Source organism: Arvicola amphibius, chromosome 11, assembly GCF_903992535.2.
Source record: "Arvicola amphibius chromosome 11, mArvAmp1.2, whole genome shotgun sequence".
In the NCBI taxonomy this organism is placed as follows: Eukaryota; Metazoa; Chordata; class Mammalia; order Rodentia; family Cricetidae; genus Arvicola; species Arvicola amphibius.
Window position 1 is genome coordinate 44,425,899 of NC_052057.2, and position 54,232 is coordinate 44,480,130.

Below are 54,232 nucleotides of genomic sequence, written 5' to 3' on the forward strand. Positions count from 1 at the left end.
AAGTGTCTGACGGCTGTGGCCATTAAGGGCCAGGTTCGCTGGTGCACAACCCAGGCCATGGTAGACTTAGGAAACTGTATGCCTTTAGTGCTTCATGTAAACTCTCCTACAAAACGAGATCACTCCACTAACACAGTTAAAAGAATTTGATAGAGGTGGACTAATAAAATGGGGTTCTTGTCGTTTTATTATACTCATTTGGTAATATCCTAAGTCCTATATTAAGTGAGATGAGAACAAAGAAAGGTTGTGTTTCTAAGTCTATTTGCCTAAATCAATTCTTCTACTTAAGGGACGTGATGAGAATGAGCACACAGGCTCCCATATTTTGGGAGCCCAGATGGTACTTTAGCAACTTGACTTCTGAGTATTTTCGTTTTCTTCTTGGGAAAATAACAAGAAAAAAAAATGCCTAGCCTGTTTGGATGATTAAAAGAAATTGCAATTTTTAAATTACACACCTAGAAATTACAGTCGCAGAAGACAGCTCGTAAACACATTCCGGACCAAACCGTCCAACAGCCTTGGTAAAGGTTTCCTCCTCAGAGCCTCGGGGTCATCTTCAGACGGTGCAGTCCGTGCGTCCTCAAACGGCGCGGGCTAGCTTCCGGTTGCGGAGGGCTTTTCGGCTGGGGGTAATTGCGTCATCAGGAGGCGCGGCGAGACTTCCGGTGATCTGAAGCTTGGTGTGAAGAGAAGCATGTCTGGCTGCCGGCTCTTGTCGCGTGGGGCAGTGGCTGTGGCCGCGGCGGCGATTGCAGCGCGAGCTTCCCGGGTGTCCAGGGTCTTCACGGCGACGCACCGCCCGCTGCACACCAGTCTGCGGAGCTGCTCCTTCGCCAAGGAGCTTTTCCTGGGCAACATCGAGCAGGTACGGCAAGTCCTGGCTGCCCTCGTCCTCTGGTTCCACCTTTCGTTGGTGCCCGTCCGGAGTGCTTAAAAGACACACCTCAGAGGCAGAGCTCGGGGAAATGGGGCTTTGATCGGGTCGCTGAGGTTTTTGTTTTGAGTCAGGATCTCAGTAAGTAGCCCAGGCTGACTCCGTACACCAGGCATGCCTTGAATTTCGTGATTCTCCTGCCTAAGTCTCCAGAATATTGGTGTGCAGTCGTGTGCCATCACACCCGCTTTTCTAGCTATTCCTTGTCAAGGAAATGTATGGGCTCCTGGAAGGGGTGATTACGAAGACATCTTTTTCAGTCTGGAAATGTGATTTCTAAACAACTGAATCAGTGCCGCTTCTCTGGCTTCCCTTCAGCTCCGAAACTTTCTCCAAGGTTCCTTTTCCTTTTCAGAGCTCCACAGCCCAGCTTGTAGCAACCTCCAGGCCATCACCTTGAGAGTGGGAAGGATTGTCAGTGAATTTGAGTTTGCTTCTTTTAGCTATGTGCTCTTTAGAACAGCCTTCTCACATTGACTGACTGACTGCATTACAGCAGGATCTAAGACACGGGCTGGGAGTGGCCACCCTGCTACAAAGTTCAAAGCTAACATTGAAGTGTGGGAACCATTTTTCCCACAACTTGTGACGGAAGGTGATGTATCTTGGATTCTCGTACCTTTCAAAGGCATGGGAAAGAAAGGGTCATCACCTACCCTCTTTTAACCTTTAAATCCCCTCCCCCATCGCATCAGCTTTGCTTCCAATTTTACATTTATGTAGTTGATGAGAATCCCAACGGGTAGCTGTCCTCCCTGGTGTCAGCGACACCCTACTACTATAATGAATTGTCTACCCCTAGCAAAGGCTGACCTGGCCATTAGAGTTCAGCTTTCTCACTTATTCAAGGATAATGCTGCTTCTTGAACCTGTGCCCTCAAGCTTTGTCCCAACAGCCAATAGTGATCTCAACATCGCCAGATCTAAGTAATTGCTTGTCATTCCTATTCCCATCCGACCCACCATTGGTATCATGATGCAGAGAAGTGCTCAATGTTTGTTCTGAACGCACTACAGGCTCCCGAGAAACCATTTTCTCCTTTTTCTCCTGTTGTTGGTTCTTTGGCTTCTCACTCTGTAGACGTTGGCTGGTGTCTCTGGGAGCCCAGATAAAGCTGTTGTTTCTTTTTTTCTCTTTTTTTTATGTGGAGGTAGTGGTTGTGTTGATTGCTTGTTTTGACAAGGTTTTGCTGGAACTCAAGATCCTTCTACCACTGCCTTCCTTCCTGAGTGCTAGATTGCAGTCGTATGCCACCCCTAGCAAATAGGAAGTTTTCTAAAGTTCAAGTCCATGTTCTTGTCATCTGCAGCCAGTCCCTTGATGAACTAATTCATTGTCCTAGCTTTAAATGTCACCTCTATTATTATGGTTCAAATTTAGTTTTCAACTTAAGAGTTCTTCCCTTAACCCACACTCTCCTCTTACATATGTAATAAACATCTTTGATAAGCATGTATAAAAATTCTTCCCTAGATCCCTCCACCTACTCTTGCTTTTTCCAGAAGCCTGTTTACTGTAATAATGGGAGCTCTGATTTGACACATTCTTTAGTGACACCCTGATTCTTCTTATTGTCATAGTCCTCACTGACTCCTATAGTAAGTAAATCTTTCATTGTCTAACTTAAAGTTTTATTCTGAACCCGACTTCACTACTACTTCCTGGATCGGTCTAACACAGTTCTCAAAGCATGTCTGGGCCTTAATTTGACAGTGGCTGTGATACTTTAGAGCCTCGGGTGTGTGGGGGAAGGGAAAGTGTCCCAGTTATCCATGCCAATGACTGCCACAGGGTTAAGAGGCTGAATGGGTGAGGTTTATGTGACATTAGCATTAGTTCTAGCCACTTGGCTTTTGTAATTGACTTCTACAGTAGAAACACTTGAATAACAGGTTCTGTTGCTTTATGGACTTGAAAGATGACTTGAAAGATATGAATTGAAGTTAAGCTCCACTCCCATGGTATCCTCCATTCAGTTTTGTCTCTGGTTTCTAGTGGATGCTTTCCTCCTGATCCCTATCATCTCCCCCTGAAGTTTTATTTTTATGTTGTTTGTTTTGGTTTTGTTGGGTTTTTTTGTTGTTGTTTTGTTTTGAGGAGGTTGTTTTTGTTTAGTTGTTTTGTTGTTGAGACAGGGTCTTGTTGTGTAGCCCTGGCTGGCCTGAGATGCACTATGTAGACCAGACTGGTTTTGAACTCATAGGACTTCACCTGTTTCTACCTTCTGAGTGTTGGGATTAAAGGTGTGCATCACCGTGCCTTGACCCCTGAAGTTTTTAACACTTTTATTATGTCTGGAGACCAGCTACCTACCAGATTTTTTGTTCTTGCCTAGTCTACTGGAATGAGAATCACCTTCCTCTTACACAGCCATTTGACCAAGACTAAGTGACCAGTTGGGTTGTGAAGGTGATGGTTTGAGCTTCTGTACTCCTAGGAGTTGGCAGCCATGTTCCAAGAGCTGCAGACAGATGAGAGGAGCCATGTTTCCCTTTGAGTCGACCTTGACAGTGGAGTGCTGGTGGGTAGCAGCATATTCCTTTAATAGAATAGAGACCAACTAGCCTTTTGTCCTTGGGCCAGAGAGGCACAAATAGATTCTGGAGCATTGCTCATGTGGAGAATCAAGCACTTGAGTAATAGGGTAGCAGGCAGGGAAGAGTGAGGGCTCCCCTGTTATGAGGGGAGCCAAAGAGATGGGAAAGTCCTGAACCTGGAAACTTGTGATCTGTCCCTGTTCAGCAGCTCTGGGTCCAAATCTACATCTCATATCAAGCAACTGTAGTGATGACTGGACCTCAAATGGTCACAGACCCTCAAGCCATGTAGGGTGACTTCAGAGGCCAGCAGGGGACCCTGACTAGTAAAAGTCAAGTCATTCTTCAGGAGAAAAGTGTGATTCTTTGAAAGAAGATGGCCCCCAGAGGTTGTGGCACTATTAGGAGGTGTGGCCTTGTTAGAGGAAGTGTGTCACCGTGAAGGTGGGCTTGAGGTCTCATGTATGCTCAAGATACCACCCAGTGTGACAGTCCACTTCCTGTTGCCTTCTGATCATGATGTAGCCAGCACCATGACTGCCCAAACACTGCCATGCTCCCCTCCATGATGATAGTGGACTGAACCTCTGAACTGTAAGTTGCCACCTCAATTAAATGTATTCCTTGTCAGAGTTGCCGTGGTCATGGTGTCGCTTCACAGCAGTAGAAACCATAACTAAGACAAAGAGAGGGGTCATGAGAAGAGCTGGTGTCTCACACAGACATGGTTACTTCATGGCCCAAGTGTGTCCTTTCTGACCCTTACAGCTACTTTCTCTGATGGACAGGATTATGTGTAATGTAGGAGACACTGCACTAATAGAGGACATGAAAGTTGCTCAGATCTAGCACACATGTAAAGAGTGGCTAAGCTCAGGTTGAGTTCTTGTCCTGTGACCCTGCTACCTCATGTGTTCAACACAGGGAACCAATATCCAGAACATAGGAAAGAGCTGCTCAAGGGGGGGGGGCATATATGGTGATTGGAATATGCTCTTACTATAGGGAGCTGTTGAGCTCACATGAAGACTGATGTCCGTTTTATTGAAGAATCTGCACATCTATTGTCTTGCACAAGATTCTCAAAGGAATATTGAGGAAATGTGACCTGCACATTGTTGGTGAGAAAATGGAAGTGCTACTGGAAACTGACCTCAAGATTAGTAAACAGCAGGGGATCTAAATGTCAGTCCCAGGCTCCTTGTTTATGAGGCACTCTCCACCCTTGTTATTGATGAGGAAAGTTGAAAATGAGGATTCAACCCACCTGCATGTGGAGGAAAATCGATGCAAATAGTCTTAGACATAAACCCGTGCCTGAAGTGTCATATGAGTTCTTTCCGCTTCTCTCCTGGGACTCAGTGTGGAAAACAGGGGCACTTCAGTGAGAGGGGCAGGAAATCCAGTGTGACTGCAGCGAGAGGGCTGGACATCCAGTGCGACTGCAGTGAGAGGGCTGGAAATCCAGTGTGACTGTAGTGAGAGGGCTGGACATCCAGTGTGACTGCAGTGAGAGGGCTGGACATCCAGTGTGACTGCAGTGAGAGGGGCTGGACGTCCAGTGTGATTGCAGTAAGAGGACTGGACATCCAGTGTGACTGTAGTGAGAGGGCTGGACATCCAGTGTGACTGCAGTGAGAGGGGCTGGACATCTGAGTGACTGCAGTGAGAGGGCTGGACATCCGGTGTGACTGCAGTGAGAGGGGCTGGACATCTGAGTGACTGCAGTGAGAGGGCTGGACATCCGGTGCGACTGCAGTGAGAGGGGCTGGACATCCGGTGCGACTGCAGTGAGAGGGCTGGACATCCAGTGCGACTGCAGTGAGAGGGGCTGGACATCCGGTGCAACTGCAGTGAGAGGGCTAGACATCCAGTGTGACTGCAGTGAGAGGGGCTGGACATCCAGTGTGACTGTAGTGAGAGGGCTGGACATCCAGTGTGACTGCAGTGAGAGGGCTGGGAATCCAGTGTGACTGCAGTGAGAGGGCTGGACATCCAGTGTGACTGCAGTGAGAGGGGCTGGACATCCAGTGCGACTGCAGTGAGAAGGGCTGGACATCCAGTGCGACTTCAGTGAGAGGGGCTGGACATCCAGTGTGACTGCAGTGAGAGGGCTGGGCATCCAGTGCGACTGCAGTGAGAGGGCTGGGCATCCAGTGCGACTGCAGTGAGAGGGCTGGGCATCCAGTGCGACTGCAGTGAGAGGGCTGGGCATCCAGTGCGACTGCAGTGAGAGGGCTGGGCATCCAGTGCGACTGCAGTGAGAGGGCTGGGCATCCAGTGTGTCATACTTGTTTTTCCTTTTCAGAAAGGAGTCTTCCCGTTTCCCGAAGTTGGTCAGGATGAGCTTGATGAAATCAATCAGTTTGTGGGACCACTGGAAAAATTCTTTACTGAAGAAGGTTTGTATGGTTTTCTTTATCATTGCCATTTTCAGTATGTGACTAATTGGATTGCTTACATTAGAAGCAACTTGGTGTTGTTGTTATTAAGTTAAAAATAGTTTCTATTCATAATAAAACATTCAGAAATCACCCAGTTTCTGTGGTAAGGAACCGCATTGAAATGTTTCTACCCTGCTGCAGGCTAACACTTGTGAAAGACATTCTAAAAGTGAGAACTAGAAAAGATGAATGTAGCTGAGGCCAGGTCAGACTTGCTATCACATACTGTGGTAAAGGCTGTCTAAGATGGCATATGTGTTTCTAAGGTTAAGTCTAGATCTTTGTACTGGGCGTTTTATGAATCGTCATGATCTGTGTGGTCCAGCACTTTCTTGGAGACTGTATGTTCCTCTGATTTCTTCCAGGGTAACGTCCTGGATAACTCATCTAACATCACAGACAGGATACTGATATCGGTACAAGCCAGCTGACCAACATGTACTGGTGCATGTGTATGTGTTATCATATGTGCTGTTGTGTGTGTGCAGTCGTGAGGGTACAGAGACAGTTAGATTGTGAGGATTCTCATGCCTCCTCTTATGACCACACGTTACCTAGTTTCCACAGCCTCTTGAAACATTTCATTACTTATTTCTCTCGTCGCTGTAATGAAACTGGCTGGAAGAAGCAACTTAGTGAGGAAGGGGCTGTTCTGGCTCATGTTCTGAGACTAGTTCATGGAGCTGGAAGTCTGGTGACAGCAGCAGATCTTTGCTGTGACTGCTCCATCTCACACCAGTCAAAACCAGGAGAACAGATGGTTCTGATCTGGTACTCAGCTTGCCTTCTCGTCTCCTCTTTTAATGTAACCCAGAACTGTAGCCTATGGAATGGCGCTGCCCACAGGGGAGGGTCTTCCCTCCTCAGTTAAACATTCTGGAAACTTGCTCAGAGACACACCCAGAGGTTTGATTTCTACATAATTCCAAACTCGGCTAAGTTGACATATGAGCCATCATAATACCCAGGAGTCTGTCATAGAAGTCTGTGATACACTGCTGTTTGACATGACTCGGTCACTCGCACCCAGCTCAGGAGAAGGACTCACTCGGCACCAGTGACTTAAAAATACAGTTCTTATGCGCTTGATGGCACGACGCCAGCCACTTCAGATTGCAGGTGTTTTCTGCCCCTGGTACTGGCATACGATACAGAACCACTCTGTATACTTCTGTTTGTATGAACATAGCTTATTTTTTTTCATGCTTAATTAAGATATTTGTTTTTCTCAGTGGACTCTCGAAAAATTGACCAGGAGGGAAAAATTCCAGTTGACACCTTAGAAAAATTGAAGAGCCTGGGACTTTTTGGGATACAGGTCCCAGAAGAATATGGTAAGTTAGAACAAAGGCCTTTCAGCAAGAGCTTCTCATGGTGGCCTTTCTTTAAATGCAGTCTTCCATAGACTTAGGTGCCCATCAGTATGTAAAGCTGTGGTTTATAGCTTCCCGCCTGTGCTGTGGACGTTTGCCAGGGCAGCCTCCAGGTATGGCACTGAGAGGTCCTTGAGGTGTGGAAATAGTTCGCTGGTGACCCTTCTCTGTGTTGGACAGCTTTCCCTGCTCTGGTAACCCTTCTCTGTTGGACAGCTTTCCCGGCTCTGGTAGCCCTTCTCTGTATTGGACAGCTTTCCCGGCTCTGGTAGCCCTTCTCTGTGTTGGACAGCTTTCCCAGCTCTGGGCTGCTTATTTGGAGATGTGCTATTTGGCATATTTCCTGGATCACAACTAATGAGGCCATTACCAAGTTTTACACTGCAAACTGTAGCAAATGGGAGCATTCTTTTTCTTCTAGTTCCTTACTATTGTGTCTCTAGATACTAACGTGTAAAGTTCCTTCTACAGCAGAGGGTGAGCCCTCAAGTATACGGAATAAGTCCATAGTAGTGCCAGATCTGGAGCTGTTCCAAGCTGAGACACAAGTGAAAATCCAAGGAAACTAAGGGTGGTGCCTAATTGCCACCCTTGGCATCTTAACCTGGTTAACCTGGTTGAGTGATAGGTTTAAAACTGTTAACTAATGTGCCTTCCTTGAAACCTTAACATTTCTCAACCATATTACCAAGTATATGGAAACTTGACCGTCTGCAGACTGCCTAAAGAATGCCCGGTGCAGCCAGCCCTACGTTTGTGGCATCAGCACTGTTTCTTCACACAAATAGCTCGCTTGGCCTCTACATGAAACCATTAGAGAGGCAACTCATCCAGCTGTACTGGGCATCAGGGCTGTGTTCCCAAGGGACAGATGTCACCATTGTGTGCAGCCACACCAATTAGTAGAGTAGAAAGAAGGTGAGAGTACCGCAGCCCCTCACTTCGTTGAAGAAGGAAAAGCAAGTGTTTGATCAAAACAAAGATGGGGAAGGGCAGGTGGTTGTGGCTGGAGGATCAGGAAGTGGGAATGCATGGAGGCCTGACATCAAGGTATTTACACATATGTGGAGGTAGCCTGCCTGGGTGTGGAGGCATGCTGCCCCCTCAAGGGGGCTGTGCACTCTTACCCTCACTGGGTGGCTTGGCTAGTTACTGTCCTGAGAACTGTAGGCTTCACTTCTGTAAAGTGAATGTGGACACTTCTGGAATGTGAAGAGCAAATGTAAAGTCTATAAGTTCTTTGCTGTTTTTAGTCCCTTTGTCTTTTAGTGCTAGAGTGGCAGTTCCCAGAGAGGACCAGTTTTGTACTTCAGGAAGCATTGGCAATGTCAAGGCACATTTTCGGTTTTGGACACTGTGGGATTAGGAAGATTTGATATGACATCTTATGGGTGGAGAACAGAAAGTTGCTCAACATAGGGCAATGCAGGGAATGGTTTGCACATCAGAAGATGAATACTATCTCAGGTGTAATGCAGGATGGTTTGCACATCAGAAGATGAACACTATCTCAGGTGTAATGCAGGATGGTTTGCACATCAGAAGATGAACACTATCTCAGGTGTAATGCAGGATGGTTTGCACAGCAGAAGATGAACACTATCTCAGGTGTAATGCAGGGATGGTTTGCACATCAGAAGATGAACACTATCTCAAGGGTTGCAGTGCCACAGCAGAAGAGCCTTGATCTGGTGCCACCTGGATTGTACATGTCTTTCTGGTAGAAGGGGTTTGCAACATACTCAGTGGCTTACTGTTTGTGGAGATGTCTATATTAACTCAGCTTCGTATGAGTTTTCTTGCCTCCGAAATCTGAAGATGTATACAGAAATACTCTGGATATATTTTAGAGGATAGTTTCCTTGTGCTACTTTTTGTTTTTTAATTTTCTTTTAAGGTTTCTGCTGTTACTTTAAAATTAGGAAAATAAAGTAAATCCCTTTCCCCAGTTGGAGAGTCAGCTAGACTGGTCTCTTTCTTAGGTGGCCTGGGCCTCTCCAACACCATGTATGCCCGGCTTGGGGAGATCATCAGCATGGACGGCTCCATCACCGTGACCCTGGCAGCACACCAGGCTATTGGCCTCAAGGTCAGTTGTCTGAGGTCCTGTGTTGGGCTTTCTGGAGAAAGTAGGAGTGGTGCTTCTGTGACATAAATGGGTTTGATTGCTCAGGGTCTAGTGGAGAAGCCCAGCTGCACTTGCACATGAGACAAGCTAGTGCTCTCTTTGGAGATGCACCCTTTTCTGTCCTGTCTGCCACATACCCTACTGCTACCCGAACTTAAAACATGGTGGTGGGAGGGACAGCTTCAAGGCACACCGTCCTCAAGGGTTTCCCATTATCCAGGTCCTATTATCCATTATACCTGCTGTATACAGGTGAAAGACAGTTAAATGGACTCAGCATTCAGCTTTGCAGCCTAAGATTAGGTGTCCAGACTGCAGTGATTTAGCAACAGGGTTGGAGTTGGGGAGCACAACTTTGAAACTATACATTCCCATTCTGGGTGAAGTTCTAGCACCCCCATATATTCACACTCCATCATCCAAACCTTCCTGTCCATAAAGGAGAAGTCCTCAGCTTGTAAATCATACCTGACCCATGGTCTCCCAGGATTGCCCTGGCATAAGCAGGGATGAAAGTCTAGGTGTTGGCTCCAGAGCTACCACTGTGGCTGAACCTGGTTCATAAGTAGCGGGCCTTTCCTCAGCGGTGGGCCTTCTAAGCGGCGTCTGAGGCTGCTGCCTCTGAACTCATACTGTTTTCTCTTGAGTGAAGTAAATATTGTCAACAGAGGGGCCGCCCTTAAAGACACCTCTCAACTTCAGTTGGTCTGTGTGTTTCATTTAGGGGATCATCTTGGTTGGCACTGAGGAACAGAAGGCCAAGTATTTGCCCAAACTGGCATCTGGGGAACACATCGCAGCCTTTTGCCTAACAGAGCCAGCCAGGTCTGTCTCTTCAAAATGTTACCTGTGTACTTGGCACCATCAAAGGTCCCTGGGACATGGAGCTTGTGTGGAGTAGCTGGTTTGTATTTCCTTCTCTCTGCAGCCTTCAGAGTCAACAACTATTGATACGATAGCTGTCTTCTCTCTGGCCTATTGAGACTTACAGATGGCGTTCCTACAGCATCTGCTAAGTCAGTGTTGGTAGCTCACGAGCCTCATTCAAACTTGAATGAGTCTTTGAGAGCACATGGGGTGGATGGCAAGTCCACATTTTCAGATTAGGAGCTGAAGCTCAGAGAGGTTGTAACCAGTCCAGGGTCACACAGCAAGGACGAAGCAGGCCTGGGCGAGACTCAGATTCTGTTGCAAGTCCAGCGGGGCCCTGTTTAATCGTGCTTCCCTTCACCTGAAATGCTGAACAGGCTTCCTCCTGCTGTGGCCGAACACACAGAGACTCTGCAAAGCCCTTGTGGAGCCATTCCCATGTGGGGCTTCAGCCCAGCCTGTCTCCACTACTCTTTTACTCATTGTCCACACAGATCTCACTGGTCTAAGTTATACTGGAACGTTCCCTTCTGCATCCAGACTCTTACCATGTTCCTTGTTCAAGCATCAGAGCTCAAGTGGAACAGACATGGTTTTTTTTGTCTGATTCAGTGTTTTAAAGGCCTTTCTTGTCTCCAAGCCCTCAGAAGTATTCTAATCTTTCTCGCAGTATTGCTCCCCATTGGTCACACAGCTCTGTCTTTGCAGTGGGAGTGATGCTGCCTCCATCCAGACCAGAGCCACGTTAAGTGAAGATAAGAAGTACTTTGTCCTCAATGGCTCCAAGGTATAGCCATGACCTCAGTGCCCTGCCTGCTCTAGCAGGCCACTGACTCTGTGTGTCCATCTTGTGCACATCACACTGGCCATGTGCCACTCCTTTCTCCGAACAGCCGAGGCACCGCTGAGTGGCTGGTCAAGACCCCCAGTGGCAGAGGCAGGACTGGAGCAAGGCTGTCTGACGCCATAGTCTCCTTGGTTCTGTGCTCACAGCTGCTCTCGTGTGTGGTTTTCAGTTCTGGTTCCACACAATTTCAGAGATGTAAAGTGTAGTGCGGTGCACCCATGGCCCTGCCACCCGCTGGAGGAGTGCACTCTCTGCTGACAACACCACCTCTGGGTGGCATCTGCGAGATTTCATCAAGGACTACTTAAAGATAGAACACTGAAATGCCATTAGCAACTGGGGGAAGGGATACTAATGGCCTCTTCCCTAGTTAGCGTTCAGATTTCCCTCCATTGCAGTCCACAGAGCCCTCTTTCCTCGTCTCCGTTTTCCCTCCTTTGGTTGATGAGTAGATACACTACATAAAACTTGTACCTTTGTGTTTGTGCAGCAGTATTGAAAGGCTTCCTTCTTTCTTCAAGTCTGTCAGTGGTCGGGTCTTAGTGGTGCTCAGAGGCCATCTTAGTGATGTTAGCTATGCTCCAGCCCTGCCCTGCTCTGCTTCCTGAGAGCATCTCTGCTCTGAACAGGCCTCAGCTGCATCTGCTCCTGGGCCCATTCACACAGGCGTGGCTTATATGGGGCTTTCTCTCTGTCTTCCTTGATGCAGAACATCAGCATGTTGGCCTGAAATTCAGTGGGTGGGTGGAGCTGAGTGGTGTCTCTAAGGATATTCTGTATTTTCTTCAGGTTTGGATCACCAATGGAGGACTGGCCAGTATTTTTACTGTATTTGCAAAAACTCAGGTGGTTGATTCTGATGGTTCAATAAAAGACAAAATCACTGCATTCATAGTAGAAAGAGATTTTGGCGGAATCACTAATGGGAAACCTGAAGAGAAATTAGGCATTCGAGGCTCCAACAGTAAGTATTGTGGCAGACCTGAGAGACACGTTCGCTCTACACTCTGATAACTATAATGGAAAATGATACCTGATTGCTTGTGGGTTTCGGTTAAGCATGTGCGCATAATCAAATTAAGGATGCAGTCACAACCTATGCTTCTTGGTGCGTTCGGCATTGCTGATTCTAGGTGAGTGAAGTCGGCTCGAATCTCAGCCTTGAGGGCGCAGTAGTGGACATCACACAACCACGGTGTCTGGAATAAACATCCTCTGGCAGGCCAACCCATCTCCTTTTCCTGGAATCCCTTCCTCTCTCTTCCTTCCATGCAGACCTGCCTTTCCTTCCCTGGTCAGCCGTTGCTTCAGTGGAGGCTGGTGTCCTGTTTGTTGCTCCATTCACCCAGTACGGCTGTGGCATTCTTAAACTATTCTCGTGGTGCAGTTTTAGAGTGGCCATCCTACAAGGGACTGTGTTCCTGGCACATCAAGGCCCACATTTGTGTAGCCTGTGTCTTTGGAGCTGGGCATTTCAACAGTGTCACTTACCTGTTGACAGCTGGGAAGCTGGTGCCACAGCAACATGCAGGACCCCAAAAGAGGGTCCAGGAACATAAGGTGGGGTCAAAAGGAAAGGCATATCTTCCCCAAACCCAGTAGAGTAGCCTTGGAAAGAATGGCCAGATCCTCTAGCCCATGTAGCCAGCCCTTCAATATGACCAGCAGACAGAGAGGTCATGTCCTGTGGCGGCGTTTCACCCCCACGCTTTGTCAGAGCAACAGCTGAGTGAAAGATCATCAGGTCAGCTTGTGGCACTTGGCCTGATTGTCCCTGGAACCCTACCTTCCATATCCTTAGTCTCTCTCTCTCTCTGGTTCAACAGAGAACATGCAGAACATGCAGGCAGTGCTGCGGGGAATATTGTGCAAGGGCACTGTTCCAACCCTGCCTCACCCTGTGAACCTCACTCTGTCACTCACATTGACCAGTGGAGCCAGTGTTTCTTTCCGGATTGCTGGTGGTCCCTGGCTATAGTAGCCCTGTCTGTCAGACGCTTCAGGATTTAGCTTGCAGCAGTCAGATTTTATTTCTTTGGGGGATGCTTTAGTCTGAAGAGTACTGATGAATTGGTTTAGGTTACTGTGTATCTGCACACATATGACTAGCTGCATCCCATGTGCTAGCACCATACCAAGCTGGGAAGATGCTACCCCATATACAGGGGTATGGCTGTGTTAAATATAGGGAACAAGAATCCCCTTGAATCTGGGTCGGAAGAAATGCCAGTGTGCTCTATTTGCCTTTCTGTCTTCGACTATTTTGGTCCTCTCAGCCTTTGTTAAATGTTGCCTTAGAAAAGTCTGGCATAGCCTTTCAAAGAATGATAGCCGCCCTTGCAGCCCCGTCTCTCTCTGTGCTGTGCTGTTTATTTCGTCATAGCACTGACCATGCCACCAGGTCCTTGCATTTTTAGATTGTCTTTCTGGCCAAAGAATGAGCTCTGTGAAGGCAGGAATGTGGCCTTTCTTCCCTGCTCTTCAAGATGCTAAATGAGTGACTTAGTCACAGGCCTCAGTGGTTTGCATGTGTTAGTCACCATCTTTCAATTCCTTGTGTTTTAGCATGTGAAGTCCATTTTGAAAATACCAGAGTGCCTGTGGAAAATGTCCTTGGAGAAGTTGGAGGTGGCTTTAAGGTGAGTTGAAGGCCAGTCTCATGTAAGTGCTATGCCTTTTCACGTGTGAGTCTCATGTTCTGCTCTATTCTTTTCCCTAGCATGTGAGCCTGTGCTTTATCTGTGACTTTGTATGTGTGGCTCTTAGGCATAGGACATCAGCACTGTAGAGACTGGAGGAGTGGCTTGCTCTTAGAGGAGGGGTCTCACTAGGATGAGGAGTCTTTACTCCCCTTGGAGACCTTCTTTTTCCTGAGTGAGGAATGGATTTCCCTTCCCTAGTAAGTGTGAAAAACAGAAGTCCAGGTTCCAAAAAACTTGCACTTTGGGTCTTAACTCCCTCCCTAAGCTTTTCCTATTATAGTCAGGTTTATATTTTAAAGATTTATTTTCCTGAGATAGAATAGAGTCTCACCATGTAGTTCTGACTGGCCTGGAGCTCACTGTGTAGACTACACTGGCCAGAGATCCACCTGCCTCTGCCTCCCTAGTCCTGAGACTAAAGGCGCATTCAGTTGGATTTGTTTATTTCTATTTTACGTATGTATGTGAATGTGTAGTAATGAGAGTGGGCTGCGTTCCTGCTGCCCAGCTAGCTTATGCCCGAAATAACAACACACAAATTGTATTCATTTAAACACTGCCTGGCCCATTAGTTCTAACCTCTTATTGGCTAACTCTTAACATATTTGTTTAACCCATCTCCATTAATGTGTATTGACTGTGGCTTACTGGCATGAGTCTAGCCAGCGTCCATCTTGGAGAGGAGAGCCATGGTGTCTGCGTCACTGCCTTCTTCCTCCCAGAATTCAGTTCTGTATTCTCCGCCCATCTAAGGGCTGCCCTGTCAAAGGCCAAGGCAGTTTTCTTTATTCAACCAATGAAAACAACATATAGAAAGAAGACCCTCCTACATCATGAATGTCTACATTTGTGTATGTGAATTGCATGTGTGCCTGGTGCCTGCAGAGACCAGAACTGGAGTCACAGGCTGTTGTAAGCCACCCTGTGGGTGCTGGGAACTGAACCTGAGTACTCAAGAGCAGCAAGTGGTCTTAGCTCCTGAGCCATCTCTCCAGCCCCAGATTTATATTTTATTTAGAAGTGTTTTATGTGACATTTAATTTGCCATTTTAAAATATACATGCCTATCATTTTTAATATATTGTCTGTCTGTTGTACTTCTAATGCCATGCTTCCAGTTCTACCCCCATCTTTTGGCAACTGCTGTTTCCTTCTGTTCTTCTTTGGGTGGTGGATGATGAGTATTTCGTGTGGCTGGAATCGTACACAGCGTGAGGTGTTTTGTGGTTGCTCTCACAGCACATTCTCAAGCCTTCATCCATGTCACAGCATGAGTCCGCATTTCCTTCCTTTGTGTGGGTGGATAACGATCTACGGCTGAGTAAACCACATCTTACTCATCGGTTCATTAGGCTGAGTTGTTGTCGCTTTCATCTTCAAGTTTTTGTTTGGAAAATAAGTTTGCAGTCCCCTTGTGTGTAACTGTAGTAACAGAATTGCTGGCTGTATGGAGACTATAGTAGGTCTTTGAAGACCTCTTCCCACGGTGCCTACAGTGTCCAATGGTCCCCGTCTTCCCCAGCTCTTGTGTTGTTGTCCATTTTTAGAACGAAGCCTGTGGCTTCACTCAGTTTCTTCCCTTGAGAGCTCTCTGGTTGGTGAGGAGACCCCGTGACTCCGGATGAGGTGCACAGCGTGTGAACCAGAGCTGTGCACCTGTTCACTGTACTGGATCAGATGGAATGAAGGGCAAGGGGGGAGGAGGCAGAGTGCTGCTGACTGAGCCCTCAGCCAGGGTCGTAGGCTCCTGGCTGCAGTCACCAGGGTCATCTCTGTGTCCTGAGAAAGTCACAGCTCTGCTCTGAACACAGACACCTGCTTCATCTGTAAAATGTGGGTGCTGACCCCAGAGCACAGCCAGGAACGTTCTTTCTGCTTGCGGCATACTTACATCAGTCTGGGTTTCTGTGCCTGCCCGTGGACGAGGGGTTCTGACAGGTGCATTTACAATGTGAGCAATGATGTTTTCTGTGGTCAGAGCAAGGCCAGTGATGTTGATGGGGAGGTACAAAAGTGCCTAAGCCACCTAGTGTGAGGGTTAGAACTGCTTGTGTTGTCCTGGAAACAGGCAGAGGGATTAACTTGGTCTGGATGCTGGCATAGAATTCTGTAGACACTTGCCTTTGCTTTCTGAACACAAGTTGGTATGGCTGGCTCCCTCAGCCTCCTTCAGTGCCTCTGATCCTTTTCTGCCTCCCTGCAGGTAGCTATGAACATCCTCAACAGCGGGCGATTCAGCATGGGCAGTGCTGTGGCTGGGATGCTCAAGAAACTGATTGGTAGGTGAATAGTTACTTAACTCCTGCTGTGACAAAATACTTTACAGAAACAACCTTAGGAAGAGTGTGGGTAATTTTGGCGCACAGGTGGAATGCCTGGTCCATCTTGCAAGGAAGGTGTGGCTAGGACATCCATCTCTAGCTGTGGCTGCTGGAATGTGAAGCAGTTGACCATGTGGGAAGTTGGGACGCAGGAAGAATAGATGCTTGCCCCCATGGTTTCTTCATTTCTTCCTTAGTCCGGAAGCTCAGCTTATGGGCTGATACTGCCCATATTCAGGTGGCCGTTCCCACCCCAGTTAAGCAACTCTGGAAATCCCTCACAAACAATGCCCAGAGCTGTCTTCTAGTATCATGAATCGTGCTTCTAAAGCCAATCAGTTAACACCGAAGATTAATCTCCAAAGTAGGTAAATCAGGAGCGGGAGCCCTTCGCAGCACCAACTGCATGCCAACAATGTCTCTGTCGTTTCTTCTGGGTAGGCAAGGCTGAACTAGGCCGTTTGGACAGACAGCGTTAAGTTTAGCATGTGGCCTTTGATTTAGACCAAATGTACTTTTTCCCCAGAGGCTAGTATATTTCAACATTCCTCTGCTTTATTTACATACTAGTCAGGCATTCTGTCAGAAGCATAAGATGTTGCTACTCTATCCATGACAAACATGGCTGTTTAATGAACTTTAGTCCTTGAGCCAGGAACTAAGAAAACAGCTCTGATCTCACCAGAGCCCCATGGCTCATTGGGCATAGATGTGGGCTGGGAAGTCCTGGAAGCAAGCACAGCCCTGTGTTGTGCTTGTTTTGTGACTGTTCGAGTTTACAACAATGCAGACACACATTTGGACTCTTCCCTCTATTCGGTTAGTAGAGAACTAAGGCCCAGAGAGGGCGGTGGTTTACACAGGCCCATGCATCATGACCCAAAGGCAAACCTCCCTGTTATGCTCAGACTCATTCAGCATGCTCTGTGCCTCTCATCAGTGAGAGTTCTCACAGGCTAGAAACGTGAATGCAGGAACAATTGGAGACCAGCTGCTACTGGTTCACACCAGAGGGCATGTTTGGAAACAAGTTGTAGGCAGGCAGAACTAGAAGTACTAGTGCCAGGATAGCAGGCTGAGTGTCCCTCTGAGGCTCTTAGAACCTGGCACTATTAAACAGCCATGCACATGGCCCCAGCCAGAGCTCTGACGTGAAGGTACCCGTCACGTGGTTGTCTGTGGGCCCTCTTCGCATCTTTCTTGGATGCCCTGTACACCTGGCTTATACCCAATGCCTGCAGCCTTCCTCTTTGTGTCTCCACGGTGTTTCTGTGAGGAGGGTGGTATGTTAAGGGAGATGAGTGTCCCTCCCACACCCTCACAACTGACTCAGCCTTCTCTGCTCTTCCCCTCCTGCCTGTTGCCTATAGGCCCATGAGGACCAAGAATGCCCCCTCCAACCAGCTACCAGAAGTGGGAACCAGAAATGCTGGTCTTAGGAAATACTTTCCAGAATTCAAAAACCTTTTTTGTCTTTGTTTTGTATTTTTTGTCTGTTTTGACAACTCTTTTCTTCTTCAGAACTGACTGCTGAGTATGCCTGCACAAGGAAGCAGTTTAATCGGAATCTCAGCGAATTTGGTTTGATCCAGGTAAAGAGGTTCACAGTTGCTGGTTCACTGTGCTATGCCTATGGGCGGGGACACAGGATGAAATCTATACAAGGCGTTATTGCCACTGGGACATAAAGGCTTCTGATGTAATTTGCTTCTTGGGAGAAGAGGAGATTTAAGCCTATGTACATGCAAATTGCTTCTTGATTTTGTTTTTCTGAACATTTCAGGAAAAGTTTGCGCTAATGGCTCAGAAGGCATACGTAATGGAGAGCATGGCCTACCTCACCGCGGGGATGCTAGACCAACCAGGATTTCCCGACTGCTCTATCGAGGCAGCCATGGTGAAGGTAATCCCAGCTCAGCTAGAGCTAGCACTTGGGGGAGATGTAGCCTTGGCATCTCAGATCCATGGCATTGTCAGCCGTCTTCCTCCTCCTGTTAAGTGATAGAACGACTTGACTTAGTATTTACACACGTGCAGCTTCCCAGGTTAGCATGGCCCTGGGGTGAAGTTGGGAGAAGTGAGGCAGAGTGTGAGTCTACAGGACAGCTCAGTGTTTCCCAGTGTGGATTGTGCCCATTTTTACTGATTGATCCTAGTCGTAGCAACAGGAGAAGGCTCAGATGTCAAAACTATATCCATGTAAATTAGCTGGGCTCCCCTGGGGAGGAGTACATTTTTTTCAGATTTAATAGCCTTTTTTCTTGGTCAGAACTTTGTTAATAACATGTCTAATGAGGTAAAAAGAAGGCACTGGTTACAAGAATTGGATTTCTTTGGTGTGTAAAAGGGCCAAGCTGGCTCTTAGGCCATGTCCTGAGTTCCCTGAATGTTGCTTTTCTATCTTAAGGGGATCTAGAAACATTGCAAGTAGAAAATGCTTTGGAGTCCAGGACAGGCCTACGTTTCTAACCCCTGGTCCTGGGCTTCCTCAAACCATCCTTTTTCAAGGCGGCTCCTTCCTTTGCTGCAATAAGGATTCTCCTAGCTTCACCTCTGGGCCATAACTTTGTCAGTTACAGGGTGGGGTAACATTGGTACTGCTTCAGTTGGATACCTAAGGGTTAAACAGGTGAATCTGGGATCTCGAATAGACAGAACCTGGTCCACAGCATACAGCAGTCACCGTCTTTACCTCTGTGGCATTGGGTGCTTCCCTCTCTTCTGTTCAGCCACCTTACTACTGGACCCATTGTCTTTGTGCAATCACTGTCCGCTGGAACCGTCTCCCTTGGCTCCACAGAGTTTTCTCATATGCTTGCTTTAGGAGTAAGAACCTGTAAGCTCATTTTTACAACCCTCTAGCTTTGTTCTGTTTTTTATTTTTTAAAAAAATATTTATTTATTATGTATACAATATTCTTTTTTTTGTTACGTTTTATTTTTTTTTCTCATGGTTTATTTTTTTTTTATATTTAAAAATTTCCATCTCCTTCCCTCCTCCTCCCCCCTCCCTCCGCTCCTCCTCCCCCTTCCCTCCCCTCCTTCTCCTCCTTCCCTCCCCTTCCCTCCACCCATACCTCCCCTCCCTCCCTCTCAAGGCCAAGGAGCCATCAGGGTTCCCCACTCTATGCTAAGTCCAAGGTCCTCCCAACACCCCCCAGGTCCAGGAAGGTGATCGACCAAGCTGAGAAGGCTCCCACAGAGCCCGTCCATGCAGAAGAATCAGAGCCCAGCGCCATTGTCCTTTGCTTCTCAGTCAGCCCCCGCTGTTGGCCACATTCAGAGAGACGGGTTTGGTCGCATGATCCATCAGTCCCATTCCAACTGGAGTTGGTGATCTCCCTTTAGTTCTGTCCCACCGTCTCCATGAGTGAACGCACCCCTCACGTTCCTGACTTTCTCCCTCATGTTCTCGCTCCTTCTGCTCCTCATCAGGACCTTGGGGAGCTCAGTCCAGTGCTCCAATGTGGGGCTCAGTCACCTTCCCCATCTGTCGCCAGCTGGAGGTTCCCTCACAGTCCTGACTTTCTTTCTCATGTTCTCTCTCCTTCTGCTCCTCATCAGGACCTTGGGAGCTCAGTCCGGTGCTCCAAGGTGGGGCTCTGTCATTTTCTTCATCTATCGTCAGGTGGAGGTTCTATGGTGATATGCAAGAAATTCATCAGTATGGCTATAGGAACTGGCCTTTTCAGGCTCCCTCTCCTCAGCTGCCCAAGGAACTAACTGGGGGCGTCTCCCTGGAAACCTGGGAACCCCTCTAGGGTCAAGTCTCTTGACAACCCTCAGGTGGCTCCTTAAATTAAGATATATGCTTCCCTGCTCCCATATCCACCCTTCCTATATCCCAAGCACCCCATTCCTCCGAGCTCCCCCCATTCTCCCCTTTACACTTTTCTCTCCCCATCTTCCCTTGGCCCAGTCTCGCCCAACCCTCAAGTTCCCAATTTTGCCTGGCGATCGTGTCTACTTCCAATATCCAGGAGGATTACTATATCTTTTTTTGGGAGTTCACCTTCTTATTATCTTCTCAAGGATCCCAAATTTATAGGCTCGATGTCCTTTAATTATGGCTAGAAACCGATTATGAGTGAGTACATCCCATGTTCATCTTTTTGGGTCTGGGTTACCTCACTCAGAATAGTGTTTTCTATTTCCATCCATTTGCCTGCAAAATTCAAGATGTCATTGTTTTTTACCGCTGAGTAGTATTCTAGCATGTATATATTCCACAGTTTCTTCATCCATTCTTCCACTGAAGGGCATCTAGGTTGTTTCCAGGATCTGGCTATTACAAATAATGCTGCTATGAACATAGATGAGCATATGCTTTTGTTGTATGATTGGGCATCTCTTGGGTAGATTCCCAATAGTGGAATTGCTGGGTCCTGGGGTAGGTTGATCCCGAATTTCCTGAGAAACCGCCACACTGCTTTCCAAAGTGGTTGCACAAGTGTGCATTCCCACCAGCAATGGATGAGTGTACCCCTCACCCCACAACCTCTCCAGCAAAGGTTATTATTGGTGTTTTGGATTTTAGCCAATCTGACAGGTATAAGATGATATCTCAAAGTTGTTTTGATTTGCATTTCCCTGATAGCTAGGGAGGTTGAGCATGACCTTAAGTGTCTTTTGGCCATTCGAACTTCTTCTGTTGAGAATTCTCTGTTCAATTCAGTGCCCCATTTTTAAATTGGGTTAATTGGCATTTTACAGTCTAGTCTCTTGAGTTCCTTATATATTTTAGAGATCAGACCTTTGTCAGTTGCAGGGTTGGTGAAGATCTTTTCCCAGTCAGTAGGCTGCCTTTGTGTCTTAGTGACAATGTCCTTTGCTTTACAGAAGCTGCTCAGCTTCAGTAGGTCCCATTTATTCAATGTTGCCCTTAATGTCTGTGCAGCTGGGGTTATGCGCAGGAAACGGTTCCCTGTGCCCATTTGTTGTAGAGTACTTCCCACTTTCTCCTCTATCAAGCTCAATGTGTTCAGATTAATATTGAGGTCTTTAATCCATTTGGACTTGAGTTTTGTGCATGGTGATAGATATGGATCTACTTTCATTCTTCTACAGGTTGACATCCAGTTATACCAGCACCATTTGTTGAAGATGCCCTCTTTCTTCCATTGTGTACTTTTGGCTCCTTTATCAAAAATCAGGTGTTCATAGGTTTGTGGTGTAAGATCCGGGTCTTCTATACGATTCCATTGGTCAACTTCTCTGTTTTTATGCCAATACCAAGCTGTTTTCAATACTGTAGCTCTGTAATAGAGTTTGAGGTCAGGGATGGTAATGCCTCCAGAAGTACCTTTATTGTATAAGATTTTTTTGGCTATCCTGGGTTTCTTGTTTTTCCATATAAAGTTGATTATTGTCCTCTCAATCTCTGTGAAGAATTTTAATGGGACCTTGATTGGGATTGCATTGAATCTATAGATTGCTTTTGGTAGAATTGCCATTTTTACTATGTTGATCCTCCCAATCCACGAGCAGGGGAGATCCTTCCATTTTCTGGTATCCTCTTCAATTTCTTTCTTCAAGGACTTAAAGTTCTTGTCAAATAAATCCTTCACTTCCTTGGTTAGAGATACTCCCAGATATCTTATGCTATTTGTGGCTATTGTGAAAGGTGATACTTCACTGATTTTCCTCTCTGCTTCCTTATCCTTTGTGTATAGGAGGGCGACTGATTTTTTGGAGTTGATCTTGTAACCTGCCACGTTACTGAAGGAGTTTATCAGCTGTAGGAGTTCTTTGGTGGAGTTTTTGGGGTCGCTTATGTATACTATCATATCATCTGCAAATAATGAAAGTTTAACTTCTTCCTTTCCAAATTGAATCCCCTTGATTCCCTTATGTTGTCTTATTGCTATTGCTAGAACTTCAAGCACTATATTGAAGAGATAAGGAGAGAGTGGACAGCCTTGTCGTGTTCCTGAATTTAGTGGGATAGCCTTGAGTTTCTCTCCGTTTAATTTGATGTTAGCTGTCGGCTTGCTGTAAATAGCTTTTATTATATTTAGGAATGACCCTTGTATCCCTAATCTCTCCAAAACTTTTATCATAAAAGGGTGCTGAATTTTGTCAAATGCTTTTTCAGCATCTAATGAGATGACCATATGGTTTTTTTTCCTTCAGTTTATTTATATGATGGATTACATTGATAGATTTTCGTATGTTGAACCAGCCCTGCATCTCTGGGATGAAGCCTACTTGATCGTAGTGGATAATTTTTCTAATGTGTTCTTGGATTCGGTTTGCCAGTATTTTATTGAGAATTTTTGCGTCAATGTTCATGAGTGAGATTGGCCTGTAATTCTCTTTCTTGGTTGAGTCTTTGTGTGGTTTAGGTATCAGGGTAACTGTAGCTTCATAGAAGGAATTTGGCAGTGACTCTTGTGTTTCTATATTATGAAATACCTTAAGGAGTATAGGTATTAGGTCTTCTTGGAAGTTCTGGTAGAATTCCGCATTGAAACCATCTGGTCCTGGGCTCTTTTTGGTAGGGAGGTTTCTGATAACAGTTTCTAATTCTTCGCGACTAACAGGACGATTTAGAGCATTTACCTGGTCCTGGTTTAACTTTGGTATATGGTATTTATCTAAAAAACTGTCCATTTCTTTTACATTTTCCAATTTTGTGGCATACAGGCTTTTGTAGTAAGATCTAATGATTCTCTGAATTTCCTCTGTGTCTGTGGTTATGTCCCCCTTTTCATTTCTGATCTTATTAATTTGCGTGTTCTCCCTCTGCCGTTTGATTAGTTTGGCTAAGGGTTTGTCAATCTTGTTGATTTTCTCCAAGAACCAGCTTTTTGTTTCATTGATTCTTTGGATTGTTTTCTGTGTTTCTATTTTGTTGATTTCTGCCCTCAGTTTGATTATTTCCAGTCTTCTACTTCTCCTAGGTGAGTCTGCTTCTTTTTTTTCCAGAGCTTTCAGGTGTGCTGTTAAGTCACCAATGAGTGCTTTCTCCGTTTTCTTTAAGTGGGCACTTAGTGCTATGAACTTTCCTCTTAGCACTGCTTTCATTGTGTCCCATAGGTTTGAGTATGTTGTGTCTTTGTTTTCATTAAATTCAAGAAAGACTTTAATTTCTTTCTTTATTTCTTCCTTGACCCAGGTGTGGTTCAGTAGTTGACTGTTCAGTTTCCATGAGTTTGTGGGCTTTCTGGGGGTAGCATTGTTGTTGAATTCTAATTTTAATCCATGGTGATCTGATAAGACACAGGTGGTTACTAATATTTTTTTGTAACTGTGGAAGTTTGCTTTGTTACCAAGTATATGGTCAATTTTCGAAAAGATTCCATGAGCCGCAGAGAAGAAGGTATATTCTTTCCTATTTGGGTGGAATGTTCTATAGATGTCTGTTAAGTCCATTTGGTTCATTACCTCCATTAAGTCTTTCAATTCTCTGTTAGGTTTCTGTCTGATTGACCTGTCCATTGGTGAGAGAGGAGTGTTGAAGTCTCCAACTATTAATGTGTGTGGTTTGATGGCTGCCTTGAGTTCTAGAAGTGTTTCTTTTACATAAGTGGGAGCTTTTATATTAGGGGCATAGATATTCAGGATTGAGACTTCATTCTGAAGGACTTTTCCTGTTATGAGTATAAAGTGTCCCTTTCCATCTCTTCTGATTGATTTTAGTTTGAAGTCAACTGTGTCGGAAATTAGTATGGCCACACCGGCTTGTTTCTTAGGTCCATTTGCTTGATAAACCTTTTCCCAACCCTTTACTCTGAGTAGGTGTCTGTCTTTGTGGTTGAGGTGTGTTTCTTGTAAACAGCAAAATGTTGGATTTTGTTTTCGTATCCAGTCTCTTAGCCTGTGCCTTTTTATAGGTGAATTGAGTCCATTGATATTAAGTGATATTAATGACCAGTGGTTGTTAACTTCAGTCATTTTTAGTAGTAGAGTTTGTGTGTTTCCCTTCTTCTAGTTGTGCTGGTGAAGGGTCGCTAGATGCCTGAGTTATTATGGGTGTTGTTGGACTCCTTGGTTTGTGATTTTCCTTCTATTACTTTCTGCAAGGCTGGATTTGTGGCTACGTATTGTTTAAATCTGTTTTTGTCCTGGAATATCTTGTTTTCTCCATCAATGGTGAATGCAAGCTTTGCTGGGTATAGTAGTCTAGGCTTGCATCCATGTTCCCTTAGTGTCTGTAGCACATCTATCCAAGCTCTTCTGGCTTTCATGGTTTCCATTGAGAAATCAGGTGTAATTGATAGTTTTCCCTTTGTATGTTACTTGACCTTTTTCCTTTGCAGCTCTTAATATCTGTTCTTTATTCTGTATGTTTTGTGTTTGATTATTATATGGCGTGGGGATGCTTTCTTTTGATCCAGTCTATTTGGTGTTCTGTAGGCTTCTTGTACCTTCATAGAAACATCCTTCTTTAGGTTGGGGAAGTTTTCTTCTATAATTTTGTTGAATATGTTTTCTGGGCCTTTGAGTTGTAATTCTTCTCCTTCTTCTACCCCAATTATTCTTAGGTTTGGTCTTTTCATGGTGTCCCAGATTTCCTGAATGTTTTGTGTTAAGAATTTGTTAGATTTGTTTAGTTCTTTAATCTGTGAGTTTATTTCCTCTATAGTATCTTCAGAGTCCGAGATTCTTTCTTCCATCTCTTGTATTCGGTTGGAAATACTTGTCTCTGAACTTTCTGTTCGTTTACTCAGAGTTTCCATTTCCAGTCTTCCCTCTCATTGTGTTTTCTTCAATACCTCCATTTCATTTATCAGGTCTTGTACTGTTTCCCTTACCTGTTTGATTGCTTTTTCTTGTTTTTCTTGTTTTTCTTGGGTATCTTTGAGAGATTTATTTATTTCGTCTACCTTTTTGTTTGTCATCTCCATTTCTTTATGGCAGTTTTTTACCTCCTGTTTAAGGTCCTCTATTATTTTCATAAAGTACTGTTTAAGGTCGGATTCTTCTATATCTTCTGGGGTAGGGTGTTCAATTCTTGTTGTTTCGGGATGTCTGGATTGTGGTGATGTCATGTTGCCTTTCATGTTGTTGGAGGAGCTCCTGCATTGGCGCCTGCCCATCTCTTCCTTCAAAAAGGAGCCCGGAGGCGTTTGGTGTCCTAGACCAATCTTTGCTGTGACTGAAACTGGTTGGATCTCCCCAGTGTCAGAGGAGGACCTATTCCTTGCGTCACAATCTGAAGAAGCTCGCACTCCCTTTCAGGAATCCCCAGACCTGCCTGGAGGCCAGAGTCTGATTCCTGTGGGTGGATGACCTTAGAACAGGAGCAGGACACCAGTTCAGGTGGAACTGAACTGGTGGTATACCACACAGCAAACCTGGCAGCACAATCTGAAGGAGCCCGCACCCCTCCGCAGGAATCCTCAGACCTGCCTGGAGGCCAGAGTCTGACCCCTTTGGGTGGATGGCCTTAGAACAGGAGCAGGACACCTGAGAACACTAGGGAAAGCTTGGGAGACACAGGGACGGGAGAAATAGACACAAGCCTGCAGAGGGAAGTGGGGGTAGGGGGTCTGTGCTCTCTTCCAGGGCAGGTTGCCCCGGGGTCCTCATTCACTCACCAGTTCAGATGGAATGTCAGTGCACAGAATCAGGGATTCCAGGCAGCCCAGGGTCGCAGCCCAGACAAAAGGGCCAAGGTGGGGGCAGGGTGGGATGGAATACCACACAGCGAACCTGGCAGCACAATCTGAAGGAGCCCGCACCCCTCCGCAGGAATCCTCAGACCTGCCTGGAGGCCAGAGTCTGACCCCTTTGGGTGGATGGCCTTAGAACTGGAGCAGGACACCTGAGAACAACTAAGAAAATATCACTGGTGCTACTGTGTTGAGAGGTCAGCGAGGTATGAAAGTGCATCTCCAGAAGTCGTCATCAGGACTGCAGTGTCCGAAAGAATGATGGATCCTCTGGCAGACTGTCAGGTCCCCTTGCAGGCCAAGCAGCTCTCAGACAAAGGCCCACCTTGCCCCAGGCAGGCCAATGTAGGAGGGGACCTCCCACAGGCCTGGGTGCACTCAATTCCAGGTCCCCAGAGCCCAAACAGGCTGACCTGTGGGATTTTGTGGCCCCAAAGACGGAAGGATGAGGCGGGGGGGGGGGGAGGGGGGAGAGGATTCTGGGTGCAAGCTGGGAAGGGACAGGGAGAGAGAGGCAGTATCCGGGGAGAATAACCCCTGCAGGAAGAGCAGGAAGTGTGCTGGTGGCAGGGGGAGTTGTGGAATGTCGGTGGTCCCTCTCCGGGCAGCTGCTGAGGTTCGGGCACTCACTCCTCACTCACCCCAAAGAATGATGGATCCTCTGGCCGACTGTCAAGTCCCCTTGCAGGCCAAGCAGCTCTCAGACAAAGGCCTACCTTGCCCCGGGCAGTCAAATGAAGGAGGGGACCTCCCACCGGCCTGGGTGCACTCAATTCCAGGTCCCCAGAGCCCAAACAGGGTGAGCTGTGGGATTTTGAAGCCCCAAAGAAGGGAGGATGAGGCAGGGGGAGGGGGGAGGATTCTGGGTGCAAGCTGGGAAGGGACAGCTGTATACAATATTCTGTCTGTGTGTACGCTTATAGGCCAGAAGAGGGCACCAGACCCCATTACAGATGGTTGTGAGCCACCATGTGATTGCTGGGAATTGAACTCAGGACCTTTGGAAGAGTAGGCAATGTTCTTAACCTCTGAGCCATCTCCCCACCCCAGCTTTTTTTTTTTTTTTAAGTACTTTTTAATTTATTTTTTTGAGAATTTCATATAACCTATTTTGATATACTTTCTTTCAAATCCCCCTAGATCTTCCCTACCCAATCAACTTCATGTTCTTTCCCTCCCCACGGAGCCGGAGCCAGCCGGGTTTGTGTTGCACACCCACTGAGCGTAGGGTTTGGGTGGAGCACGGGCTCTGCGCCATTGTCGCTCTGTGAGGAAAACTGATTCCTCCTCCCAGCAGCAATTGGTTGCTTCTTGGCGAGGGGCGGGACTCTGCACCCACTTCCCTTTCTCCTTGTTGGGATTCTGTCTGGCTTGAACATGTGTAGGTCTTGTGCCTGCTGTCATAGTCTCTGAGTTTATATGTGTATCAGTCCTATTGTGTCTGGAAACTCTTGTTTCCTTAAAGTCATCTACTACCCCTGGCTCTTCTAATCTTTCCACCTCCCCTTCTGCATCCATCCATCCCTGAGCCTTAAGAGTACAGTAATGGTAAAGGCATTTAGGGCTGAGTGCTGCAGAGTTTCTCGCTGTCTTCACATTGTCCAACAACCCCCCTTCTAATTAACAATCAATTGTCCATCAACCCCTCTTCTAATTAATAATCAGTGAACTGGATAATCCACAGTACAAAGGTAATTGTGGCTTTATTTACTAAGTCGCTGACCATGGAAAGTTGTATCTGAAAGGACAAAGAGATCAGCCATCTTGGGTTTCCTAAACTGGGCAGTTTCCAAGGATATGGATACTTAAAGTGTTGAAGTCAGGAAGACCTGGGAAAAGCACAAGTTGGCCATTACCTGCAAAACAGTAGAAGTAAGCATTGACGCCTGGACTCAAATCCCGAGTTTGCTAGTTCCTAACCGTGTCACCTCAATTCACTGAGTATCTCTTGGCCTCCATTCTTATCTATACAATGGAGGTAATAAAAGCACCAGCATAAAATTACTGAGAAAGCTAAAGATGCTAAAACTTACAGTGCCTAAAATAACATGTCACTTCTTATTAGTTTTATAATATCAAGGTATAGTCAAGATAAACAGTAAAATTCTTAGAGAATAAGCACAAATATATATGTATGTAGATACCAATTTCCTGATGCTTCTGTTTGAGGTTCTTGTTTTGAGGTTGGGGTAATTTTCTTCTGTTTTGTTGACAGTGTTTTCTGTGTCTTAGACCTGGGTTTCTTCTCCGTCTTTTATTACTATTGTTTGTATATTTGGTCTTTTCATGGTGTCCCAGATTTCCTGGATATTTTATGCCTGAATTTTTTACATTTAACATTTTCTTTATCCATTTATTCTACATTGCCTTCAAGGCCTGATATTCTCTCCTCCTTGTCTCGTACTCTGTTAGTGAGGTTGACCTGAGGTTTTTTGTCTTACTTCCTAGATTGTCCATTTCCAGTTTTATTTCAGTTTGGGTTTTCTTTAGTGGTTCTATTTCTACTTTCATGTCTTAAGCTATTTTCATTATTTTATTCTCTTTGTGTTTTCACAGACTCCATTAAGGGGTTTATTCGTATCCTGTTTAACATTCTTGCTTTATGCTTCAGCTGTGTAGAATTTCAGAGTCTGCTGTAGTGAGGGTACTGGGTTCTGGAGGGGACACATGGTCTTGACTATTAATGTTTCCATTTTTGTTCTGGTGTCTAGGCATCTGTAGTAATGATAGTTGAGGTAATTCTAGGTGTTGGCATCTGGTCTTGTCTTTGTTGGGTAGGTGTTCTATTTCTTAGTTGCTCTTGTCCTCTGGACCTTAGGAAAGGATCTCTAGACTGCAGGTTGCCTGTGGTACTGGGCAATTCTGAGGTAGAAAGTATTTCTAGGAATTGGCAGCTGACTTAAAGGAATGGAAATGGACTAGAAGGTTGGGTTGAGAAAGGGTCTTTTTTCAGTTATAATACAGATGACAACCCCACCTTAAATTGGCCTCTGGACTTGAATTCCTAAGAGAAATGCCGGAAGATGTGACAGCCCAGAGAAATGGGCACTGGGAAGTCTGAGGTGGTCCAACTGGTGCCCAAGAGTTGACCTATTACATATGCCAACCCTAGAGCTGAGTTTCTCTGTCTGTAGGATGTTCAGTAGACAGTGGTCAGGAAGCCCATGAGGGTAACAAGAGTGGCCACACTGTCTAAGAAGGGGAAATCTGGGTGAATTACAAAGCACAGAGTTGGCACAAGAGGCATGACAAGTTATGTTGGGGATGGAACACACAGGCTGGTCACTGGTCCAAGAAGGCGAAAGGATTTGCCTGTGCTTACGTGGAAAGTTCCTCTCTGAACCACTCATCTCCAAGCTAGGTTTTCCACACATTCTCCAACTGTGTTCTGGGCTTCAGTTCCCCATAGCTTAGGTTTTTCTCTTAGAAGACCCAAGGGGATGACTTGGTTGTGGAGCACTCCCACCAGGCTCTAACCTTGTCTGGGCCTGTGGCAGGTGTTCAGCTCCGAGGCTGCCTGGCAGTGTGTGAGTGAGGCTCTACAGATCCTTGGGGGCTCGGGCTACATGAAGGACTACCCCTATGAGCGTATGCTGCGTGATGCCCGCATCCTTCTCATTTTTGAGGTGAGTATCCCTGCTGACCGTGCTTCCCTGTACACCCTTTAGTGATACCCCTGTGCTCTTCTCAGCCTTCCTAGCCCTGAGAGATCACTAAGTCCCCAGAAATGACCTAAAATGGCATAGCAGGCTGTCCTCTGGCTGAACCCTCAGCCACATACCAGTGCTTCCACCCTCTCTGGCTTTGTAGAGGGAGTCAGGCTGGGAGAGCCCAGCAGCCCCTTCAGATCATGCTCCTGAAGGCCTTTTCCGCTGGGCCCGTAGCTTCACGGTGATTGCTGTAGTTCTGGCAGGGCAGGATTCCAGTCCAGCTCCCGTTCTGCTTCCATCCGTACTCTAGGATATGCTTTCACTCCGTGAACTGAAGCTAAGCTGACTCGTTCGGCTCCAGTAGGAGGTCTCCCTGGTTGTGGTCCCAGTCAACATCTCTGCCTTATCAGCCAAAGTCTAATAGCAGAAGGGTTGGCTTCTCGAAGAGCCAGGCATGTCTAAGTCATTTTGTCTGGGGGTTGCCTCTCTATTGGCCATTCCTGCAGGGAAAGGTCTGGATTACTCAGAGTTCCTGGCAACGTGGTGTGGTCCAGCAGGGTTTGTTCTTGGGACCATAATTTATAGAAGGTTGAGGAAGTTTTAATGTGAGGCAGACTTTGTTCAGAGCTGGGGGCAAGAACCACGAGAGCTTCCATGCCCAGCTTTTCCTCCCAGGAAATCTTCTCTCTCCTTGGTGCCAGTCCAACTACAGGATGGTGCTGGGCTGTGAAGCTTGGGTCAGTAGCCTACAGCTTCCTGTTCTATAGTAGAATTGTATTAGAAGCCTAGTAGCTGGTGGGTACTGTTCTTGCATAGAGAAGCAGTGTGTGTGTGTGTGTGTGTGTGTGTGTGTGTGTGTGTGGAGGGGGGTGTTCCCCCGAGGAGCTTCAAGCTACTACTGCTCAGCTGTCTGTAGCTTCCCCAAGGATTCTGATCTAAGATAACCCCCAGAGCCATGGGTTATCTGTTCCACACTTTCTGTGTCCTGGTCATCACATCCCTTCATTGCCCAGGGAAACCTGGCTTCAGTTCTAATAAGGTTTCTGGGACCTAGAAAAAGGTATGGACTATGCAGGACAGCTGTGAGGTAAGTGTCCCAGTAGGAGGCCATACCATCTGGTCAGCCTTTCTACCCTTCCCGTGTGTTGCCTAACACCAAGCCACAGCCTGCTTCTGTGTCTTGTTCCCAAGCTGCTTCAGTGGCAGCCTGTGTACCATCTGGACAGTGGGTAGTGGCTGCATTTGTCCAGTTAGACTGCACTGCTGGACTGCTTTGACCTTCACACTTCTGGCTGCAGGGAACCAATGAGATTCTTCGGTTGTTCATTGCCCTGACAGGCCTGCAGCATGCTGGACGCATCCTGACCTCAAGGATCAAGTATGTGCTATTTTCCCATCTGTTATTGGTCCCTACCTGTCAGCAGAGGCCAGAGAAAAGACTGCCCAATCTTGGAACAGTGGGTGGGTAGTGCAGCCTGCACTCAGGCTCACTACAGAGCTGGCACAAGCGAGTACAGGATCATTTGCACAGCGTGACAGGGTCTGGAAGCCCTACCTCTAACCCCCTCACCAAAGGCAACAGGAAGGGCAGCCTTCCCAAACTGTTCTCATTGCCTTTAGAGTCTTTGTCCTCCAGGCACATTAAATTCTATCATCCCTCCCTTGCTAATGTTCCTCTCCCACACTGGAGGGTACCTGGTGTTTGGAAATGTTTATTAGGTTGACTGGACTGCTGAGACATCCAGAAGCTAAGGAGTGAGAGGTGCCCCACTAACAGGTTGCAAGTTTGAGACTAGTTTCTCTTCTCTGCCCCTCTTTATCTCCTCTGGCCTCATTCCAGGGCAGAGCAGTCAGACCCCTGCTGGAACCCATGTACAGGCTGCTAATAGAACTTTGTAGACTACTTTACTGTTTGAAAGCTGGCCATACAAAAGCTTCCCCCTGCCAGGAGGAGAAAGCCACCCTGCATGGAGCCTACATGCTCAGCTATAGAAAAGCCCAGAGTTCCATGGTGCCATACTGTTGGCCAGTAGAGCGAGCTGTAGAGTCTTAAATCATGAGAATGTGAACTTCCTGCAGAGAGCTTAAAAGCGGCAATGTGATCACAGTCATGGAGACAATTGGTCAGAAGCTTCGGGACTCGCTGAGCCGAACTGTGGACCTAGGACTGTCAGGCAAACCTGCCGTTGTACATCCCAGCCTTGGAGTAAGTATGCCCAGCGTCTATACTTCACATCTGGGTCCCCTCCTGCCAGGTATTCCCAATCCAGAAGGCTGTGGCTAGCATCCGGGCTCCTGCAGGACAGTTGTACACTCAGGCACCCCACTCCACCTCTGCCCTTTCACTGGAGCTCCAGTCTGAACACTAGGTGGGTCAAGTGGAACATCATGGGTAGAGAATCCAAGCCTGTCTTCTTCGCTGACAGGACAGTGCCAACAAGCTTGAGGAAAATGTGTATTACTTTGGTCGGACTGTTGAAACCCTGTTACTCCGGTTTGGAAAGGTAAGTGGGTCCTGCCTGGGCATGGGATACTGTAGACAGAGGCTGCTTGTTCTTTCTTGGGCCCCAGATCCGAAATAATCACACAGAAATGTATTAATTACAACACTGCTTGACCAATCACTTAAGCATATTGCTAGCTATTAAATCTTAAATTAACCCATTTCTATTATTCTGTGTATTACCATAAGGTTGTGGCCTACCAGTAAAGTTTTGGCATCTGTCTCCTTTGGTAGCTACCTAGCACCTCTCTGACTCCACCTTCTTTCTCCCAGTATTCAGTTTAGTTTTCCCTGAGCCTTACTGTATTCTGCCCTGCCACAGGCCCAAAGCAGCTTCTTTATTAGCCAATGGTTATAAAACATATTTACAGCATACAGAGGGGAATCCCACATCAGGATACTGCCTCCCATACTTATACTCCCACACGGTCAGTAGCCATGGGTCCACTTCGGGCTGATTGTCCACCTGTGAGTCCAGGCCTAGAACATGGAACTGCCGGCCAGCACTGCCTATGGAGGGGCCCTGCTGAGTGAATTATTCAGTGTTCTAAGTACCTTCCAACCAAAGAGTGGCTCAGTGAAATACCTGGAGGGCCCACCTACCTGGGGCTGAACTCGAGCTAATGTCTGTGGGGAGTCTTCCTGAAGGTGACGTTGAGTGCACTAAGCTCCTGACAGGCTTCTGAGACCTGTTTAAGCCTTGACATATGCCCAAGTATAGAGAAGGGAAAAGCATCATTGGTCACCACTCCTAACCTCTGTCCCCAGACCATTGTAGAGGAGCAGCTGGTGCTGAAGCGGGTGGCCAACATCCTCATCAACCTGTATGCCATGACTGCCGTGTTGTCACGGGCCAGCCGCTCCATCCGAACTGGGCTCCCGAATCACGACCATGAGGTGAGTTGCACAGCCCTACACAGGAAATAGTAAACAGAAGCCTTAATGAGTTTGCCGGGGTTGTGGCTACAGGGGCAGGCCCTTACCTACTGTGCTTTAATGAAGCCTGGAGGGAGAAGTTGGGTAGTATGGCTTTTTGGGGACTCCTGCACTAGAGAGGCTGAGCCTCCAGCCCCAAGGAGGAGTTTCAGAGATGGGTGGATGAGGTTGCTGTGCTGTGGCCATGTCAGTGCTGCTTCTGATCCTGGCCTTTAGTCTCGGGCAGGAGGCAGGTGAGTGACAAGCCCACCCTCATTCCCTGCACTACACTTTCCTCACCCTGCAGGGGGAAGCAGGTTTGGTCATTAGCAACTCCTGTTTACCAGGCTCTTGATACACATTATTCCAAATAGGCCATGGGTGCACGCTTCCCAGAGACAGAAGCCGTCTCAGAGATCCCAAGGAGCCTGCTCCTGGTCATGGTGCTATGTAACTTTTTTTTTTTTTTTTTTTTTTTTTTTATTTAAAAAATTTCCATCTCCTCCCCTCTTCCTTCCCCTTCCCTCCCCTCCCCTCCCCTCCCCTCCCCTCCCCCCATACCCTCCCACCCTCCCTTTTCAGGCCAAGAGGCCATCAGGGTTCCCTACTCTATGTTAAGACCAAGGTCCTCCCAACTCCCCCCTGGTCCAGGAAGGTGATCAACCAAGCTGAGAAGGCTCACACAGAGCCTGTCCATGCAGAATAGTCAAAGATCAGCGCCTTTGTCCTTGGCTTCTCCGTCAGCCTCCACCGTCGGCCATGATCCATCAGTCCCAATCCAACTGGAGTTGGTGATATCCCGTTAGTTCTGTCCCACCGTCTCCATGGGTGAACGCACCCCTCACGGTCCTGACTTTCTTTCTCATGTTCTCTCTCCTTCTGCTCCTCATCAGGACCTTAGGAGCACAGTCTGGTGCTCCAGTGTGGGGCTCTGTCATTTTCTTCATCTATCGCCAGGTGGAGGTTCTATGGTGATATGCAAGAAATTCATCAGTATGGCTATAGGAACTGGCTTTTTCAGGCTCCCACTCCTCAGCTGCCCAAGGAACTAACTGGGGGCGTCTCCCTGGAAACCTGGGAACCCCTCTAGGGTCAAGTCTCTTGACAACCCTCAGGTGGCTCCCTAAATTAAGATATATGCTTCCCTGCTCCCATATCCACCCTTCCTGTATCCCAAGCATCCCATTCCTCCGAGCTCCCCCCATTCTCCCTTTCACGCTTTTCTCTCCCCATCTTCCCTTGGCCGCGTCTCACCCAACCCTCAAGTTCCCAATTTTTGCCTGGCGATCGTGTCTACTTCCAATATCCAGGAGGATTACTATATCTTTTTGGGGGCGTTCACCTTCTTATTATCTTCTCAAGGATCCCAAATTATAGGCTCGATGTCCTTTAATTATGGCTAGAAACCGATTATGAGTGAGTACATCCCATGTTCATCTTTATGGGTCTGGGTTACCTCACTCAGAATAGTGTTTTCTATTTCCATCCATTTGCCTACAAAATTCAAGATGTCATTGTTTTTTACCGCTGAGTAGTATTCTAGCATGTATATATTCCACAGTTTCTTCATCCATTCTTCCACTGAAGGGCATCTAGGTTGTTTCCAGGATCTGGCTATTACAAATAATGCTGCTATGAACATAGATGAGCATATGCTTTTGTTGTATGATTGGGCATCTCTTGGGTAGATTCCCAATAGTGGAATTGCTGGGTCCTGGGGTAGGTTGATCCCGAATTTCCTGAGAAACCGCCACACTGCTTTCCAAAGTGGTTGCACAAGTGTGCATTCCCACCAGCAATGGATGAGTGTACCCCTCACCCCACAACCTCTCCAGCAAAGGTTATTATTGGTGTTTTGGATTTTAGCCAATCTGACAGGTGTAAGATGATATCTCAAAGTTGTTTTGATTTGCATTTCCCTGATAGCTAGGGAGGTTGAGCATGACCTTAAGTGTCTTTTGGCCATTCGAACTTCTTCTGTTGAGAATTCTCTGTTCAGTTCAGTGCCCCATTTTTTAATTGGGTTAATTGGCATTTTACCGTCTAGTCTCTTGAGTTCCTTATATATTTTAGAGATCAGACCTTTGTCAGTTGAAGGGTTGGTGAAGATCTTTTCCCAGTCAGTAGGCTGCCTTTGTGTCTTAGTGACAATGTCCTTTGGTTTACAGAAGCTGCTCAACTTCAGGAGGTCCCATTTATTCAATGTTGCCCTTAAAGTCTGTGCAGCTGGGGTTATGCGCAGGAAACGGTTCCCTGTGCCCATTTGTTGTAGAGTACTTCCCACTTTCTCCTCTATCAAGCTCAATGTGTTCAAATTAATATTGAGGTCTTTAATCCATTTGGACTTGAGTTTTGTGCATGGTGATAGATATGGATCTACTTTCATTCTTCTACAGGTTGACATCCAGTTATGCCAGCACCATTTGTTGAAGATGCCCTCTTTCTTCCATTGTGTACTTTTGGCTCCTTTATCAAAAATCAGGTGTTCATAGGTTTGTGGTTTAAGATCCGGGTCTTCTATACGATTCCATTGGTCAACCTCTCTGTTTTTATGCCAATACCAAGCCGTTTTCAATACTGTAGCTTTGTAATAGAGTTTGAGGTCAGGGATGGTAATGCCTCCAGAAGAACCTTTATTGTATAAGATTTTTTTGGCTATCCTGGGTTTCTTGTTTTTCCATATAAAGTTGATTATTGTCCTCTCAATCTCTGTGAAGAATTTTAATGGGACCTTGATTGGGATTGCATTGAATCTATAGATTGCTTTTGGTAGAATTGCCATTTTTACTATGTTGATCCTCCCAGTCCACGAGCAGGGGAGATCCTTCCATTTTCTGGTATCCTCTTCAATTTCTTTCTTCAAAGACTTAAAGTTCTTGTCAAATAAATCCTTCACTTCCTTGGTTAGAGATACTCCCAGATATCTTATGCTATTTGTGGCTATTGTGAAAGGTGATACTTCTCTGATTTCCCTCTCTGCTTCCTTATCCTTTGTGTATAGGAGGGCGACTGATTTTTTGGAGTTGATCTTGTAACCTGCCACGTTACTGAAGGAGTTTATCAGCTGTAGGAGTTCTTTGGTGGAGTTTTTGGGGTCGCTTATGTATACTATCATGTCATCTGCAAATAATGAAAGTTTAACTTCTTCCTTTCCAAATTGAATCCCCTTGATTCCCTTACGTTGTCTTATTGCTATTGCTAGAACTTCAAGCACTATATTGAAGAGATAAGGAGAGAGTGGACAGCCTTGTCGTGTTCCTGAATTTAGTGGGATAGCCTTGAGTTTCTCTCCGTTTAATTTGATGTTAGCTGTCGGCTTGCTGTAAATAGCTTTTATTATATTTAGGAATGACCCTTGTATCCCTAATCTCTCCAAGACCTTTATCATAAAAGGGTGCTGAATTTTGTCAAATGCTTTTTCAGCATCTAATGAGATGACCATATGGTTTTTTTCCTTCAGTTTGTTTATATGATGGATTACATTGATAGATTTTCGTATGTTGAACCAGCCCTGCATCTCTGGGATGAAGCCTACTTGATCGTAATGGATAATTTTTCTAATGTGTTCTTGGATTCGGTTTGCCAGTATTTTATTGAGAATTTTTGCGTCAATGTTCATGAGTGAGATTGGCCTGTAATTCTCTTTCTTGGTTGAGTCTTTGTGTGGTTTAGGTATCAGGGTAACTGTAGCTTCATAGAAGGAATTTGGCAGTGACTCTTGTGTTTCTATATTATGAAATACCTTAAGGAGTATAGGTATTAGGTCTTCTTGGAAGTTCTGGTAGAACTCCGCATTGAAACCATCTGGTCCTGGGCTCTTTTTGGTAGGGAGGTTTCTGATAACAGTTTCTAATTCTTCGCGACTAACAGGACGATTTAGAGCATTTACCTGGTCCTGGTTTAACTTTGGTATATGGTATTTATCTAAAAAACTGTCCATTTCTTTTACATTTTCCAATTTTGTGGCATACAGGCTTTTGTAGTAAGATGTAATGATTCTCTGAATTTCCTCTGTGTCTGTGGTTATGTCCCCCTTTTCATTTCTGATCTTATTAATTTGCGTGTTCTCTCTCTGCCATTTGATTAGTTTGGCTAAGGGTTTGTCAATCTTGTTGATTTTCTCCAAGAACCAGCTTCTTGTTTCATTGATTCTTTGGATTGTTTTCTGTGTTTCTATTTTGTTGATTTCTGCCCTCAGTTTGATTATTTCCAGTCTTCTACTTCTCCTAGGTGAGTCTGCTTCTTTTTTTTCCAGAGCTTTCAGGTATGTTGTTAAGTCTCCAATGAGTGCTTTCTCCGTTTTCTTTAAGTGGGCACTTAGTGCTATGAACTTTCCTCTTAGCACTGCTTTCATTGTGTCCCATAGGTTTGAGTATGTTGTGTCTTTGTTTTCATTAAATTCAAGAAAGACTTTAATTTCTTTCTTTATTTCTTCCTTGACCCAGGTGTGGTTCAGTAGTTGACTGTTCAGTTTCCATGAGTTTGTGGGCTTTCTGGGGGTAGCATTGTTGTTGATTTCTAATTTTAATCCATGGTGATCTGATAAGACACAGGTGGTTACTAATATTTTTTTGTAACTGTGGAAGTTTGCTTTGTTACCAAGTATATGGTCAATTTTCGAAAAGGTTCCATGAGCCGCAGAGAAGAAGGTATATTCTTTCCTATTTGGGTGGAATGTTCTATAGATGTCTGTGAAGTCCATTTGGTTCATTACCTCCATTAAGTCTTTCAATTCTCTGTTAGGTTTCTGTCTGATTGACCTGTCCATTGGTGAGAGAGGAGTGTTGAAGTCTCCAACTATTAATGTGTGTGGTTTGATGGCTGCCTTGAGTTCTAGAAGTGTTTCTTTTACATAAGTGGGAGCTTTTATATTAGGGGCATAGATATTCAGGATTGAGACTTCATTCTGAAGGACTTTTCCTGTTATGAGTATAAAGTGTCCCTTTCCATCTCTTCTGATTGATTTTAGTTTGAAGTCAACTGTGTCGGAAATTAGTATGGCCACACCGGCTTGTTTCTTAGGTCCATTTGCTTGATAAACCTTTTCCCAACCCTTTACTCTGAGTAGGTGTCTGTCTTTGTGGTTGAGGTGTGTTTCTTGTAAACAGCAAAATGTTGGATTCTGTTTTCGTATCCAGTCTCTTAGCCTGTGCCTTTTTATAGGTGAATTGAGTCCATTGATATTAAGTGATATTAATGACCAGTGGTTGTTAACTCCGGTTATTTTTTTTGTAGTAGAGTTTGTGTGTTTCCCTTCTTCTAGTTGTGCTGGTGAAGGGTCGCTAGATGCCTGAGTTATTATGGGTGTTGTTGGACTCCTTGGTTTGTGATTTTCCTTCTATTACTTTCTGCAAGGCTGGATTTGTGGCTACGTATTGTTTAAATCTGTTTTTGTCCTGGAATATCTTGTTTTCTCCATCAATGGTGAATGCAAGCTTTGCTGGGTATAGTAGTCTAGGCTTGCATCCATGTTCCCTTAGTGTCTGTAGCACATCTATCCAAGCTCTTCTGGCTTTCATGGTTTCCATTGAGAAATCAGGTGTAATTCTGATAGGTTTCCCTTTATATGTTACTTGACCTTTTTCCTTTGCAGCTCTTAATATCTGTTCTTTATTCTGTATGTTTTGTGTTTTGATTATTATATGGCTTGGGGATGCTTTCTTTTGATCCAGTCTATTTGGTGTTCTGTAGGCTTCTTGTACCTTCATAGAAACATCCTTCTTTAGGTTGGGGAAGTTTTCTTCTATAATTTTGTTGAATATGTTTTCTGGGCCTTTGAGTTGTAATTCTTCTTCTTCTACCCCAATTATTCTTAGGTTTGGTCTTTTCATGGTGTTCCAGATTTCCTGGATGTTTTGTGTTAAGAATTTGTTAGATTTGTTTAGTTCTTTAATCTGTGAATTTATTTCCTCTATAGTATCTTCAGAGTCCGAGATTCTTTCTTCCATCTCTTGTATTCGGTTGGAAATACTTGTCTCTGAAGTTTCTGTTCGTTTATTCAGTTTCCATTTCCAGTCTTCCCTCAGCTTGTGTTTTCTTCATTACCTCCATTTCATTTATCAGGTCTTGTACTGTTTCCCTTACCTGTTTGATTGCTTTTTCTTGTTTTTCTTGTTTTTCTTGGGTATCTTTGAGAGATTTATTTATTTCGTCTACCTTTTTTGTTTGTCATCTCCATTTCTTTTTTTTTTTTTTTTTTTTATGTTGAAAAAGTGTATATTTAGAATTAGCCGGCAGGACTCAGTTTAGATGATTCCAATTTTGTTGGCAACATCCAGAGCATCATAATCAGGAGCCAACCGGACATATGCCTTCTTCTCTCCGTCGGGCCTTATGAGGGTGTTGACTTTGGCCACATCGATGTCGTAGAGTTTCTTCACAGCCTGTTTGATCTGGTGCTTGTTGGCCTTGACGTCCACAATGAACACAAGTGTGTTGTTGTCTTCTATCTTCTTCATGGCTGACTCGGTGGTCAGGGGGAATTTGATGATGGCATAGTGGTCAAGCTTGTTCCTCCTGGGCGCGCTCTTCCGGGGGTATTTAGGCTGCCTTCGTAGCCGCAGGGTCTTGGGCCGCCGAATGGTGGGCGATGTGCGAATCTTCTTTTTGTGGCTGTGGACGCCTTTCAGCACTGCCTTCTTGGCTTTCAAGGCCTTCGCTTTAGCTTCTGCTTTGGGAGGGGCAGGAGCTTCCTTCTTCGCTTTCGGCGCCATCTTGACGAAAAGGCTCATCTCCATTTCTTTATGGCAGTTTTTTTACCTCCTGTTTAAGGTCCTCTATTATTTTCATAAAGTACTGTTTAAGGTCGGTTTCTTCTCTATCTTCTGGGGTAGGGTGTTCAATTCTTGTTGTTTCAGGATGTCTGGATTGTGGTGATGGCATGTTGCCCTTCATGTTGTTGGAGGAGCTTCTGCATTGGCGCCTGCCCATCTCTTCCTTCAAAAGGAGCCTGGAGGCGCTTGGTTTCCTAGACCAAACTTTGCTGTGACTGAAACTGGCTGGATCTCCCCAGTGCCAGAGGAGGACCTATTCCTTGCGTCACAATCTAAAGAAGCCCACACTCCCTTTGCAGGAATCCTCAGACCTGCCTGGAGGCCAGAGTCTGACCCCTTAGGGTGGATGGCCTTAGTACAGGAGCAGGACACCTGAAAACACTAGGGAAGGCTTGGGAGAGGCAGGGACGTGAGAAACAAAGACAAGCCTGCAGAGGGAGCTGGGATGAGGGGGTCTGTGCTCTCTTCCAGGGCAGGTTGCCCCAGGGTCTGCACTCACTCGCCAGTCCAGATGGAAGTTCAGGGCACAGGATCAGGGATTCCAGGCAGCCCAGGGACGCTGCCCAGACAAAAGGGCCAAGGTGGGGGCAGGGCGGGATGGAACATCACACAGCGAACCTGGCAGCACAATCTGAAGGAGCCCGCACCCCTCCGCAGAAATCCTCAGACCTGCCTGGAGGCCAGAGTCTGACCCCTTTGGGTGGATGGCCTTAGTACAGGAGCAGGACACCTGAAAAAACCGCTATGTAACTTCTGAGCCAGGCTTTTTTGCACAAGATGTCACACCCGATGTGGCAATAGGCTGGATTTCTTTGACTTTAAAGATCCACTTCAGAGCTCTCAGTTGCTGTCCCTCTGACTTTGGTTCTCTAGGTTCTGCTGGCCAACATGTTCTGTGTGGAAGCTTATTACCAGAACCTCTTCAGCCTGTCTCAGCTGGACAAGTGTGAGTGACTGGCCTGTGGAAAGCAGGCGCCCGGTCCAGCCAGCATCCATAGCCCTTGGTGCTCTATTTCCTCCCAAAGCTTGCTGCCAGGAAAGTGGTTTGGGCTCACAGTAGAGGGCTTGCTAGATCAAGTACATCCCTACATACTAAGGCCTCCTCTGTAGGATATGCTGGTGTCTGTTTAAGAGAGATCCCGAAAGAAGGAGACGGCCATTATCCTTGTCTCTTTAGCCGCAGACTCCAGCCAAAATGATTTACAGAACTGTGGTGTGCTGCAGAGGTGACAAAATGGCTTCTCCAGAAGTTTTGGCCTGGAAGACAGGCTACTTCTCATTTGAAATGCTTTTTCTCTTCAGTAACTGCTTGTCCCTGTTTTGAAATATGACCTGGTTTACCTGGGCATGGCAGTCTGAAGAGCGTAGCCCTGTTGCCAGTTAGAGTGGAGAGGGCCATTACAACCCTTACTGAAGATATATAGCCTGCAGCTGCAGAGCCCAGCCCAGGGGCCCTACATGGCTTGCAGGACTGTGATATACTGTGGAGCATAGTGAATGACCTTCCCAGGAGCCAGTTAACAAGCAGGGTCTTTTCACCCTAGTGATCTAAAGGGGGGTATCCTTGGGTACAGTTAGTCCAATGGGGGAACTGACTTAGGTAGAAATACACTCCTTGAACCTCTTTGTATTACCATGTTGCAAAAGGATTACCTATGCTCCTTTCTCCTCTTACAGATTCTCCAGAAAACCTGGATGAGCAGATTAAGAAAGTGTCTCAGCAGATCCTTGAGAAGCAAGCCTACATATGTGCCCACCCTCTGGACAGGACATCCTGAGGCTAGGACAGTGCCCCTGTACCTACTACCTAGCCCAGGTTAACATTATTCAGCATCTTCAGAAGACTGAATCCTTGATCCTTGTGGACTCTGTGTCATTTGTATATAGTAAAGCAATAGTATGAACAACTATTGCTCTGCAAAAGAGTGGTAGGTAGGTGTTGGCCTGTAGGTCCTGCGTCCAAGAGATACCATCTTGTGAAGGAAAGGAAGGAAGGAAGGAAAGACGGAAGCAAGGAAGGAAGGAAGCAAGGAAGGAAGGAAGCAAGGAAGGATGGACGGATGGGCGGACGGACGAACCAAATTGTTAAAGAAAGATGGAACCAGATTAGTGGTGGCTCCTATGTGTGGCTACAAATGATCATTGATCTCCATGGAAATGGCTCACTTCTATGGCACAAAGTTCACAGGGAACTAGGGTGTAGGTAGCCATTCCTACTAAACTATACACTGAAGAAGCAAGCTGAGTCCATATCACCTACTAAAACCGCATATAGTCTGTGTAAGGAACCTTCTAATAGAAAAGAATGTAAAGTATCACTATTCATGTCCCATCTTCCAATCATGAGGGTGTCTTAACAATAAAATGTCTTCTTGGGTATTGTAGAGATCTGTCACTTCCTTTGTTAGGATTATTCCAAGAGGTTGGTTAGTTTTATTTTAATAGAATGTTATTTATTCTTTGATAGTTTTGATCATGTAAATAATGTATCTTGGTCATATCTACTCCCAGCTCCCCCCTTTTATTCATCTGGCATCCCCAACATGCTCACCTCCCTACATCTTTTTTTTTTTCCCCAACCCACTGAGTCTAATTAGTGCTGCCTGAGAATGTTGACTTGTTGGCTTGCTCTTGTGCATAGATTCTTTCCACCCCTCTTTTTACCAATGTTCTCTAGGCTTTGGAAGAGGGTTGATGTGAATTGAGAGCTGAGAACCCAACAGTCCTTTCTAAACGCCTGAGCTAATAAATAAGCTTTTTCATCTTCACCTATAGACTAAGCAAAATGCCAATTTAATTCCTAAAATATACCAACTAAACCTTGAAGAGATGTCATAAGACTAGAAAAACACTTTAAGAACCTGTACATCTAGTTCCAAGCACTTACTGTAAAGTACAGTAATTTTTTTAATGTATGGTTGGAAGGCATAGATGAACAGATCAGTGGGACAGAACAGCCCCAAACTGGCCTACTTAATCTGTCAATTGATTATCAAACGCATACAAACAAATCAATGCAGAGAACAGTCTGTCCCACAAATGGCTACAGAGCAACTATGGAAAAGGCAATCCATAAGGACTACTTTGTAACTGTAATTTTGTTACTATCTTGTAGCAAATTATAATTGAGTTGTAATATAAGTATATGATATCTGATATGTGGCCCTTGTGAAAGGATCGTTCGTTGGACCCTAAAAGGGGTGGAGACCCGTTGGTTGAGAACCACTGCTCTAGAGGGAGCGTAGGCCTGCTGACACTTAACATCTGTGGACTTCAGAATTGAGGTGAGCACATACAGCCCCAGAAAGAGATGGGTATTGGATCACCTGGGATTCTGGGTGATTCACTTTGTCCTAGTATAGACAGCAGAGCTCCTGAGGACTAACTGGTTTCAAGGATTCAAAGTAGTTTATCAGAATAACTTAATACAAAACTGCCCTTTCAGCCCTCCACTCCGTGGTCCTCTGAAAGCTCCCTGCTTCCAGGGAATCCATGAATGGTTTTGCATTCTGCCAAAACGGTCCTCAAACTAACCAGAATCTGCTGGGAAGCCCTTAGTTGCAGCTGTAAGCATAGTCCAATGACTGCCGGATTCCTGGCATTCCACTTTAGGGTTTTATTAGAAGAATTAGGTTCCTATCCATAAAACTTGCACATTGTGTTGTGGTTACACAGCTTGGTTTTGACTTTTGTCTTGTTGAGTCTTCTGGTGGTGCTGCTGATCCAGCCCAGGACCTTGTGTGTGCCTGGCAAGCACTCTACCAAATATTTCTTAAATTACAAATCTGTTTTTTAGAAATGGCAGAGAACACTGAAGCAGCGTCTGAATTCTGTAGGTGGAACAACATTCATATGGAATTTGGAGATGACAGATGAAGCCTTTACATAGCTTGGGTGCTCACTTGCCGAACCAGGGCAAGTGGTTCAGAACAAGCCAGGGACTCAAAGGCTCTGGTACTTTGACATGCAATGAATTCATTTATAATATGAGGTGGTGTTCTGTGTGGAGAACAATCATGACAGACGTGCCTTCAGTTTTCACTGAGGGAAGTCATTAAGGATACAATAACCAAAAGTTTAAAAAAAAAGCCACAGATCATGAGATCCAGCCACTTAATATCTGTAAGGTTTACAGGAGAGCAAGACTAATGAGGCCAAAGAACAAAGCTTTATTGGGGCATGAACTGCCGTGTGTCTCTGAAAAGGAAGAACAGTGCCACCAAATGGGAGTTTGGATATTTATGGGATCGTTTAAGTTGGGTATGTGTCTTAGGCATTTTATTGCTGTGGAGAGATACCTATGACCATGGCAACTCTTAAAAAGGAAAACATTGAATTGGGGTAGCTTGCTTACAGTTTCAGAGGTCCATTATCATGGTTGGGAGCATGGCCGCGTGCAGGTAGACTTGGTACTGGAGAAGTAGCTCAGAGTCCTCTATCTTACAGGCAACCGGAAGTCGAATGAGACACGGGTGGGGATACCCTAAGCATAAGAAACCTCAAAGCCTGCCTCCACAGTGACAGTTCTTCCTGCAAGGCCATACACATTCCAACAAAGCCACACCTTACATGCTACTCCCTATAAGACCATGGAGGCCAGTTATGTTCAAGCTACCACAGTGGGATGGTGGTGGGGGAGCATTAAAGGGGAAGGGAGCTGCTGCAAGCAAAGAAACTGCCCTAAATATTTAGGGGGGGACCTCGTCAAAGAGATAACAGGGTACATGGGAGTTTAGATAACAGAATGCAGTGGTCTTGGGTCAGATTTTGACACATGCAAAACTTGTAGTTTATTTACCCAAAGGGCCTGGTTCTCTCTTGAACAGGGACCTGGGCCAACCTACCAGTATCATCCAGCTGGAGTGACTGGTTTCCTAAAGGGCACTTATTTTTACTCGGCTGTTCCTCCGTTCATCACAGTGCCAGAGGCCCAACACGGCCCTGGAAATGAGGTCTTAGAGGACATTTTGAGGCAAACATGATAGATTCTGAAATGTGAGGGTATGCTGACTAGATTTATTTCAACTGGACACAAAATAAGAGAGGACACCTTAGACTGAGACTTAGACTGGGCTGTAGGCCTGTGCAGCATTTTCTTTTGTGTATGTGTGTGCAGTTCTTTTTTTTTTTTTTTTATTTTTTCATTTATTTTACATACCAATCAAAATTCCCCCTCCTCCTGCTCCCCACTCTCCCCCCCTCCCTCCACCCCATCTACTCCTCAGGGTAAGACCTCCCATGGGGAGTCAACAAAGCCTGGCACATCAAGTTTAAGCAGGACCAAGCCCCTCCCTCCCTGCATCAAGGCTGAGCAAGGCGTCCCACCATAGGGGATGGGCTCCCAAAATGCCAGCTCATGCACAAGGAATAGATGGTCAAGTTGGAGTGACAGAGTGGGAGAGCAATGGAAGAGGTATCTTAATAGAGGGGGCCATCATGGAGTTAGGGGGAAGCTGGTGTTAGGGAAATTTCCAGGAATCTGTAGCACAAATAGTAAAAACAGAGATAGATACTGGGGTTCAACCTGAAGATCAGAAAAGCTAAGCCACTAGAGAGCTCTCACCTCTGTGCAATCTTCAGATGAAAGAGAGCGAATTCCTGTCTTGTCCCACCTTATATTCCTCTGTAGTGCTAGGATTAAAGGTGTGTGCCATCACTGCCTGGCCTGTATGGCTGACTAGTGTGGCTGTTTTGTGTTCTTTTACCTCTACCAATGCTCAGGCAGCCAATCTTATCCTCAAACTGCATCTTCAGACTCCATCTTCTCCACCAAGCCTCAGACTACACTAAGCTTCTGTCTCTTACCTTCATATTCCTCTCTCTACCCAGCCATATCATTCCTGTCTCCACCTTCCTAGTGCTGAAATTAAAGGCATGTGATTAAAGACAAGTGCTGGAATCACTGGGTGAGCTCTGTTTCCCTTTTAGACAAATTCAGTCTTGGCCTTGAACTAACAGAGATCCTTCCGCCTCTGTCTCCTGAGCTCTGGGATTAAAGGTGTGTGCCACCATTACCTGGCCTTTAGTGGCTTAGCTTTGCACGCTGATCTTCAGCGTGCAAAATAAACAAAATATCACTGCATTGCCCCTTTTGTCTAAAATAAAAAAGGCTATAAATAATATAAGAAAATCTATATATAATAAGCACAATAATGATATACAATATATACAGGCAATAAATGCATCAACAATGTCTAGTTCATTTGCATTTGACAGATTCAGAGAAAATACATCATTATCTATCCTATCCTGGTGAGTCCAAAGTAGTGTACATAATTCACTTTCTATTCTAACTTGTATTACCAATTCAAAATTATCTTTTTATATCTCTCAACTTTATATACTTTACATTTCTTTAGTGAGTTTCCTTTTTTGAGTCTGTTAAACAAAGAAAACTATATAACTATCTAGTCTTCAACTACCTCAGAGGCCTGAGAAAGAAACAATATTAACTGAGTAAATAAGAAGTGTGTGCAAACAACTTCTAAAAAATGTGAGAAATGACAAAAACAGCTGGCTGCCTGGACAGTCACCCAAGGTTCCTTTGCAACATTGAGGCATCCATCTTGTCAACAATCCCAGAATACTTGACAGACTTTTCTATGAAGCAGAATTTTTGAAGGACTGTCCTTCCTTTTCTTGACAATGTTTGGCAGTCACTTTCTTGTGTGTCCTGCTTTCAATTGGGACAGCATGCAGTCAGCAGTAGAGGCAAGAGCACTTCCTTGTCCAGTGGCTTTATTTCTTCCCTTGCATCAGATCTACCCATGCATCAGTCATCTCTCAAATAAAAGCATTTCTGTGAGATAATGTTATTATTTGTTTGCTTTAAACTAAAGTACTTTATGACTCTCATGTTAAACTACCCCCAGAACTGTATTTTACATACATGAAGAAGCATGTCCTGTTGACACCAGTTATCGTACCTGCCTTGGTGTGCACCGCCCCTGCATGCAAGGTCTCAGACATTTCCAAAGCTTTCTGCCCAGTGCAGGGAACCCGTCTTCGCTATTAACACACTAAGTGACTGTAAGTGCTGTCTTCCTTTGTCCAGGCTTTGCTTCTCTGAGCTCAGAGCCAGCTCTGCAGAAGCAAAGAGAGAGACCTGAGCTCGAGTCAAGGACTCATTAACTTCCCTGTCAAGGAAGCAGCCCTTGGTGTGAGCGGTTTGGGCCCAACAGGGAAGCATTTGTGCTCTCCAGAGCTTCATGGGCAACACCATGGCCACATGGTGGCTCACAACCATCTGTAACTCCAGTCCCCGAGGATCTCGTGCCCTCTTTTGGTGTCTATGGACACTGCACATGTGGTGCACAGACATAACAGGCAAAGCACCTGTACACAAAAATTAAATCTTTTAAAAAGGAAAGAGTCAGTAAAAACTAGAAAATATCGAGATAAAGACAATAGACAAAACGTTAAATAGTATAACTTCCAAGGAAAAGGTTAAAATTAATAAAATCCTTCCTGAGGTTTTCTCCAGTAATGGCAAGTTTTTCACTACTTGCTCCTGGTTGATTAGCATAGAAACAACAGGCTTCTCCCAAAGGCACATATAGGCCCCCCTGTTTCATGAGAATTAAGTCTAAGTCTCTCCTATTCTGTAGGGACACTACTGCGGGGGGACCAATCTAACAGTTGTTTTTATTCAGAAATGGAATCCTCTAGTGGTTCTCAACCTGTTGGTCATGACACCTTTAGATGTTGAATGACCCTTTCACAGAGGCTGCATAAGACCATTGGAAAACACAGATATTGTGTGCTCATCGTATATTCATAACAGTAGCAAAATTACAGTTATAAAGCAGCAATGAAAATAATTTTATGGTTGAGGGTCACCATAACATGAGGAACTGTATTAAAGAGCTTCAGCATCAGGAAGACTGAGAACCACTGTACTAAGACCTCTAGGTCTTAGATCAACCTGTCTACTTAGTTTCTTAAAATTTCTACCTCCCATGATAAAGGCTGATGTGCCTATGGCCCTTGAGCTAACTATGCCTGCTCTGTCCAGGAGTAAGATGAGGATCGGCAAAGCTCTTTTTTTCCTCTGTAGTCCAGTGTCCATATTAAAATATATTCGCCCTTTTCCCTATTAAATAGGTATACCTGGGGCAGAGTGTGTACTAAGATGCGTGAAAGGGTTTCTCAGTTTCGAAAGGATCAGAAGAAGAACATTTAGTCAAACCATTAGTACATGCCCACCAAGCTGTCTCAGGGGCTCAGGAATATTGTTATTGTCTAGATGAAGTAACAGGTCTTTCTTTGGAACATCAACTTCCAAATGACGACAGGGAGACTTCTTATTAATTACAAAAGCTTGGCACTAGCTTAGGCTTTTTTTTTTTACCTATTTCTTAAAACTTAAATTGACTTGTTTATATTAATCTCCATTCTGCCATGTAGCTCAATACCTTCCCTCACCTCAGTACCATATGTCTGACTTCCTTCATGTTTTGCTGGAGAAACTCCTGCCAGATTCTGTCTTTGCCCGGAAGTCTTGCCAATCCTCTCCTGCCTATCTATTGACCCTTCAGCTCTTTATTAAACCAATCAGAAGGTGCCTTAGGCAGGTTAGATTAAACAGAGACACATCTTCACACAATGTGATCAAATATCCAGAAACAAGATGAGTCGTCCCACAAGGTGGAATAGCAGGCATCAGAATAAGGGGAAGTGCCTAAGTTAAAGATGCTGGACATGTTTCAACCCTTGTTAAGTCCTCTAGTGCTTTGGGACAATGGTCTGTATCCTGTCAATTATATTTTAAATAAACACTGATTGGCTAGTAGCCAGGCAGGAAGCATAGGCAGGACAACCAGGCAGGAAGTAGAGGCAGGGTGATGAGAACAGAAGAATTCTGCGAAGAGGGAAGCTTATTCTGCAGTCTTTACCCAGCCACAGAAGCAGCAAGATGTGACTGCCTCACTGAATAAGGTACCGAGCCACGTGACTAACATAGACAAGAATAATGGGCTAATATAAGTTATAAGAGTTAATAAGAAGCCTGAGCTAATGGGCCAATCAGTTTACGATTAATGTAGACCTCTGTGTGATTTCTTTGGGACTTAATGATTGTGGGAATCGGGCAGGACAGAAAACCCTCTGTCAACATTCTAATATGAATTCAGGCTGCCCCAGTCACTGTGAGTTTTGTCAGTCTATAGACTGACCATCTAGTTAGTTCCTATCCCTATATAATACAGGGGTTGGGGGCTTAACATAACCAGAAATTCTGGCCAGTTTCTGGCCAGGAATGATTAACTAAGTGGTAGACTTAGAGTGGAAATAGGAAAGGGGATCCCTCAGCTTCCTGGAGAATGGGAGGCAGGACTCTGGCCCAAGGTGTGTTGAGTGAGATAGTTTTCTTTGGAGGGAAGAGTAGGTCGGGGCTTTGGCATGGGTAGATCTTGTTAGGAGTCTAAGGCCTGGGGACCTGAAGGGGTGGGTTTCTTCTGGATAGTTAACCTATCTCTGGGGTCCTTTCTTGTGACATTGAATCTGATTCCCCTAGTTCTCCCTGTTTCCCATAGGTCAGACTCTTTCTTGAGAAATTTACAGATCTTTAATTTTATGAATTTATGAATTTATTGAATTGCATTTTTTATTGTATATTCCTTGGTCTCTCTCTCTCTCTCTCTCTCTCTCTCTCTCTCTCTCTCTCTCTCTCTCTCTCCACTTATGTGAGTATGTGAATGTGTCTCTGTGTGTGGTGTGATGTAGGTGGTGTGTGTGGTGTATGTGATGTGGGTGGTGTGATGTGTGTGGTGTGTGTGTGTGTGTGCACACACACGTGCGCACACGTGTATTTATCTGTGTGTTTCCATGGAGTCTCTGTTTCACATTCTTTGCAATGAAACTGCCTTGTTCTTGGCAACTAGGGTCCCAGACACAGGGCATGAACAGAATTGTAAACTCTGTATTCCACTCTCAAAAATAAGCTTCCATATCTTTTTTCCCCTGAAGCACAATTAATAAAAACTCAGAGAAACTGGGGTTCAACCTGAAGATCTGAAAAGCAAAGCAGCCAGTCTCTGACTCTTACCTCGACCTCAGATCGAAATGGCGAACCTGACTCCAGGAATCTCAGAATGAGATTGTGTCTGAGAGCTGTTCCTTCAATTTTATAACCCTCTCTAGGGCTGGGATTAAACGCATGCACTGCCCGGTTTCTATGGCAACTAGTGTGGCTGCTGGTAGTAAAGGTGTTTTGTTACTGCTGCCTTGCTGTAAGGCTGACCATTGTGGCTGTTTTACTTTCCTGATCCCCAGGCAAGCTTTATTTATTAAAATACAATTGAAATGCACTACACTTTCTCAAATTCGATGGGACAAAGTGTGCAACAGTGAGCCTAGGTCCAGGTGAGGTATGGGTTGCTGGTCTGTAGTCATGATCATTAACACTTCCCCTTTATTTGTCTTCCTCAGCTCCTAGGTCCAGGCCTGAGGGCAGTAGGAGTTGGACCCTGATCCCATGCTCATACCTCATATCCATAGCCATAGGGTGAAACATAAGACTTGGGTGGAGAGGCAGGGAATGCAAGGGTCCAAGACCAATAAAAATTAATTTTAATGGGTCCATAGTCTAAGAAACAGTCCATTTGGCATGGTTTTCTGTGGCTTCCACTTTCTTGACCTGAGTGTGGTGGACCCATGGTATAATGCCAGCTACTTCCTGACTGTAGGGGTGGAGATAATCACCATGTAGGGTCTTTCCCAAGTTGTTGCCAGTGCTCCCTTGGCTATCAGCTTGACCTAGGCCTTGGGCTAGGACGAGGGGAAACTGCTTGTGGATTTGGAGGTCAGCTGGATCTCTTAGACAGTCTGATGAATAGGCTTTATGCAGGACTGGTGGGCCTGTAGTGGTCTGAGAACGCAATGGCAGAGAGTTCTGCCAACTGCTGGTCTCTGTTCTGGAGAAACAGTGGTAAGGTCTTCCAAACATAATCTCATAGGAGATGAATCCTTCCCTGTATGAGGGGCAGTAGCCTGAAGCAAGACAAAGGGAACGGTCTTTCCATCCTTTGCCAGACTTGAGTGAGAGCTTCGTTTAACATACTGCCATTCTTTGTACCCGCCCAGAGCTCTGAGGTCTATTTGCATGGTGAAGTTTCCAATCTATGCTAAAGTCTTTAGCTATTGAGGGGTTTTGGCTATGAAAGCTTGGTCATTGTTGGCCTGCATCACTAGGGAGAGGCCAAATCAGTGGACCAGTTCCTGGGGGAACTTTTAAAATACTATTTGAGCAGTTTTAGTCCAGGTGGTCAATGCTTTTAACCTACCCAGAAAAGCTATATGTCTCGAAAAACCAAAAACAAAAACAACAACAACAAAAAAAAAAAACTATCAAGTACTTGTATCGTCCCCTGGCAGGCCAGATCTCAGTGAAGTCAGTTTCCCAGAGTTCACCGGGTTGTTAGCCTTTGCTCATTTGGATCCCTTCCTGGATAAGGGCTCTCTGTTTCGGATTTACTTGAGCACAACTCTGGTATTTGACCAAAGTGTCCAGTCTAGGTTATAACATACCTTGGTCTAAGCAACTCAGATAGTTTTGTGGACCCCAGGTGAGGAGCCTGGTGAAGTTGGGTTACCAGAGTCCTGCCAGTTGTTTCTGGGAGGATGATCTTTCCCTCTGGTGTCCACCAACCTATGGGTTTGTGCTGTCCATTTCTTCTTTTTGCATCTATTACCTCTTGGCTGTACCATGGAGTCTCAGGCAACAGCAGGTTGGGCTCTGTTACCTCTTGCCTCAGAGAAGTCATCTTCTTCATCATACCTTGGCAGTAGAGGATAGCAACTTGTAGGAAAAGCCTAACAGCCTCTAGGAGAACCAAGGTTACTGCTTTGTTTATAACGTCCTTCTTCAGTGGTGAAGCCCTATTTCTCTATAGATCATACTGCCTGTGTACATGTGCAATGACAAAAGCATAGTGACTGTCCATATTTACGGTGACAGACTTTCCTTTCCCCATCTGAGAGCCTGTGTCAAAGCAAACTGTTCTGCTGTCTGGCCTGAGGTACCTGGCTCAAAGTCTTGGGCACAAATCTGTTCAGCTCGAGTAACTACTGCAACCCCTTGTGTTCCTGGTTCCACCTTTAATGGAGCTGCTCCCATCCGTGTAGAGCACTGCATCAGGATATTTTAGGGCAATGTCTATTAGGTCCAGGCAGATCTCCTGGACTACCCTGACCACCTATAATGAGTCTTTCTCTGTCTCACCAGTCGGCTCCCAAATAATGACACAGAGACTTATTAATTATGAAAGCTTGGCCTTTTGTTTACGCTTGTTCTCAACTAGCTCATAACTTAAATTAACCCATTTATATTAATCTACATTCTACCATGTGGCATTACCTCTCCTCCATCTTGCACCCCCTGTTTCCTCTCTGTGTCTCCTGGCTTCTGCGAGCCTCAATTCCTCCTCCTCTTCCTTTCTTTCCCTGGAAATCCCACCTATACTTCCTGCCTACCTATTGGCCAGTCAGCTTTCTTATTACACCAATCACAGCAAATAGACCTTCACACAGTATACAAATATCCCACAACAATAACCTCAAGACAGTCATGCATGCACCTGTGGGTTATCATCAGGCAAGATGGCAGCGGATTGGTGGTGGTGGGTTTCTCAAACCAGACCTGAGGGTGGTCCAGCAGTAGGATCTGGTACTTGGTCACATGGGCATTAGGCAGCCATTGAAGTCTGGTGTTCCTCAACTGTGTGGTATTCTGTGAGTATAAGATCTTGAACCAGGCTGGGCAGTAGTAGTGCATGCCTTTAATCCCAGCATTTAGAAGGCAAAGGTGGGCAGATGAAAAGGATCCTGACCCAGAACTCTGGGTCTTGTCTGAATAATAGAAGCCATCACAGCTCTTAGACAGATGGGCCATCCTCTATCAGGTCAAATTGTATGAATAGGTATGTCACAGGGCATTTCTATGCCCACCTCCAGAGGTGACAGACCAGGCAACTCTCATGGAGGAAAATTTAGATAGGGTGTTAGAGGGGCCTGGACCTGCTGCAAGTGCGAGCACCTTCTCTCCTAGAGCCCCAGAACATCTCAGGTTGTGCACCTCCTAGAAGGTCCACAGTCCAGGGCCCATGTGGAGACCTTGGGGGTTGGTCAAACTGGAGAGGGTCTTGAAAGGCTATCGGTGGGACCTCCAAGTGTTGTGCGGTAGAGACCACTCAGCACGACCAAAGTCTGAATTCAGAGTCTGTGTTAATCCGTGCTGACTGCCTGGACACCTGTAAGACACAGAGCAGCCTGGAATGTATCTTATAGGAAGCTTTTAAAGGCAAAAATCACAGAAAAAGTACTTCATGATTGCCAGTTGCAGGGGGGATGAAGCAAGGAGGCAGTTTAAAAGAAGCCCCAAGCAGTACGCAGTTAACTGGGGCATTCGGAACCTGAGCGACTACAACAGGGCTTTGCACTTTCTCATGGGATCTTTCATGTTGAAAATGGGGGTTGGGGGTTATTTCAGGTTAAACCAAAGATGGCTTCAGCTGGGACAAGATGGAGGAACCTTTGCCCTCGACATAGCTCAGGTGTAGAAAATGACAGACCAGTAAAAAGACTGAATAAGAACTCTCCCACCAAAGAAAAGCCCAGAGTCTGTGGTTTTCTCTAGTAATTTCTACCAAATACTTAAAGAATTAACCCCAGTCATTCTTAAACTCTTAAAAATAGAGAGCAAGATGGACCAGGAGAGGAAAGAGGGAAGGAGAGCAAGAGAGGAGCCTCTGACCAAGAGAGGCAGCCTGGGCTGTCAGATTGGACTAGCCAAAATGGCTAAATTGTATAGCGATCTGGCTGGGGGAAGGGAAGTGGAAGCCCTGCCCCTGGGAGGGGTAGAGATGCGAAGTGCTGGGAGAACTGACCAGTGTCCCCTTTGATATGTTCATAGGCACCTCAGTGTTTCTGAGACCTAACAATGCCCTCTTTTGGCTTCTGAAGACACCAGGCATGCATGTGGAGCACAAACATACATGCAGGCAAACACCCATACACATTACATAAATAGGTTTATAAAAGGAGACACTAATACTAATTTTATAAAAGCCCACAATACCTTCATATCAAAGCAAAAATAAGGACAATACAAGAAAAAATTAGAGGCAATATTTCTAATGAACCCACATACAAAAATTCTAAACAAAAACAACATGGTAAAGTTTATCCAACAGAACATTAAAAGAATGATCAGCTATGGGCTATTGTGATGGCTCAGCAGGTAAAGGCACTTGCTGCCAACCCTGACAACCTGAGTCCCACACTGGGAGTAGAGAACCGACATCCTCAAGTTGTCCACTGACCTCCACACATGTGCCTTATCACACATACCCACAGACAGACAGACAGACAGACGATAGACAGATAGATAGACAGACAGACAGATAAACTGTAGTGAGTTTTTAAAAAATCATCCTCAATGATCAAGTAGTATTTATTTCTGGGATGTAGCAACGGGGCAACATATGTAAATCAATAAATATCCCATATCACATTGAGAGAATAAAGTCTAAATTCCTGTAATCATTTTATTATGTGCAAAGCAGCATTTGACAAAAAACTCTCCTGATAGACTCTTAACACAAAGATTGAATTA

At 45.5% G+C, this 54,232-nt stretch overlaps 2 protein-coding genes across 2 annotated transcripts; one reads left to right on the forward strand and one right to left on the reverse strand.

Moving 5' to 3' along the window:
* The first annotated feature begins 665 nt into the window (after positions 1-665).
* On the forward strand, positions 666-42,005 carry Acad9 (acyl-CoA dehydrogenase family member 9). Its single transcript, XM_038348313.1, has 18 exons — positions 666-871; positions 5,787-5,880; positions 7,155-7,256; positions 9,278-9,384; positions 10,148-10,248; positions 11,002-11,080; positions 11,930-12,104; positions 13,706-13,779; positions 16,046-16,121; positions 17,685-17,755; positions 17,947-18,066; positions 29,278-29,406; positions 30,729-30,808; positions 31,510-31,636; positions 31,857-31,934; positions 32,702-32,830; positions 40,495-40,567; positions 41,299-42,005. The coding sequence occupies exons 1-18, from the start codon at positions 701-703 to the stop codon at positions 41,397-41,399; spliced, it is 1,887 nt and encodes a 628-aa protein (XP_038204241.1). The 5' UTR covers positions 666-700; the 3' UTR covers positions 41,400-42,005.
* Positions 39,094-39,561, reverse strand: LOC119826822 (60S ribosomal protein L23a-like). The gene has a single exon (XM_038348314.1). It carries the CDS (start codon positions 39,559-39,561, stop codon positions 39,094-39,096), a length of 468 nt encoding a protein of 155 aa, XP_038204242.1.
* Positions 42,006-54,232: the final 12,227 nt, after the last annotated feature.

Bases quoted from the DNA above. Each gene is read 5' to 3' on its own strand.
- Acad9 (XM_038348313.1), top strand. From the start codon at position 701: ATGTCTGGCTGCCGGCTCTTGTCGCGTGGGGCAGTGGCTGTGGCCGCG. The intron at 16,122-17,684 runs GTAGGTGAATAG...TTTCTTCTTCAG, and splicing joins GATGCTCAAGAAACTGATTG to AACTGACTGCTGAGTATGCC. The intron at 31,935-32,701 runs GTAAGTGGGTCC...CTCTGTCCCCAG, and splicing joins TGTTACTCCGGTTTGGAAAG to ACCATTGTAGAGGAGCAGCT.
- LOC119826822 (XM_038348314.1), bottom strand. From the start codon at position 39,561: ATGGCGCCGAAAGCGAAGAAGGAAGCTCCTGCCCCTCCCAAAGCAGAA.